This window comes from Symphalangus syndactylus, chromosome 10 (genome assembly GCF_028878055.3).
Source record: "Symphalangus syndactylus isolate Jambi chromosome 10, NHGRI_mSymSyn1-v2.1_pri, whole genome shotgun sequence".
NCBI classification, from domain to species: domain Eukaryota; kingdom Metazoa; phylum Chordata; class Mammalia; order Primates; family Hylobatidae; genus Symphalangus; species Symphalangus syndactylus.
Window position 1 is genome coordinate 63,429,303 of NC_072432.2, and position 72,089 is coordinate 63,501,391.

General features: G+C 37.3%; 1 protein-coding gene across 1 annotated transcript; it reads left to right on the forward strand.

The window, feature by feature from the left end:
* The first annotated feature begins 18,558 nt into the window (after positions 1–18,558).
* On the forward strand, positions 18,559–46,643 carry BTC (betacellulin). Its single transcript, XM_063611014.1, has 8 exons — positions 18,559–18,605; positions 20,851–20,930; positions 21,020–21,070; positions 21,287–21,385; positions 36,183–36,300; positions 41,521–41,667; positions 43,244–43,353; positions 44,723–46,643. The coding sequence occupies exons 1-7, from the start codon at positions 18,559–18,561 to the stop codon at positions 43,350–43,352; spliced, it is 651 nt and encodes a 216-aa protein (XP_063467084.1). The 3' UTR covers position 43,353; positions 44,723–46,643.
* Positions 46,644–72,089: the final 25,446 nt, after the last annotated feature.

The window sequence follows — 72,089 nt, forward strand, 5'->3', positions numbered from 1 at the left end:
GCCTTAATTAAAAATAAATAAAACTGTCATTTTAGAAGAATGGATGATGATGCAATGTCAAAAGCTGTTTCTCTATATAAGAAAAATACATTAATTTAGGAAAGTTTTCTTAGGACAAAATAATTTTTTCAGACGCTTAAGAACAGATAGCCATGCATAAATATTTTTATTCTATAATGGTTGCCTTGTAACATTGAGAAAGTTGCTTAAACTCCTTTTGTGTAATTCTCTCACTTATAGAATGTTAATAGAGGTAACTATCATTTAGAGACACAGAATTATTTTGAGAATAAAATGAGAAAATGCAGGAAAAGATTTTAGAACAATAATTGGCAGGTAATATTCAATGTATTATTACTGTCTTAACTTTGTGAATATTCAGATAACTTTTCAATTATTTCATAGCTATTTGTCTAAAAAGAACTAGAATCAGTGTTTATTAAGCCAATTGGAGTGTTAGAGTTTGTACTTTGATCAAAGGAAACTGCCATAATAGTCACCACTATTATGGAGGCAAGCAAAGGAAAATAGGGCAGGAATTTGCCCACCATGGCCATGCTTTCAAAAGTGCTTTGAATTGTTTCCTTAGAATGTAAGCTCCATGATGGCAGGGATTGTTTACAGTTATAGCTCAGTTCCTATGTATAGTAGGTGCTCAATAAATACTTGTTGAATGAATGAATGTCAGTGGGGATAGTCCAGGAAGTCCTTCTAGGTCAGTAGCTTCTCAGAGTGTATCACAAAGACCTTGATTGTGAACTTTTCTGTTTCCTCACGTACACACTCACATCCACTCCCTCTCTCCCAACACCCACTTTCCTAGCTTTGATAATCAAAATGTAAGAATCTCTTTCTCCCAGAACTCAGTATCCTATCTTTAATGTCTTCAGATTTGCTAACGATGACTTACTTTTGATACACAGCTCCTTGCTGAGATGGCAGCTGACTCTGGTTTTGCCAAATGGGGAGACCTGCTATGAGTTTTGTTCATGAAAGTTGGTTACTGACTATCGCAATTAGCAAAACATTAACATATCCAAATGCATAACTCTTTTGCTCATGGCACAGAACTTGGCAGGTTGATGAAAAGTACTATCATTATTTCTGAACATGTGATAGTGAGGAAGACAGACCTAAAAATTTTTACTATTTTAAATTTTACTATTTTAAAGTATGTCTAATTCTGTTTACAGTGTGTTAAACATTATTAAAACTGTATTAAGCATTAATGGGAAAAGTCTAAGTGTAGGCTATTGTCTTTCTAGAAAGACTTACATAGGATAGAAATGTTCATTCCAAATGAAACATTGTATGATAGTTCAATCCTTAAGGAAGTTTAAATTACATAGTACAGATTAAATATGATCTCAGAAAAGGAGAATTTATTATGGGCTTGAGTGATTAGGGGAAAATTCACTAATAGTGACAATTCTTCCTTGGTAGTGGTGAAGGAAAAAATGGGAGAAGAATTAAAAGGTGGACAAATTAATAGTTATCATTTTTTTGTGTGTAGCAGTTAAGTAGACCCAAATATCTCAAATGAAAAGTTAATTTTTTGCAGTTTTAAAGGAAATATTGTCTGGATAAGAACATGATTTCCAGAATGAGGGTATTCATCAGAATCCTGAATTCTTTTTTTTTTAATTATACTTTAAGTTTTAGGGTACACGTGCACAACGTGCATGTTAGTTACATATGTATACACGTGCCATATTGGTGTGCTGCACCCATTAACTAGTCATTTAACATTAGGTATATCTCCTAATGCTATCCCTCCCCCCTTCCCCCACCCCACAACAGGCCCCGGTGTGTGATGTTCCCCTACCTGTGTCCATGTGTTCTCATTGTTCAATTCCCACCTATGAGTGAGAACATGTGGTGTTTGGTTTTTTGTCCTTGCGATAGTTTGCTGAGAATGATGGTTTCCAGCTTCATCCATGTCCCTACAAAGGACATGAACTCATCATTTTTTATGGCTGCATAGTATTCCATGGTGTATATGTGCCACATTTTCTTAATCCAGTCTATCATTGTTGGACATTTGGGTTGGTTCCAAGTCTTTGCTATTGTGAATAGTGCCGCAATAAACATACGTGTGCATGTGTCTTTATAGCAGCATGTTTTATAATCCTTTGGGTATATACCCAGTAATGGGATGGCTGGGTCAAATGGTATTTCCAGTTCTAGATCCCTGAGGAATCGCCACACTGACTTACACAATGGTTGAACTAGTTTACGGTCTCACCAACAGTGTATAAAGTGTTCCTACTTCTCCACATCCTCTCCGGCACCTGTTGTTTCCTGACTTTTTAATGATCACCATTCTAACTGGTGTGAGATGGTATCTCATTGTGGTTTTGATTTGCATTTCTCTGATGGCCAGTGATGATGAGCATATTTTCATGTGTCTGTTGGCTGCATAAATGTCTTCTTTTGAGAAGTGTCTGTTCATATCCTTTGCCCACTTTTTGATGGGGTTGTTTGTTTTTTTCTTGTAAATTTGTTTGAGTTCATTGTAGATTCTAGATATTAGCCCTTTGTCAGATGAGTAGATTGCAAAAATTTTCTCCCATTCTGTAGGTTGCCTGTTCACTCCAATGGTAGTTTCTTTTGCTGTGCAGAAGCTTTTTAGTTTAATTAGATCCCATTTGTCAATTTTGGCTTTTGTTGCCATTGCTTTTGGTGTTTTAGACATGAAGTCCTTGTCCATGCCTATGTCCTGAATGGTATTGCCTAGGTTATCTTCAAGGGTTTTTATGGTTCTAGGTCTAACATGTAAGTCTTTAATCCATCTTGAGTTAATTTTTGTATAAGGTCTAAGGAAGGGATCCAGTTTCAGCTTTCTACGTGTGACTAGCCAGTTTTCCCAGCACCATTTATTAAATAAGGAATCCTTTCCCCATTTTTTGTTTTTGTCAGGTTTGTCAAAGATCAGATGGTTGTAGATATGTGGCATTATTTCTGAGGGCTCTGTTCTGTTCCATTGGTCTATATCTCCGTTTTGGTACCAGTACCATGCTGTTTTGGTTACTGTGGCCTTGTAATATAGTTTGAAGTCAGGTAGCATGATGCCCCAAGCTTTTTTCTTTTGGCTTAGGATTGACTTGGCAATGCGGGCTGTTTTTTGGTTCCATATGAACTTTAAAGCAGTTTTTTCCAATTCTGTGAAGAAAGTCATTGGTAGCTTGATGGGGATAGCATTGAATCTATAAATTACCTTGGGCAGTATGGCCTTTTTCACGATATTGATTCTTCCTACCTATGAGCATGGAAGCTTCTTCCATTTGTTTGTATCATCTTTTATTTCATTGAGCAGTGGTTTGTAGTTCTCCTTGAAGGGGTCCTTCACATCCCTTGTAAGTTGGAGAATCCTGAATTCTTGATACATTTCTATCTCTGCAGGATATCCTAGGAATTGGAGGCAGGGGATTTTGTAATTTAGACAAATCGATGCTTTTTATTACAAGATAGACTTAAAATATTACGTGGTCTCCTATCTGGGGAATTTGTTAAAATACTCTGGAAATATCTAGACTTCCTTTTACCTTATTCCCTACAGCTTGGGGACAAGCTGGCCCCACCTTTTGTGTAATGTCCAGATGAGTGGTTTGCTGGTTTGCTTCCTGTTTCTTTTTCTCTTTTCCCTAATCATGTATTGCTGGGCTTTCTTTTTTTTTTTCTTTTTTTTTTTTTGAGACGGAGTCTCGCTCTGTCGCCCAGGCTGGAGTGCAGTGGTGCGATCTAGGCTCACTGCAAGCTCCGCCTCCCGGGTTCACGCCATTCTCCTGCCTCAGCCTCTCCGAGTAGCTGGGACTACAGGCACCCGCCACCACGCCCGGCTAATTTTTTTGTATTTTTAGTAGAGACGGGGTTTCACCGTGGTCTCGATCTCCTGACCTCGTGATCCACCCGCCTCGGCCTCCCAAAGTGCTGGGATTAGGTTGGAGATGGCTCGTAATCAGGAGGTCCTCCAGGTCCATCTTAGAGTAGCAACAGCACCTGGGAAAAAAAAGACTTTACAGATGTGGGAACTAACACTGTGAAAGATTAAATAGCTTCTCTAAAATGTAGTATATGCCTAGAACTCATATTCTGATCTTTATGACTCCATGTGTGCTTTCAACCCTACCCTGTCCTGCTTTTATGCTTATTGATCTTAGGCTGTGCCAGACCCCAGCTGGTACTGGATCTGCAAAGAATCATACATAAGTTGGTCAAGAATGCTCACAAGTCAAATATAAGAAGAAAGCAATTGGATTAAAATTCATATGTTTTATATTGCTCAAGATGGCTAGCCTTTCCAGACATATTTATATCTTAAAAAAGAAATCTTAGTGTTTCAACTGTATATCTAATTGTTATAATTTAAAGAAACAATGAAAGACCTTTTTAGATGGTTGGAGGGAGATGCAATATTTAATCTTAATTCACGTCAATTAAACAAGGTCAAATAACCATGAAACACTTTCATTTATTCTCTACATTTTCTTTCCTGAGGATATGTAGTATGTTACTTACCTGACTCATAGACTAGAGGTATTAATTACAAAATGGGGATGAGAAGTTTAACAGTATTCATATTCAGCCTCCTTGTTTTAAAGTGATGAGCTAGTTGCATAACAGGATGAATTACTAATATAACATTTTCCTCTTTGCAAGATTGTGGATTTATTCACTTGTTTAACATTATTTAGTTTTGAAGAGTTGCATAAGGATTGCCTGACTCATAGTAGGACCTCAAAACGTATTAATTAAATGAGTGAATGAATGTAAGTGGCTACTGGGGGGAAGATGCCCAGCCAGCAAAATGACAACAGGTTAAGTAAAAAAAAAATTTGTATTTCTTGTTGGCAAAACACTGAGCCCAGATTCAGAGATGTGGTAGAAGGACAGGTTTCTCCATCCCTTGTTATATGGGACTTGCTGATAGCAGTGCTAGAGATTCTTTCACAAAAGGCTTTTCTTTTTCCTGTAGCATTTCTTGTATTTCTCATGTTTCATATTGAGGATTCAGACTGCTACATGTTTGGTTCAGGGCAGATTTTACTGGTTGAAATGTAAACTTTTAAAATAAGTGTCTAAGTTGGGGAGGGAAGGACAATGGACTCAGGGCACTCTCCAGTGGTTTATTTAAAAACACCCTTGAATTCTGTGAGATGTCAGATGATTTTCTCTCTTGTGTGATTATAATTGTTTTTAACAGAAATGGTTTTCATTAATGGCGAGTAATCAAATTGTTGTATTCATGGGTTTATGTTTAGTATTAAAAAGAAAAACAAACTTTTGGTGGCTCCTATAGAAATGGAGATAGCTTTGCTTTGGAGGCTGACTGCAGCCTGAGTTGTTAGTGTTGAGAATCCCTAACTTATTTAGTATTATATATAAAGATTTCATAACAATCAATTGTCTGAAATTTTTAGTGGTTAAATTTAAGCACATTACACACGGATCTTTGTTCTCTGCTCTTTGGAGTGAGCTGCATGGTCCAAGCCATCCTAGAATAGGTGAGAACCATTTCCCTCTGTCTTCTAGTGCAGAAAGCCTGTAGCACCACCAGGAAATTGTCATCAGAGCTGAATTAAGCACTTTCAGGACACTTACACTTGACTTGTTCATGATCACCTTCCTACTGAAATGCCACCCGAGTTTCTGACACTCGACTGGTCTCATCTCTTAGGGTGACAGACACAAGATGTTAGTACGTATTCAGGTATCTCCTTGACCTTGTCTATGGAATATCAACATAGTTACTTACATTTTGGGGAAGCTTTATAATTGTAAAAGCATTTTACTACCCATTATCTCGTTTGATCTTCACAATAAAAATAATAGCAGAACGGTTGTGTAATATGTGCCAGGCACTGTTCTAAGAGCATAATATTTCATTTCATCCACATAACATTCGTCTAACACAGGAGCTAGGTTGATATCATTATTATTCCCATTTATAGAGTAGGATATGAAACATAAAGGGATTAAGCAACTTGCCCAAGGTTCTGGCTTTAGGAGAACTATATGTGTGAGGTGATAGTTTTTTCTTAGTCCTGATAAATTTACCACAGTGATATGAGATGATAATATTAGAGGAAGCTGAAAGTGGGTAAAGGGTGTGTGAGAATTCCCTGCACTTTGCAACTTTTCTGTAAATATAAAAAAAAAGACACTGCAGGAAATTCCAATTACTAGTCCATTTGGCTATTCACCTACTTAGAAAATAGGGCTTGACACATCAAAAATCTAGAAAGATCTCAAGGTAACAACCTTACATTACAACTAAAAGAACTAGAAGAACTAGAGAACCAAGAGCAAACAAACCCCAAAGCTAGCAGAAGACAAAAAAAAACCAAGATCAGAGCTGAGCTGAAGGAGATAGAGACATGCAAAACCCTTCAAGAAGTCAATAAATCCAGGAAATGGTGTTTTGAAAAAATTAATAAAATAGCTAGCTAGACTAATAAAGAAGAAAAGAGAGAAGAATCAAAAAACACAATCAGAAATGATAAGGGGGATATCACCACTGACCCACAGAAATACAAACAAACATCAGAGAATACTATAAACACCTCTATTAACATAAACTAGAAAATGTAAGATAAATGGATAAATTCCTGGACACATACACCTTCCCAAGAGTAACTCAGGAAGAAACTAAATCCCTGAACAGACCAATAATGAGTTCTGAAATTGACGCAGTAATAGCCTACCAACCAAAAAAAAAGCCCAGGACCTGACAGATTTATGGCTGAATTCTACCAGAGGAGCAAAGAAGGCTTGGTAACATTTCAACTGAAACTATTCCAGAAAATTAAAAAGGAGGGATTACTTCCTAACTCATTCTATGAGGCCAGCATCATCCTGATACCAAAACCTGGCAGAGATACAAAAACCAAAAAATAAAAATTCAGGCCAATATCCTTGATGAACATTGACGCAAAAATCAGCAAAATACTGGCAAACCAAATCCAGCAGCATATCGAAAAGCTTATCCACCATGACCAAATTGGCTTCATCTCTGGGATGCAAGGTTGGTTCAACATATGCAAATCAATAAATGCGATTCATCATATAAACAGAACTAAAGACAAAAACCACATGATTATCTCAATAGATGCAGAAAAGGCCTTTGATAAAATTCAACATCCCTTCGTGTTAAAAACTCTCAATAAACTAGGTATTGAAAGAACATATGTCAAAACAGTAAGAGCCATATATGACAAACCCACAGCCAGTGTCATACTGAATGGGCAAAAGCTGCAAGCATTCCCCTCAGAAAGCAGCACAAGACAAGGATGCCATCTCTCACCACTCCTGCTCAACACAGTATTGAATGTTCTGGCCAGGAAAGAGAAAGAAATAAAGAGTATGCAAGTAGGAAGAGAGGAAGTTGAATTATCTTTGTTTGCAGATGACAGGATCCTATATGTAGAAAATCCCATTGTCTCTGGCCAGGATAGAGAAAGAAATAAAGAGTATGCAAGTAGATAGAGAAAAAGTTGAATTATCTTTGTTTGCAGATGACAGGATCCTATATGTAGAAAACCCCATCGTCTCAGCCCCAAAGCTTATTATGCTGATAAGCAACTTCAGCAGGCTCAGGTTACAAAATCAATGTGCAAAAATCATTAGCATTCTCTCTCTCTCTTTTTTTTTTCTGAGAGGGAATCTCTCCCTGTCAACCAGCCTGGAGTGCAGTGGCACTATCTCAGCTCACTGCAACCTCTGCCTCCGAGGTTCCAGCAATTCTCCTGCCTCAGCCTCCAGAGTAGCTGGGATTATAGGTGCCCACCACCATACCCAGCTAATTTTTGTATTTTAGTAGAGACAGGGTTTCATCATGTTGGTCAGGCTGGTCTCAAACTCCTGACCTCAAATGATCCATCTGCCTTGGCCTCCCAAAGTGCAGGGATTACAGGAGTGAGCCACCACACCCGCCTAATCCATAGCATTCTTATACACCAACAACAGTCAAGCCAGGAGCCAAATCAGGAATGAACTCCCATTTGTAATTGCTACAAAAAGAGTAAAATACCTAGAAATATAGCTAACATGGGAAGTGTAGGACCTCTTCAGGGCAAACTACAAACCACTGCTCAAAGAAATCAGAGAGGACACAAACAAATGGGAAAACATTCCATTCTCATGGACAGGAAGAATCAATATCATGACAATGGTCATGCTGCCCAGCATAATTTATAGATTCAATGCTATTCCCATTAAACTACCATTGACATTCTTCACAGAATTAGAAAAAACTATTTTAAAATTCATATGGTACCAAAAAAAAAAAAAAGAGCTGAATAGCCCCAAGACATTCCTAAACAAAAAGTACAAGGCTGGAGGCATCATTCTACCCAACTTCAAACTATACTGCAAGGCTACAGTAATCAAAACAGTATGGTACTGGCACAAGAACAGACATATAGACCAATAGAAGAGAATAGGGAGCTCAGAGATAAGACTGCACAGATACAACCATCTGATCCTCAACAAACCTGACAAAAACAAGCAATGGGGAAAGGATTCCTTATTTAATACATGGTGCTTAAGCAAATTTACAAGAAGAAAACAAACAACCCCATTAAAAGATAGGCAAAGGACATGAACAGGCACTTCTCAAAAGACATACACGTGGCCAAGAAACACATGAAAAAGAGCTCAACATCACTGATCATTAGAGAAATGAGAATCAAAACCACAATGAGATACCATTTTCACACCAGTTAGATTGGCTATTATTAAGAAGTCAAAAAACTACAGATGCTGGTGGAGTTGTAGAGAAAAGGGAATGCTTTTACACTGTTGGTGGGGGTGTAAACTAGTTTAACCATTGTGGAAGACAGTGTGGCTATCCCTCAAAGACCTAGAGGCAGAATTATGATTTAACCCAGTAATCCCATTACTGGGTATATACCCAAAGGAATATAAATTATTCTACTATAAAGATACATGCATGCAAATGTTCTGTGCATCAGTATTCACAATAGCAAAGATATGGAATCAGCCTAAATGCCCATCGATGATAGACTGGATAAATAAAATGTGGTACCTATACACCATGGAATACTATGCAGCCATAAAAAGAAATGAGATCATGTCCTTTGCATGGACATGAAAAAGTTGGAAGCCATTATCTTCAGCAAACTAATGCAGGAAAAGAAAACCAAACACCATCGTTCTCACTTATAAGCGGGAGCTGAATGATGTGAACACATGGACACATAGTGGGTAACAACACACACTGGGGCCTGTTGGGGGATAGGGAAGAATAGCTAATGGACATTGAGCTTAATACATAGGTGATGGGATGATGTGTATAGCAAACCACTATGGTACATGTTTACCTATGTAACAAACCTGCATATCCTGCACATGTACCCCTGAATTTAAAATGAAAAGCAAAAAAAGAAAATAGGGCTGGAAATATACCTGAATCATTTCACTGATTATAATTTCAGGGTCTAGCATAGTGCCTGGCATGCAATAAGTCCTCAGTAAATGTTTGATCAAATATTGATTCCATGGATGTTTCGTGAGACTATGTGACATTACAAAAAAGAAAATGACTTTGACTTTTTTGGTCATGTCTATGACTGAGACAAAGTCATAGAGATGGAAAGCAGAATGGGGGCTTGGAGGAGGGGCAAGTAGGGAGTTATTGTTTAATGGGTATAGAGTTTTAGTTTTGCAAGATGAAAGGAATTCTGGAGATGCATGGTGGTGATGGTTGCACAATGTGGATGTATTTAATGCTACCTTAAAAAAGATTAGGATAATAAATTTTTTGTTATATGTATTTTACCATGACAAAAAAAGTGAAAAAAAAAGACAGAGGTAGATTATTTACGGCACACATATTTATGGTGTGGGAGTCAGAAAAAGAGCCGGCAAAGTTGAGTAAAAAGGAAAGAATAAGTCAGGAAGCCAACAATGGGGGTGGATTTTAGATGGAAGATTTGGAAAAGTCAACCATTGACTGTCAATTTGGAAAAGTCAACATCTAATGTAGATGTGAAGGAGGATGAGGCTAAAGAAGAGGCCACGCTTGAGTGAGCTATGAGGAAATTATTGGTGCTCTTGAAAGACAAGGGACAAGAGATTGTTGGTAACTGAAGCCACACACACACACACATGTGACTGAGAGAATAGAAATTGGGGTTATGGATGGAAAAGAGACAATACTTGGCTTATGAGGGTCAACTTCAAATATGTGAAAAGTCATTTTAGCCAAGGTTTCCCCTGTGTAGTTCAGAGAACACAGCTTATATTAGTGAACTAAAATTCCAGGAAGGCAGCACTTACTTTCATTTGGAAGAATTTTTTTCCCAAATGGAGCTTTGAAAAAAGTGGAGCCAGCTGCCTTGGGATGTGGTGAGCTTCCCCTGCCTGTACACACATGTGGTCTGGATGGTACATAAATGGAGTTGTGTAAAGGTGATTCTTAAGGTGGGTAGGGAGTGGGCTATGACCATCAAGTTTTCTTATGTTCTTATGAGTACAGGATGATATTACTGCACTTTGGCAATGTTTTTGAGGTTGAAAGATAGAATTTCAAAACAAGAAACTCTCAGTAGACTTCCCTGGGAAGGACAGAAGACGCAGGCCACTTGGAACCTGGGAAACCAATAATGAAGAATTTTTAAAAAGACAATTGAGTTTTTCCCCCAAAACTGAATTCAGTAACTGTGTTCTCTTATGGTCCTCATCTTGGAATATAGCACCAATCCTATGCCCCAGGCTTAGTTTTTGCGTTAAAGACATTGCATATTTCATATTTTACCATCTATTAAAATAAGGATGACAGACTGATATCTTACTATGAAGGGGAAAAATAAAACACAACTACAATAGGTAAATGACATTGACAAAAATTTCAAATATTGTTACATTGGGAGATATTTATTTGTAACATTGCCATCCTGTGATAGAAGACTTCTGTGAGGAAAATCCCTGCTCATTTTTAGGTAAATGACAATCATCATGTAATGGAGGGTCAGAAGAGTGATTGAAAGTGTGGTTGAGATGTGAGATGAGACTACACACAAAATAATAAACTTCACTTCCATTTGCCTTTGCAGAAACAGGACAAAGAATACACACCTCATTCTTAGTGATTTCCACACAACAGTTGTCTTCACTATTAAATACTTAGTGAGTGGTTTTCTATACTAGTCAGATTCTTAATTGGGAATCTGTCTTTCAGGATGTGGTGGGCAGGCATTGAGAAGCTTCAACTCGCAATATGTGTTGTGACTATTTCTTAGTGAGTCTTCTTTTCATAGGCCACACAATGAAATCAATTGAATTATTTCATAGTCACACCAAACACATCAAGAAGGCCATTGTTTCTTAATACTTTTTTGTATAATTCGTCACTCCAGCTGAACAGCTTTACTCATTCTCTCCCAAAGACACCAAGCTCATTTCTGTGTCATTTCCTTTGGTCCTCAGTTTCTAAGTTCTTCTGTGAAACTTTTTGATTTCTCCAGCCTTAACACATTGCCACTTTTTGGAATTCCAATATAATTTATATTCTAAATACCTGATACCTAAAATATTCTGCCTAATCTTGCTTTCTTTATATTCCTAGTCTCTGCAAATGGTTTTATTGATAAAGATGATAACAAATTCGATGCTAAGTTGGGTTGGCTTACTCTAACTCATTTAAAGGATTTAAGTTCTGGGGCTTTTTCAGGTTGGATGAGCATCTACTCTGAAATCTTATGTTCTTTTCTTTACCATTATTAAAGTTTGATGACTGTTTCCTCATGGGTCAGAGACCATGTTATCACTAGATCCAGAAACCAATGCCACAGTTTCACCTCACTTTGCACTTGGATAATCCTCCTTGAAAACAAATTGTCCTTTTTCCTTGGTTCCTTCACCTCCTCTCTTTGAACTACTATGGAAATTCAGTGAGCCCAAAACTTTTCATTCAAATTGTCACAATGTCTGACTGCCTGGTTTGGCCTTATTATAAAGGAATGGGAATCAAAAAGTCAAGTTTTGACAACTGATGATTTCTGAGAAACTAGCTTCAGGTTATTTTGGAGATTAAATTTAGTCATTCAATCAATTTGTCACAGATTTAATAATGGTAATAGTAAAAAACGGTTGATTTACTGGCAAAGGCATTGTCATGTTGACAGTTTTCAGATACCTAAATTAGTTTGTATATGACAGGTTGTTAAATTACTTTCCCTTCTGGGCTTTAAAAATATAAGATTGTGAAGTACTTTTATGAGTTAAAAATCGTATTATCAATCACTTTTGGCCTTTCCCAAACACCAAGATATTATTTCTACCATTCAGAATAGAGTTTTACATTGGAGGAAGAAGGAGTTCATATTTTATTTTTCTGAATTTGAATGAACATACACTATTTGTAAAGACCCTCTTCTTTTTTTCTTTGCTCCTGTCTCTGCTTCCCATACTAGCCCTGAAAACCCAGAAGCCTGTGTTCCAGTTTTAGAGAATAGGCAGTTCTCCAGATGATGTGATTTAAGAAAACTTGGAAAATCCCTCTTTGTCCTGGAAAATTGTTCCCCAGGAGATGTCCTGATGCCCAAATTGCTCACTGTGTTGGGACACAAATACTGTGCACCTCCTAAGAGTCTTTCAGCCACCTTCACTGCCTCTTGGTCAGCTCCTCCCCATGCCAGGTTGCTCCACTTTGAGACTTGGATAAAACACCATGTCCCAGGGCATGAGTTCTGGCCTCTCAGTCACCAAGGGGTCAGAACTGAGGGAGTTAATACTCAGTGGGGTGAATTTTGTCCAGTGGGAAATTGGTGATGAAAGTGATTGGGTCTGATACATTCTTCCTCCTTTCATTTTTTTTTTTCCAGTGGACTGCTTCAAGATATGAGTCTTTTCTTGAACCATTCATGTGGCCTACATACTAGTGAACATGCTGTCTGAGCAAATTTCTGTGTTTCTCAGCATCTCACTTTGGAACTACACACTGCATGATAGGTGCACACATTTTATTGTTTTGTCCCTTTCTTTGCTTCATTTCCTTTCTTCCTTATTCTCACTACCCCAAGCTTGTAACTCTCAAATAAAGTGGTAATCCCTTAGTCTGTACATTAGGTTCTGCTTTCTAGGAAACCCAGGTTGAGGCACTCTAGATTTTAGAGTGTTTCTTTTGAGTTAAATAATTTATCTCCTTGAAGGTCTGCTTTGAAAGCAAATATATTTAGAAAGTAAAATCTGTTCAAGAATTACGTTCTTCTTGGGGCCATGTTAAAGCAGAATGAGGACAATGGTTTAAAGGAGGGCAAAAGCAAGAAGAAGAAAAGATAGAAAAGGAATTAACAAAAAAGGAGAAGAACACTGTCACATTTCACCCATTTCACAGTTTTCATCTCAGCTAACCACAAACCCAGTGTTAAACATTATTTTCACTCCCTATTTTTTTTTCAAACTCCACGTTAGATAGAGTCTCTTTTTGGACTTGGAAATTACTCTGTATATAGTATGCATATTTAAGATTCTGTTTTCTTCCTGACAGTGAAGATGTAATAAGAAAGTTCCCCAAATGCTTATTGCTTTTACTCCTAGTGTTGATTTAAACTTAAAAGCTTTAACTTTATTTTTTAAAAATTAGAGATATGATTTATAATTCACTTGATTTTTAGTTATTACTGTCTATGATCTGACTTTATCAGCTACATTTGTATTATTGAATCATTTAGCCAACCAACTGAACCAGTAATCCCAACTGACATAAATGGTATACTGAGTCACTGGCAGAACTCTACTGAAAATACAAAGGACTATGCATGTAGAAGATGCCATATTTCTATTAATTAGCTGAGGCATATTAACTTCAAATTTCTTTCAAAAATTAGAAAGAAGGAACATGCAGAGGCCAAAATATAGTTTTGTCTCATTAAGTACATACAAAAAAGCATACTGTAGAAGGTATGCATATATATGTGTATTCATCTTTCGTAGTTTATGTCAGAAACATATTTTATACACAGTGAAATCATACCATAAATGTAGAAATTTGTCAGTATCCACTTATGAGGCTGAGAATCTAGTTTTTTACCAGGGTAGTTTAAATTTTTGTTCTTTTACTTCTGGTCACTTACAGCTACTATTTTTTGAGTGCTTACCCTATGCAAGGCATTACCTAAGTTAAAAACTCGTAATTTCTACCCTCCACCTTCTTTTCAGCACACAGATATATTTTTACCATGGGTATGTAAGTTAGGTATTATGAGCCTCAGTTTACAGAAGAGGACCCTGAAGCGCAGTGGTTGAGAAACTCAATCTTAATTATAAATCTCGTGCTTAAAATGTAGATCTATGATTCAAAAACAGCTCCATTTGACCCTAGTGCTGCCTTTTCTCCATTACTCTGCACTGCTGCTCTTTAATATAAATAAAATTATAGAGATATGACTATGAAATATTCTTCTAATTTCTGCTTATGCTCATAGGTTGATAAATTCTTCTTTGACTTAAAGCTGGATTTTCTAATGAGACATGGAATGTGATTCTGATCTTCAATGATATGATATGGCAAGGAATCACTGGATTTAGTATACATAAGTAGAAGTTTGGAGTGTATCTAGGAAGATGTCCTAAATCATCAGAATATAAATGAATGGACATTTTGTGATATTATATTTATTTTTAAAATGCAAAATGCACTTGGCTCTAAAAATGGAAAATTCAGCTCAGAGATGAGGCAAATACAAGGTACATGACTGTTTAAGTTGGTCATATATGATCTTTTTAAATAGTTGACCCAGCTGGTGTACTACTTACCTCAGCATTAGCAGTGACTTTGAGACGGCATGTCATGCTCCTTGTCAGGCTGCCTCTTTTTGAATGCTCGTATTGTTTACACTGACTTCATTCCCCATGCTGACTGATGGGGATAATACTTTTAATACATTCTATAATATTTAACTTGAGAATCTCAAAATGCATAAAAGCAAATACAGCCTTGATTCACTGAAGTAGAATTGGATTTCTTTTCATTTTGTCTTTAATTTTATGAGTGGAGTTGATATTTTAAAACTATCCCCAGCAATAGGGACTAATTTCTAGTCACTTAGCAAATGCAGTTAACATTATTTTATTTTGTTTTTATTGCTTTAATGCACCTGAGAAATTCTTAAGGTCATGCAAAGCAGGGAGGTATGGACAATAGGTTGAATGAAAGGATCAGACAACAAAAAGATGGTGAAATATTTGAATGATAGGTGAAATCTGACCCGAAAAACATTTAAAAGGAAAAAGGGTAAAAACCATTTTCTTAAGGTAAAAAAAAAAAAAAATGCAACAAAACGGAACTAGAGCAATGAAAAAAAGAAACTATAAATACATTGCTTTCCAGCAGTATAAAAAATAGAGGAGCTTCATTTTATGGCAAGGAGAATAAAACCCCATTATTAATGTGATAGGCAAAAAGGGCTGATATGCTATGGGGAGCTCCCAGTGTAGGGCCTGAAAGCCCCACTTTATTCTGTCTTTGCCAGACCATATGGGATGGCACTTTATTATGACTTTGCTTTTAGAACAGGATGACAAGGCTTATGAGGGGTCTTGATGATACCATAAAATGTGATTGAAGGAACCGGGATGTTTAGCCTAAAGAAGTGAAATTCTTTCAGGAAGACTTGATAGCTGGCTTCAAATATATGAGAATCTGTCAAGGAAAAGAGAGCTTAGGCTTATTTTAGGTGATTCCAAGGAGCAGACTAAAATAACAGGAAGGCAAAAACCAGCTCAATATAAAGAAGCATTTATGGAGCTTTAGAAGTAGGTGGTTAATTTTTTTGAATGAATGAATGATCATGATTGAAAGAATTGATGAATGATCTCCTTGAAATGGCATATTTTGGAAGAGTTTGAAATTTCTGTACTGAAATTTTAAATACGGGTTTGATGAACTTTCCCAGGGGATGATTACTGGGAGCTGAGAGTTAGTTGGTGGGAAATTTTAATACTTTTCGTTTTTACTACTTCTAAATTTTAACATAACCTGTGATCTTTTTGAGTGGAAATCTTACTGTGTTTTCTACAGCTGAGTATCATATTTTCCTTCATCTTCTTTAAAATACAATTCATGCTTTCCCTGATAAAGATGATTATTTTAATAATGTACGTTCCTTTATACATTATTTCACTGGATTTTCAGAATTCTGCCCTTAATCAGCCTTTTCTTTTCACACTGCCTTTTTTTGAGAAGTCTATTCTCATGGAATTAAATTCCAGTTTATTTTCCATGATTCCCCAAAATAGAACCTGTAGCTTGGCTTTGCTGCAAAGTTCTGGATCTATACCTCATCTACTGTCTTCTAGATGAGCCACAGTCATCTCAAACTCAGTGACCCAAACCGAATTCCTCTCTATGCTCAACCTGTTTCCCTTCTGTATACCTTGTATCTTTGTGATTGGTACCACAATCCAGACAGTTATCCAAGTGGCAAACTCTGGGGTCATCCCAGATTCCTTTTTTTCACTTCTAGTCACCAAGTCTTTCATATTTGATTTGTGGCTATCCCTCATAGGCCTTTCTTTTTTCTGCATACCCGGTGCTACCATCTTGGTTTAGGTGTGTCTGAATCACCCATGCTGATACTAAAGTAGCCTTTTCAAAATGGAAAAAAAAAAAGATGATTATGTTGCTTCTCACTTAAAACTTTTTGGTGGTCTCAACTTAGCTGCATAACAGAATCCCAACTAATCAACATTTAGACCTTTTGTTGCCTACTTGCTTGCCAGCCTCCTCTTCCATCACAATCCCCACCCACCCTCCAAACAAACAGGCAAAGTTGTGCTGTTTCATGCCATGTCTTTTAACAAGTTATTACTTGTACTTATTACAAGTTGTTCCTCTTTTTTTTTTTTTTTAAGAATGTCCTGGTTAACTACGACTTTATCCTTTTCTTAAAAATCAGTTATATTTTTAATAAAGTGATAAAAAACCAGATAGTACTTAAAGGTTTATAACAGTAAATAGCAGATCTTTGCACCACACTTTCCTGCCTCTCTACCAATCACTTTTGACTCTTTTTGATGTTTCTTCTGGTATTCAGATGTTTACTGCAATAATTTCCTTATAATGCTACTTCTTGACTTGTCAGGCTTAGACTTTATCTGCTGACCTTATCTTCTCTCATAATTCCAGGACCAGTACTCAAAACATTCAAGAACTGGCACAGCACACACTGATTAGTCACGAACAGTTATCCCATATGGTGTATGTGGGCTAATTACTGGCCCTCAGTTTATGAACATATTTTGTTAAATTATCAATATTGATATTATTATAACCATATAAATATTATCCACTGCTGAAACAATTAACACATTATGATTGTTATCTTGCTTACACATTTTTTGTTTTTTGTAAAAGTTATTAACTGATGCTTTTAAAAATCGTTTATTCCTCATTAAGAACTCATGGCAAATCTCAATTTCTCCATGAAGTCTTTGCCACTAGGCAGAGTTGATGCTCTATCCTATTGCTTCTGCATTATCATTGTTGTTGTACATACTATACTGCACCTTAAAGATCTGTGTGTCAGGCCGGGCTTGGTGGCTCATGCCTGTAATCCTAGCACTTTGGGAGGCTGAGATGAGTGTATCACTTGAGGTCAGGAGTTCAAGACCAGCCTGGTCAACACAGTGAAACTCCATCTCTACTAAAAATACAAAAATTAGCCAAGCATGGTGGCAGGCACCTATAATCTCAGCTACTTGGGTGGCTGAGGCATGAGAATCACTTGAACCCGGGAGGCGGAGGCGGCAATGAGCTGAGATTGTGCCACGGCCCTCCAGCCTGGGCAAAAGATTGAGACTGTCTCAAAAAAAAAAAAAAAAAAGTTTGTGTCTATCTTACCAGAATGTGATCTCCTTGAGGTTAATGATAATACCTGTGTCTGTTATCTTAGAGCCTTTAGTGTCTTGAGTCTTGCACCAGTGTCAAATACATTGTGCTTAATTAATATTCATTGAATTATGAATGAACAGGAGTGTCCTTTCTCTTTATAGCAGCCTTTATTGTTTAGTAGATAGTTTTGTGAGCATTTATCTGATTTCTGAGTCTCTTTTTACAGATCACAAACTCAAATACCTGTTAGGCCCTGAGTAGTTAAAATAAATAAGTGCAGGAAGCCTCATGGGTTCCGGGGCACTTAAAGGGGTCACCTGCTTCTTAGTTGCAGCCAGTTGTTGCTAGGAAAGCATTTCAGATCTGTCTTGCCAGACCTTCCACTGTTTCAATGGAAGAAGAAAATTCAGGTTTATATGAACTGCTTTGATTCAATTATTAAAAACTGTGAAAGCCAGGCAAATGCTTCTTCAGGCTCGCTTTGGTTCACACCCACCAACCTGTGACCTGTAGTTTGCTGGGGTGGGCAGGAAGAGAAGCAGCGATGTTGTGCTTGGTTTGAGAGCTGGCTTGGCTGAGGATACCTCCTCCCCAGTGCTCTGCCTCCACTTGTGAGGACAGTAACCTCCTTTTGCCAACTGACACCAGCATGTGAAACAAGGCTTAGCAGGAGGAGCCTGGGCCATAGCCCCCAGCCTGTGGGGATGTTTGAAGGCCTCAGCAGGGTTTCAAAGGAATTAGAACTCCCTCTGTGAGTGGAATTGGAGAATAATGGGTTAAATTATAAGTGATAGTGAGAAGGCGTGCAACTGGACTGCAAATTGTACAGCATGTGCCAAGCCATGTGCTCTTTTTAAAAATAAACTTAAGTTTTACAATAACCTCGAGAAGGAGATACTACCATCCTCAGGTTGCAGATGCAGAATCTCTATGAGATTTGGAGATTTTTTCTTTTTTAGTTCCCACCATTAGAGGAGATTAAGGCCTCCTATTACTGCCCATGAAGAAAGCCCATGGATGGGATTTTAGAAATGAATTAAACATATTTTATTATTTTCCACTAGAAATTGCTCCTGGGATTTTTGAATATAAAGAGTTTTTTTCTTGTTCGTTTATAGATTGATTCATTCAGTCTTTTAACATTTGTTGAATATTCACTGAATTCTGTATTAGGCACCAGGATTACAAAGATGAGTAATATAAAATTCCTGTGTTTCAGAAGACCTAAATGATTGTTTGTTTCTATTTGTTCTAAGTGTGAAGGAAAGGGCAGGTGCTGGCAGTAAACGTGTAAATAATCTAGAAATTTGGTAGCCAAATTGCAATTTACAAAAGAAATATATGAGTCACTCCCGTTTTCTTGTTGCAACAGATAAAATGTGCTTTTAGAAAGATTAGAAAGTACAAATAAGGAAAATTCAGAAAAATATTGCCTTAAGGAAATTGTGAACAACTCTCTATTTACTTATTCACCTTTTGGCTATATGGATAGGTTTTTACACTTATCACACTTACGCTCACATACACAAACAGATGAGTATATACTCCCACAAACAGATCACGCTATATTATTATTCTGTGGTCTGCTTTATTTAGGAACACAAAATGTCCTATTCATGTTTGAAAATCATCTTTTAATGGCTGAATAGTATTTTATTGCATGAATTCATTCAATGTACTTAATTAATCCTCTATTGTCAGTTATTTAGATAATCTACTTTTTTTAACTCATGCCATTTTGCAGCTAAATCTCTTTATTTATCCTGAATTATTTCCTTAGGAAAAACCATTAGCCATGTAATTACTGAATTTAAGACTTATACATTGTGTGTGTATTTGCTTTTATGTTTTGTATAGTGCTAAATTGTTCTCAAGAAAAGCAGTACTAATTTACCCATCACCAGTGGATTTGAGTTTCCATTTCTCTTCACTGTTACCCATGCTAGGTACATTTCTTTCTTTAAAAACATGTTCCAATTAGATAGGTAAAAAAGAGTCTCCTTTCAAAAGACACTTTTGAAAACTCTTGACCTTTGAACTTGCTAGCCACTGTTGCTTTCTGGTGCAGTAGTAGCACTTTGTGTTATGGTTAATTGGCTCCACAGCTTGGGGGCAACTTGAGGATCTAGAGATCTAGCACATCCTGTTCACCTGTGTGTTCCTGTATGTCCATGAATGTTTGTTGAACCAAATTGAATTGGAGAACCTCCATAAGTTTAGAAATCATTTCAATACAACTGGTGGACAGGCTATTTTATTCTTGTCAGTTGCATAACAATAAGTGATTTTTATTGCACATTGATTACATACCAGCACCGTGTTAAGTGCTTTTCATACTTATCTGGCAAAAACAGCTCTTAAACTCAAGACCAGCTAATTCCTAAGTCATCTTTCTCTTCCTTGACTTTCCTCCCTCCTCTCTTCTTTCTTTTTCTATTCTTTCCTCCTATTATTATGGACATGTTTAAACATATACGAACTAGAGAGGACAACGTAATGAACCTTGATATACCCACCATCAGCTTCAGCAATTATCAATATGTGGGCAACCTTATTTCATCCATGCCTTTTTGTCACTTCTTCGTATCCTCCTTCTCATGTTGGATTATTTTAAAGCAAACCTCAGATACATCAATTTTATCCATAATTACACACATACACACACACACACACACACAATATAGACCCTGTTTTGTAACCTAAACCACAATATCATTATCATACCTTAAAATATCTATAACAATTTTTTAATATTATCTAGTGTCCAGTCAGTGTCAAATCTCCCTGATTATCTCAGAAGTGACCTTTTCTGGTTGGTTTGTTTGAATCAGTATCTACACAAGGACTGCACATCTTATTCTGAACCATTCTAACCACAGCATGGCATTCTTCTCTCCCACGTAAAACATGTGGCCTGTCCTTCTCAGAAACAGAGATTCTTAGCTGGAGGAGACTAAAATTTTTAAAGAATTCCCATGGATCAAATATCTCCCCAGAAATAAGTACATTCAGTTGTCAACACCTGAGAAACGCTGGCTCTGTGTGGAATGGAGAAGGCACTTTGCTTGCTGTGGAGGTTCACCATTCACTCTCCCTGGAAATTCATCAGTAGATTCACTCAGGGACTGGGAATTCAGCTGCTCTTACTTCTGCTTTTGTTATAAGGCTCTTTCACAAGCTATGGCCAAGTTTCCTCCTTAAGATCCATAGTTAGATGTAAGTGATGGTGGCTTGAAAATTCATTCTTTAGCAATGAGCTGAAAATGTGCAGCATGCTGGCCTCTGTATCCCTTCCTGGGAGAGAATGACTTGGAAATGGAAACCATAGGCTTGTTATTTTCATAAATGGGTGAAATGGGTGATGACTTTGATAGACTGTTTCACAACAAGCAAATTTTCATGTTTGGTTTTGGTTCTGTTTTGAATTTGAAGGTCTAGTGATCCTCCACTGTGTGGTGGCAGATGGGAATTCCACCAGAAGTCCTGAAACTAATGGCCTCCTCTGTGGAGACCCTGAGGAAAACTGTGCAGGTAAAGTTTAACAAGTTTTATATTCAAATCTGACTTTTAATTTTCTGATACTAATAGTACTCATAATACTAGGTAATTATTTGAGCACATATTAAGGTACCAGGCACTGTGCTAAGTGCTTTATATACAGTGATTCATCACTACTCACAAGAGCCCTCTGAGCTAGATAATATTTTTTATTTTATTTCAAGGAAAAACCTACAAAGATTAAGTAACTTGCCAAAGGTCATACAGCTGGAAAACAGCAAATCTGGAATTCAAATGCAGGTCTTTCTGATTCTAGAGCCTCCAGTCAGCCACTGTATTTTGGGTCACAGATGCATGCTCCAGACTTATGTGATCATCAAGCATGTGGTATCTTGGACTGGATTCATGAAAAGCTGACATATTCTACCCAAAGTTAAATTCTTTTTTTCTTTTCTATTTCATAGTTAAAAGAAGGGAAGAAGGCAAGGATTTTACATATTTTACCTTGGAGATGCTTGAATTAGTGTTCTCAAACTTATCAGTCTAAGGCAGGATTTGGCCTTAGTAAAGGGTTTTAGTAAAGGCCTTAGTAAGAGCTTTAGGCTTTGTGGGTCATGATATCTTTGTCACAACTACTCAACACTGCCACTGTACTGTGAAAGCAGTCATAGACACTATGCAGATGAATAGGCTTGGCACTGTTTCAATAAAACTTTAGTTAGAGAAACAGGCCATGGGCCAGATCTGATCCTTGGACTACAGTTTGCTGACCCCTGGTCTAAGGTTATGTTTGTTCTGTATAGATTGTATGTTCTGGTCTTCTACAGGGGTTATTTCTGACTTAAAAAAAAAAAAGAAAACAAAACATAGACCAATTAAAAAAGTGGGGTGCAGTAGAGGAGAGCCTCCTGTATTCCCTGGAAACTTCTATGAACTGGGAGTATGATGACTTGGTGCAAACTGCTCCTTTCCTACCACCCGTGGGAAGTTGTAACAGAGCCAGGAATACACTGAGCAAGTCTTCCTGATGTGAGTCATCAGTTCCAGCCCAATTTTCCCCTTTCATCCCTCACAGTAGTGGGTGGTCAGAGGGTGCTCATTGGCTGTAGAATCTAATGGTGTCTTAGGTCATGTTTGGGTCTTGTCATCCATGTAGGCAGAAGAACAAGGCCAACTTTATGTGTTCATGTGTTTTTCTTCAGTCTGGTTTCAAATGTCTTCAATGATGGCATTTTTTCACATTTCCCTTGGGAAATTATTCCATAATTTGATGACAGACAATGTTCAAAAATCTTCCTCATCATCATCCTAAACGTGTTTTCTAATTTTATTTTTATTGTAGTAAGAACATTTAACATGAAATCTACCCTTTTAACAAATTTTAAAGTGGACAGTACGATATTGTTAACTATAGATTAGCAGATCTCTTCAAATTTATTAATCTTGCACTAACTGAAACTTTGTACACATTGAATAGCAACTCCCCAAGCCTCCAGGAACCACCAACTACTATCTGCTTCTATAAATTTGGCTATTTTAGATGCCTCATATAAGTAGAGGCATTCATATTACATTTGTCTTTCTGTGACTGTCTTATTTCACTTAGCAAAATTTCTTTCAGGTTCATCCATGTTGTCACAATGGCAGTATTTTTCTCTTTTGTAAGGCTGAATAATATTCTATGTGTGTACCGTACTTTCTTTATCCATTAATCTGTCAGTAGACCCTTGGGTTGCTTCCACCTTTTGACTTTTATGAAATAATGCTACAGTAAACATGGGAATACAAGTATCTCATTGAGATCTTGATTTTTATTAGGTTATTTCTTTTCTTGTTATTGAATTGTGAGAGTTCTTTATGTATTTTGGATACGTGTAATCAATATGTTTTGTATAGTGCTAAATTTCTTCGAGAAAAGCAGTACTAATTTACCCATCACAGTGAATTTGGGTTTCCATTTCTCTTCACTATTATAACTTCTAACCTTATCTCTGCGCAGCCCGAACTCTGCTGTTTCTTTTGCTGTGAAGAAGCTTTCTCATTTGACATAGTCCCACTTGTTTATTTTGCTTTTGTCACCTGTGCTTTTGGTATCACATCTAAGAAATCATTGCCAAGAACAATGTCAAAAAGTGTATGTTTTCTTGCAGTAATTTTACTGTTTCAGGTCTTAAATATAAGTCTTCAGTCCATTTTGAGTTGATTTTTGTATAACAAGCAGGTCCAATTTCATTCTTTTGCATGTGGATATCCAGTTTTCAAACATCATTTATTTAAGAGATTACCCTTTCCTCATTGCATATTGTTAGTACCTTTGCTGAAGATCGGTTGTTCATATATTCATGGGTTTATTGCTCGACTGTCTATTCTGTTCTCTTGGTCTTTATACCAGTACCATGCTGTTTTAATTACTGTAGCTTTGTAATATGATTTAAAACCAGGAAGAACGATACCTCCAACTTTGTTCTTACTTAAGATTGTTTTGGCTATCCAGGGGCCTTTGTAGTTTCCTTTGAATTTTAAATTTGTTTTTCCATTTCTGTAAAAAAAAAGTCACTGGAATTTTGATAGTCAATCTATAGATCACTTTGGGTAGTATAGACATTTAACAATATTAAATCTTTTAGTCCACAAAATGGATGTCTTTTTATACATTTTTGTCTTCTTTAATTTCTTTAATTAATATTTTATAGTTTTCAGTGTGTAAGTCTTTTATTTCTTTAGTTAAGTTTATTCCTAAGTGTTTTATTCTTTTTTTTTACTTTGCTTTTTTAATAGTTCGTGATTAGTGTACACAAATACAACTGGTTTTTCATGTTTATTTTCTATCCTACAACTTTTCTGAATTTGTGAATTAGATCTTACAGTTTGTGTGTGTGTGTGTGTGTGTGTGTGTGTGTGTAGTCTTCAGAATTTTTTATGCATAGGATCATGTCATCTTCAAACAGAGATAAAATTATTTCTTTTTTTCCAATTTAGATTCCTTTTATTTTATTTTTTCCTAATTGCTCTGGTTAGAACTTCCTGCACTATGTTGAATAGAAGCGGTTAGACTGGGCATTCTTGTCTTGCTCTTGATTTTAGAGGAAAAGCTTTCTAATTTTTTACCATTAAGTACTATGTTAGTTAAGGGCTTTACATATAAGACCTATTATTTTGGGGTAATTTCCTTCTATTACTAGTTTGTTAAAAGTTATTATGAAAGCGTGTTGGATTTTGTCAAAATGAATTATGAATGAGTTTATATTAATTAAGGACATTGCCCTGTCGTTTTCTTTTCTTATAATGTCTTTGTTTAACTTTGGTATCAGGGCAATGCTGGCTTTGTAAAACGAGTTTGGAAGTGTTTTGTCCTCTTCAATTTTTTGAAAGAGTTTAAGAAGGATTGGAATTACGTATTTAAATGTTTAATAGAATTCACTAGTGGAGGCATCTGGGCCTGGGCCTTTATTTGTGGAGGTTTTAGATTATGACCAATTTCCTTATCAGTCATAGGTCTGTTCATATTTTCTGTTTCTTTATGATTCAATCACGATTGGTTGTTTGTTTCTAGGAATTTATCTGTTACTTCTTCGTTATTCAATTTTCATGGTAGTCTAATATAATCCTTTTTATTTCTGTGACATCAGTTTTAAAAGTAAAAAAAATAGAAAAAGCTTATAGAATAGATACAAAGAAAACATTTTTGTAGAATTGTACAGTGTGTTTGTGTTTTCAGCTGCTATTACAAGTCAAAGGAAAAATTAGTTAAAAAGTTTATACAATAAAAATGTTACAGTAAGTTAAAGTTAATTAGTTATTGAAGAAAGAATATTTTTTATAATACAAATGTATTGTAGCCTAAGAGTACAACATTTATAAAGTCTACAGTGGTTTATGATAATGTCCTAAGTCATCATGTTCACTCACCACTCACTCACTGACTTACCTAGAGCAGCTTCTAGTCTTGCAAGCTCCTTTCATAGTAAGTGCCTTATACAGATATACTATTTGCAAACTTTTATGTCATATTTTTACTGTACTTTTTCTATGTTTAGATACAAAAAATACTCACTATTATGTTATGATTGCCTACAGTACTCAGTACAGTAATATGCTGTATAGGTTTGTAGCCTCAGAGCAATAAGCTATACCATATAACTAAGGTGTGTATAGGCTACACCATCTAGGTTTGTGTAGGTACACTCTATGATGTTTGCTCAATGAAAAAACTGCCTAATAATGCATTTCTTCAAACATATCCCTGTCATTAAGTGATGGGTGACTATATATCATCCTAGTCCTTTCTGGCCTACAAGGTTTCTGCTGAGAAATCCACTGAGTGTGATGGAGGTTTCTTTGTGCATGAAAAGTAATTTTCATCTTGCTCCTCTCAAAATTGTCTGTTTATCTTGAACTTTTGACAATTTGATTGTAAGGTGTCTTGGTGTAGATTTCTTTAGGTTTATGTTTTTGAAATTTGTTGGTCTTCTGAATATGTGTGTACATTTCTTTCCTTAGATTTGGTAAGTTTGGGGCATTATTTCTTTGAATAAGCTTTCTGCCCCTTTCTATTTTCCCTCTTGGATTACTATCAGATGTATATTGGTCTGCCTGTATTATTGTGTTTCATAAGTCCTTTAAGCTTTTTCACTTGTTAAAATTCTTTTTATTCTTTTTGCTCCTATGATTGTATAATTTCCAATTACCTGTCTTTAAGTTTGCTGATCCTGTCTTTTGCTTGACATAGTCTGCTGTTGAAGCCATCTGTTGAATTTTCCAGCTTAGTTACTGAATTATCCAGCTTGAAAATTTATATTTGATTTAAAAAAATATTTTCCATTTCTTTGTTGAAAATTTCACTTTGTTCATGTATTGTTCTCCTGTCTTCACTGAGCATCTTTATGATAGTTATTTTAAATTCTCTGTCAAATAAATTATACTTCTTCATTTCATTAGTTTTTTTTATTCTTTCTTTAGAATATATTCACCTGTTCCTTCATTTTTCTTAACTTGCTGTGTTGGTGCCTGTGCATTAGAGAAAACAGCTACCTCTCCTGTCTTCATAGACTGGCCTTATGAAGGAAGAGACTCATTAATCAGTCTAGTTGAAGATTTGGGGGCCCTTCAAGCCTTTGTGCTAGTCCAACTCTCTTTGTTCTGAGATCTGGGAACTTTTCTTCTGATCATATGGTGCCGTGTTAGGGGTAGGGATAATGATGAGAGACTGTCTCAGGTTTTTTTTACCTTCTTCAATGTGGCCGCTTTTGCATTTGCTTAGAGGAGAGGAGCTTCTCAACTATTTTCTGAATTTCTTACAGGAGAATTTATGTTTTGTAATGTTGACTCAGTGTGTTTGTGGAGGGTAGGATAGTTGAAGGCTTTCTATTCTGTCATCTTGATGTTATTACTCCTCTGTTTTCTTTTCTTTAAAACAGTTTTTATTTCAATAGTTTTGGGGGAATGCCCATCAATGATAGACTGGATAAAGAAAATGTGGCACATATACACCATGGAATACTATGCAGCCATAAAAAAGAATGAGTTCATGTCCTTTGCAGGGACATGGATGAAGCTGGAAGCCATTATTCTCAGAAAACTAACACAGTAACAGAAAACCAAACACCACATATTCTCACTCATAAGTGGGAAAAGAACAATAAGAACACCTGGACACAGAGAGGGGAACATCACACACCAGGGCCTGTTGAGGGGCGGGTGGCAAGAAGAGGCAGAGCGTTAGGACAAATACCTAATGCATGGGGGGCTTAAACCTAGATGACTGGTTGATAGATCCAAGAAACTACCATGGCACGTGTATACCTGTGTAACAAACCTGCACATTCTGCACGTGTATCCCAGAACTTAAAGTAAAATTTAAAAAATAGTTTTGGGGGTACAGGTGGTTTTGGTTGCATGGATAAGTTCTTCAGTGGTGATTTCTAAGATTTTAGTTCACCCATCACCCAAGCAGTGTACACTATACCCACTATGCAGTCTTTTATCCCTCACCCCATCCCCACCCTTCCCCTCTCAGTCCCCAAAATTTATTATAGCTTTCTTGTGCCTTTGCATCTGATATTGTTTCACTATGTCCCCACCCAAATCTCACATTGAATTGTAATCATCCGGTGTCAAAGGCAGCAGGGCCAGTGGAAATGATTGATTCATAGGGGCGATTTCCCCCATACTGTTCTCATAGTAGTGAATAAGTCTCACGAGTCCTGATGTTTTTATAAATGGGAGTTCCCCTGCACAAGCTCTCTTGCCTGCTGCCATATAAGACATGACTTTGCTCCTTAGTCACTGTCTGCCATGATTGTGAGGCCTCCCCAGCCATGTGGAACTGCGAGTCAATTAAACTTCCTTCCTTTATGAGTTACCCAGTGTTGGGTATGTCTTTATTAGCAGCATGAGAACAGACTAATACAGCATCTTCATAGCTTATCTCCCACTTATAAGTGAGAACATACACTATTTGGTTTCCCATTCCTGCATTACTTCTCTTAAAATAATGGCCTCTAGCTCCATCAGAGTTGCTACAAAATACATTATTTTGTTTCTTTTTATGGCTAAGTAGTACTTCATGGTGTATATAAACCACATTTTCTTTATGCATTCATTAGTTGATGGGTGCTGTTTTCTAATTTTTTATGTATTACAAATAGATGTGGTTTTTTATGTCTCTCTAATACCCTTTAACAAAAAGAGGGGTCTAAGGAAATCCTTGAACAGAATAATCCCCAGTCTCTCACTCTAAGCCATTTTGTTGTCTTAGGCAGTTTTTTGCTTCCAGCACCAAAATTTTCATTTTCGAAGTCTATGCCCATCAGTGCAGATCTTCCCATCACACGTCTTCCATAGTAACTCAGTGACAAGTTGCAGCCTGCCCGGTCTTAGCGTGCCACAGGTCTAATCATTCATTGTGTAAAGGCCAGTTTCCCACAGTGTAGAGGCTACAGTATATGATCTTTATTTTTAATTTTTTTAATTCAAATACTCATTTTTGCATTATTTGCATAATTTTTAGCTTTTACATTTATCTCTAAGTTTTCCTCTTAGGATCACTGAGGAAGTAGTTATTTTTGTTCACCCACTCAAATCCATAATTTTCTCTGAATTGGTTGTAATTTCTTTTCTGAGACATGGTCTGGGGACATTCCCAAATAATTAATTTTTGGTGTATTTTCTGCTTTCTTTAAAATTTATTATTATTATTTTTAATTGACACAATAATTATACATATTTATAGGATACAGCGGGCTATTTCGACACATGTATACAATATGCAATGACCAAATCAGGATAATTAGCACGTACCTATCACCTCAAACATTTATCATTTTTATGTGTTGAAAATAGTTAAAATCTTCTCTTTTAGTTATTTCAAAATATGCAGTAAATTATTGTTAATTATAGTTACCCTCCAGTGTTAGAAAACATTAGAACTTTATTCTTCCTATCTAACTATAATTTTGTATCCTTCAACCAATCTCTGGTTATCTCCTCACCGCCTCAGCATCCGTGAAAAGTGAAATTTATTAATCCCTGATTCTTTTTTTCTCACTATTGTTGTATGTTCCCTTTCTCTCCCATTCAGGAGGTTAAGCCTGCATTTATAGATCTTATAAATATTTTAGTAAAATTATCGTAAATTTTGTAAGTTATTTTACAATATTAAATGTAAATGTGTTATTTACAAATAATAAATGTAAAAGTGGAAAACTATGCAAATAAGGCAAAAATGAGTATTTGACTTTAAAAAAATTAAAAATAGAGACCATATACTGTAGTCTCTACATGGGGGAAACTGGCTTTTCCCCATGAGTGATTAGGCCTGTGGCACACTAAGACCATGCAGGACGCAACTGGTCTCTGAGTTACAATAATTGTAAGAAAATATTATTTGTAAATTATTTTAGTAAAGTTATTGGCATAATTAAAATTCAAATACATTAGTGATTTGGTGAAAGATCACTTTGCTTAAATATCACAATAATAATATAATGTCATAAAAATTATTTCGTATTTTTCTCTATAGGATATAGAATTTTTTCTTGCAAATGGGCTTTTTTAAATAGATTTTTAAATACATTTTACTATTTGAGAAATGTTATCTACAGAGGGAGAGAAAACAGACTTCAACATGACTATATGTTGAACAAATATTGAGAAATCAACGAGAAACCAGAAATACAATGCAAAAATGCTTAATTATTTCTTTGGTTTATTCTTCTTCTCCTAGTAGCCTATTAGAAAACAGAAACAAAACAAAAAAATCTCAAGAACGCAATTCCAGAGGTGTTGAAAATCAATTGATTTGATTTTGAAAATTTTAATCAAGGATTGAGCTTCCTGAAATTTTTGTGGCATTGAATATTGTTATTTATGTTACCACTGTCCTTTCACATTATCAGGCTAAAATAATTGCATTGTCTTAAAATATCAGGTAAAATTAATAGGTAGACTATGCTAAATATATTTGAGCTTGGTCTCTCAGAATCTAAGGTAGATGGACCTACTCTTATATGATGGTCACAATAGCATTAATTAACTTATTTAAATCAATTTTCTTCCCCTTTCCACCCTCCTTCTCATTCTCCTTCACTCTTTACTTTTTTGTTTCCTTCCTTCCTTCAGCCCTCCTTTCCTTCCTTTATTTGGTGATTTATTTTATTATACTTTATTCCTTTGGGGTATAGCATCATTATCAACAGCTACGCTTTCAATAAAAAGATAGCATCCGTCATCTATTTATCTCCTACTATGTGCCAAGGACTGTTCTGAGTGTTTTATGTATATAAATTCATTTAATCCTATGGGGTACCTACATTATTCCTTTTTTCAAATGAAGACACTGCAGCACAGAGAGGTAAAGTAATTTGTTCAAGATCACACAGTAAACAAAGTAGCCTGACATGAATTCAGAGACACCATCTCTCTAGAAAGTATGTTGTTAATCACCATGCTAAACTGCTTAGAATCACATGGGAAGATCAAAATGTGGAACATGTGAGAAAAATACTAAAAATAATAAGAAAAACAATAATTTCCTGAAGGCAAAGTGCAAATGAGAACAGTAGGTTCTTGAAAAATAAATAAATTTGGTGCAGGAACAGATCTTCTGTACTGAATGTATCATTTTCTAACTTGGGTGATGCATTCATTCATCTTACTAATATTTATGAGCACCTACTATGCAGCAGGCTGTCGTCCAGGTGTCAAGGATGCAAAAATGAACGGTGGTCTAATATGAAGTCAGAAAGGTAACAGAGAAAGAGAGGTAATGAGTAATGTATAATAGAGCCTTGCCAAGGAGTATAAGGCCTTCAACTTTTTTCTCTGAGTGAGTTTTAATGGCATTACTCTGGTTCGTGTATGCAGACTTTATAGTCAAGTGGGCAAAGGCAGAAGGAAAGAGACTAGTTAAAGGTGTCATCATAGAAGCTATTTCCAGCCTGAGATGCTACTGGGCTCAGACCAGGGTAGTGGAGATTGTAAGTTATTCTGCATATATTTTGAATGCAGCTGATAGGGTTTGTTGATGCATTGGATGTAGCATAAGAGAGAAATAAGTCAAGATAATTCCAAGATTTTTGGCTGAAAGGAGAATGGATATTATTTACTGAGATAAAGAAAGACCAAGTTTGAATGGGAAAATCAAATATTCTATTTTGAAAGTTTTAAGTTGAAATGCCAGTTAGATATCCAAGTGAAGATGTTAGTTGGACAGTTGGGATTGAGGGATGATATCTAGGAGGTAAACTAAATTTAGAAATTGTTATCATAAAGATGTATTTAGGACAGGAGTCTTGATGAGCTTACCCAGGAAGGAGAAGAGATGAAAGAGTATCCAGCCATGCTGTATTTGCAAAATTTTAGAGGTTGAGGGAGGCGAGGAGGAAACTGCAAAGGAGAATGAGCAAAGGATTCATCATGCACACAAGAATTCTATAGCATGCATTCTTGGAAAACAAGGGAAAGATAGGTTTTCTTCCTGTCCCTCCATTTTTATTTGCCTCCAGCCATGAATATTTTTAAACATATGCAAAGATACCCATGCTTCAACATTGATTCTTTTTTTTTTCCTCCAAAGGGATTAAATGAAAAAGGGCAGCTCTGGGTGAAGGCCCATTCCTATAAGCTCAGAAATGGTTGGCAGAGCCCTCCTAGTGAAAAGGCATGTTAATCTGTCCATATCATGCTACTGAACTCCTATATAAGCAAATTCTAGTAGCTCAGAAAAAGTTAACATGTACCTCTGTGCGATGTAACGTCCCCTTTCACTTTTCTGTAGGAAATGTCATTGGATGTAAGACAAATGGGAATCCTCAATTGAAATAAATTTTCAAAGTTTGTATTTCTTCAAGGACACTGTGAATTTACATTCCCCTGACCACAGATAGCTGGCAAGATAAAAAAGAAAATTAACTTTAAATATCTAAAACTTTCTTCTTCACATTTTGGCCTAAGAAATTTGTAAAAGGAGGAAATCCCTATTGGGAAGATGCCTGGAAGCCAAGGAGTAAAATAATAAAGCCCTAGGCTCTACTTCCTACCTGTGTGGGAGGATGAATTGATAGTTGTTTTTCTTCCTCAGTCTCCTTGTTAAGGCCTGTGAGACGTCTGTTTCAAAGTTTAGCCTTTCCCTTTACATTTGTACATAGAGATTTAACTATGCATCTAACTACGGAGCTGGAGATACCATAAGGCTATAACCATTGTAATGGGTGTTACAAAAAAGCACTGTAATAACAGTTGTAGTATTGATTGCCCTTTGAGTTGACTTCAGAATACAGTAGTTGATATTAATGTCATCTACAAAATTATTAAATACACTTGAACGAACACTGTTAGAATAAATAAGCAAAGGTTTTATGAAAGATACACCTAACAGATCTACTCTGAAGAGTTTTAGTCAGAAAGGCATCACAAAGCCTCTTTTGCCTTGAGTACTAGAATCATATAGAGACTAAGGAACTATCCTATGTTTTATCAAAACATCCATCAAATTGAGGAAAATTCCGTATGGAAACTAAGTCATTTAGGTGTCTGCCGTATTCCTCCACTTTGCCCTAGCCCAAGGGAATCTAGTACATCTCATGTAACACCCGTATGACCCAAAGAGGATGACTACTTCTTGTCTAATTGCTGTATGATCTAAGAAAGATGTCCTTGCTTCCAATTCCTTTTGCAAACCCTTAGAGTTAGGTTTTTACATCCACTGACCTGCAGTAACCCTAAAGGGTTCTTATTTAATTGGTGTTTAGCATCTTTGGAATATAGAGTCCTGTGAAGAGATTGGTATATATTACCTGTGGTGCCCATCCGCTTATGAGATTGCGTTACAGCCTGGCTCACTAGTGGATGTACTTTTCCAGTGAAATTCTCTGGGACAGGGGCATGTTTTGTTTTTGTGATTTGAGTTGGAAAAGGGTAATGTGGGAGGAAAAAAGATCAATTGCGTCCCACCACCTCTAGGATCAGAGGGATATTTCTGGTTGCTACATTGCTACATTTTCAAGACTATGTCATTCACTTTACAACACAGAAACACGACACTTAGGACCAATCCCTCCTTTGTCATAGGATTAACTTTTCCTTCTTCTTGATAAGTATCTCTGGAATGGAAGGGTATACTCACCCTCCCGTGCCCTATATTATCAGGTCTCATGATGGGCCGAAAACACTGTGTTCCATAGTTCAATTTTTAGATAACACGAACTTGATGAATACTGGATTATAACGCACTGAAATTTTAGGTGCCGTTCAAAAAAAAGAATGCTGATAAGCTTTCTCATTTTCACAAGGAAGAGACGATCCCATCTGGGTTTGTGTATGTATGTGTGTATATGTGTGTGTGTGTGTGTGTGTGTATTTATGTGCATGTGTGGCAGTATGTGTGATTTATTTTTCTTTCAGGTTTTAAATTTCCATAAAGAAATCACTGGACATTTTCTGCCTGGTGGCATGGAAATGTTTTAAAATCTAAATAATGCTGGGAATATTTAAGAGCATGCTTACTTAGCAAAGGAGAGAGCTCTGTGAGCGATCAAAACAGGACCTGGCAAACATTTCTTTGGCATAGATTTGTGCTGCTTGGATGAACGAAGGCTGATCAAATCACTGCATTCAGCAGCTGCTGGTTAATTTGCTTTTTGGTATCATACTCTGCATGGTGTTTATCAAAAGTCTGGGTGCATTTAAAGGGGCACAGCAACTAGAGAAATAAGTAAAGTTTAGGATACATAGCCAAATGACTTTGATATTTAAAGGCAGGTATGCTTTGCAAATCTGGAAAGGTCTTTCCGGTTCATACAAGATCTGTCATTAAGTCTTCTGCCTCCTGAGTTAATCTCCTTGCCCTCCATCCCCCTCACCTAGACTCACATCGTATGTGTCTGCCCTGGTTTTCTCTTTGCCCCCACTAAGAGTCCAGTCTATACTCTCCTATATAATATGGTGACAAAATGGTCCACAGTTTAAAGCATTTTTATGTATACCATTTAATTTCATCCATAGGAATCATCTTCAGCTCTCTCTTGCTTTGTGTTTCAAGTGTAAACACTTCAGCCTACTGACATCTGAGATTTCTAACTTTCATTTGCAGCCATTCTTTGCTGTTCCCCTTCAGGACACTTCCATTTCAGTGAAATCTGCCTTCCACTGCCTGCATTAGACCTGCATATTCTTGACTCTGTGCCTTTGCTCTTGACATTCTCCGTAGCTCAATTGCTTGTTCTCCTCCTCTAAAATCTACATTTTCCATACATTTCTCTTTGATTAGGTCAGCATTCTTCATACTTATACGAGATTGCTGTTAGAATTGCCAAGATTTTAAGATTCTGGGATTAACTCATTTACTGAGGAGATTACTGTCCCAGGAATTCTGCTATGAACTTCTACATATCCTTTTTATCTGCACCTCTCAACAGCCTTTCAATGTAGATGTTGTCATGTCTATCTTACAGATGAGGAAACAAAGGTTCAGACAGCCTAATTAGCTTGCCCAGACTCATACAGCTAATGAAAGGCAGAGCTGAAAATTAAACACGAATTTTCTTTCTCCGAATCCAGTGTTCTTTCCACTGTTTCCAGTGTACTAAAACTATTATCTGGTTATGATGGTTGTTTTTACTGGTTAATTGCTTATTTTTGTTTTTTATTTATTCTATTCTACCAATTTAAATAGTAAGACAGGGTATCCTTCATTTCTTCGATGTTTTCTAGTGCCTATTATAGTGCTCCGGAAATGGAAACACTCAACAAATGGAAGTTGACATCACTTGATTTGTCAAAATACAGAGGTCTTTGCCTTTGATACATTTTGCAGTTATTTCTGGAGGAAATTTCAGTCCTTCTGATGAGTCTCATTGGTTGACATGTATCAAGCAAATATCTGGCATGTAGTTCAAGCAGTCAGCATAGGTGGTTATCAAGTCACCAATCAAACCAGGTTAGCCAGTTCCTCAGTGAGATTCTGCCATCCCCTGAAACTCTGCACTGTGACCTGGAATCACAGGAATTTGCAGTATTTAGATCATCCTAAGTCCTTTGAAATTCCTCTCTCTGGTGGCCTGGGGCAATTATATGTACCCTTTTCATAATATTAATTAAGATGTTTAGTAGTCATTGCTATTAATAAAATGATTATTCAGTGTCATTGGGATGCCAGGTGCCGTACCAAACCTAGCGTGACACGCCCTTGTGACATGAACACACTATGGTCCTCCTGGCTCCACAGGCATCTGGATCCTGCAAGCTGTTGGTTATACCATGAACATGGAAAGATTGACCCTGGGCTGGAGCTGGCTTGTTAGTTGTTTTCTGTTTTCTGTGGGTGTGGGCATTTGTCCCTTGTAAATTAACAGACGAAACAGCTAGTTAGTATTTCTGTTTTGTTTCTCTTGATTGTTATTTACTGAAATTTTACATGTTGGTGATGGGGAAATGGCTACATACTACTATCCTCAGTTGAAAAATTAGGCAATCAATGAGGGCTTTACCTAAAAGCGTAAGGCAAGGAAGTCAGTTCAGGATTGAAATCCAGAGCATGAAGTTTTCAGTATTTTCCTCCTCCTTCAGAGCAGCAGAACGAATTCATGGGCCAAATGAGAGATACAATTGCCCACGGAGGCAGGTGTGACTTCTGGATGCATCAGGCTGAGAGTCAGTGACAGAAACCTGGTGAGCAACTGGCTCAACAAAATGCCAGAGTGTATGTGGCAGTCAAGAACGTGGACTCAGCGGCAGATTGCCTGGGTTTGAGTCCCAGTTTTTCCTCTTCCTGTCTATGTGATCTTGGAAGGTGACTTAGCCTCCATGTGTCATGCTTTGTGCATCCATAAACTGGAGATTGGAATGGTGCTTACCTCACAAGGCTATTATGAACATCAAATGAATAATATACAAAAAGCAAACAGACCAGCATCTAGCACTCAGGAAATACTATGTAAATGTTTAAGTTAAACAACCAAAACCAAACCCCAAAACCAACCAAAAAAAAACCTCTCTTCTCTAGCATGGCTCTGATAACTTTCATGGAATGAACGCCTTCTCTCTTATTATTCTTGTGTTTTACCCTTTAAACGACACTAAAGTTTCTGAAAGGTAGATTGAAGTCAAATCTTAATTAAAGTAGGAAACATTCTCACCACTATCCCCATTGTCCAATCTCTAGAGCTATTTTGGAATCACAAAAGTCTGACTTTTATTTCAGTGCAGAGAGAAAGAAAAATGAGAGATTCAAATATATTCTACAGAGAAACTGGCAGCAAGATAGGAATATGATTCTATTTACAAGTGAATATTTAAAGAGAGTTGATTTATTGAACTTTTTCTCATTTTCCAGCTACCACCACACAATCAAAGCGGAAAGGCCACTTCTCTAGGTGCCCCAAGCAATACAAGCATTACTGCATCAAAGGGAGATGCCGCTTCGTGGTGGCCGAGCAGACGCCCTCCTGTGTGTAAGTGGAGTGTCCTCAGCCAGCAAGCAAAAGGGTGCAGAATGGTGCCCGCCTGGGTCTTGCCAGGCCTGGAAAGTGTGAGCTAATCATGCCATCTGTCCGAACACAGTTCTGCCTGGTCCTGCCCCCAGCCACTTGTTTAGGGGCCCACTCAGCAACTACTTATGGAGAAACTGACGCACACTTTCCTCCTGAAATATGAGTATGTGAGAGTCCAGCTCCACTTCCGGGCTGGGCAGTGTCCTCTGATTTCTTGCGCAAGCAGAACTGATTCTTTTTGGCTCAAATAATCTCCTGGGTGGTTCAAATGGAAATGAATTATTCTGGCAAGTGTTAGGTGGTTTATAGTTAGTGTAAATACGAGGAAATTCCTGCCAAATTAAGAGCTACTTTTGTAGGTGTCAGTTAAGCGCAAGGAATTAGTCCTATTTATAAATGAGATTAGCGAAGCCTGTTTATTAAAGTGAGGAATTGGGAGAAAAGTTTTCTTTTCAACTCTTTGTATTTGAGCTTAGTTCAGTTTTACTCAGGCATACACAACTTTCTTTTTGCATCTTTTAAATGCGTGTTTTCTTCTAAAAAGATGTCCCACTAACGTGCTTCCTGGGACCTTTCCTTAGAGAAGTGGGAGGTGATTCTTCAAGTGCAATTTTGACTTAAAGTTCATAGAATGTTTATGCTCTTCTGCACAGTTGCCCCAGTATATAAGTTTTCTTTCCATAAGTATCTCAGAAAAATGACTCCAAATCCTAATTTTGTGGAAACTTTAAGGGTCATGAACTTTTTAAAAACTTAAATATATTTAATTTAAAAAAGAAATATACATGGATAATACTTGGAGGCAGATAACAATTGCTAATGTAAGAAAATAAGGAAGTGTGTGTGTGTGTGTGTGTGTGTGTTGAGAGGAATAGATTTAATTCTTTAAAAAAATTCATTTAATTGCTCCCTGGCTTGGAAGCACATATTGAATTTTAAAAATGTTAATGATCTTTAACCCAGTACATTTTCCTATGTCTGCAGATTTATTGTTCTTTGATATTGCTGCCCTCTAAAATGAAAACCACAGTGTGTAACCTACCTGCCTAAGATCAACACATAGATTGTTCCCTTCAATGTAAAGTTTAAACTCATTTTCTCAGCCTTCATAGATCATCTGACCTTGGCTTAATTTTCTAGCTATATCTCACCATATTCCTAAATGCTTTTCTAAAATTCTACATTTCATTTCATGATTTATTATATAAGCTCTTCTCGTAGCCCAGAAAGCTTATTCTTGCTATGGTTTAAGATGCACTGCACTCATCATCTCCTTGTGGACCCCTTCACTGACTTCCTCCTTCTCAGGCATACACTCAGGTCTGAGTTAGATGTCCTTCCCCTGTGATCTAGCTACACCTCTATGAAAGCTCTTATCCACTGGAGACATAACTGGTGGTTTCTTTAAATGTGCCTTCTGTGACTGTGAGCTCCTAGAGGGCAGGGCTCATGGCTTATTCATTTTTGTATTTCAGTGTCAAACACAGTCCTCTGAATTTACTAGGTGCACAAGAAATGACTGATGCATGAACAAATAGTGCCTCTATTACAGTCCATCTAATGCTATACTAAATTTCCAGACCAAGGCCTTAGTCTTAACGGAACATCTTCTCAGTAGAGGAATAGTACACAGTCAATGGGAAGCAGATCATAGCAGACAGGGCATAGATTTTGGAGTCAGATAGACCTAAAGTAAGATTTTGTTTTTGCCAATTGTAAGCAGTGTTAACGATGGGTCAGTTACCTTTTCTGAGCCTCAGTTTTATCACCTACAAGAGGGAGTAATAATACTGTCTGGTCAAGTGGTGAAGATAGCCAAATAATAAATGTGAAAACACCAATTGTGGTACCCAGCAAAGGGCAAGTATTTCATAGTTTTTAAAGTTCCAACTTTTTAAGAACATATTTAAGTATGCCATAAATAAAAAGTTCCCACTTGTAAAGAACATGTTTTTTTTTTTTTTGGAGAGAAGGTCTTGCTATATTGCCCAGGCTAGACTCAAACTCCTATGCTAATGTGCTTCTCCTACCTCATCCTCCCAAGAAGTTATGAGAAGAGTGGTAGATAATCAACCTAGGACTGATGTTGCAGGTGATATAGCACAGATTCAGGCAAAACTCTCTTGCCATCGGTGACAACACTGTCGTGAGAAACCGGAAATATCTCCTCTTCTTGGGATCATGGGAGTTTGTGGGCTCTTGTTTTTACATGAAAAGCCAAAGTGTGTTTCAAATAATGCAAATCTTCTCCTCTCAGTAATCTTCTCAGTATTTCCTTTGAAAAGGGACAGTTTGTTTCCAGATACATAACTTTTATTTATACATGCAGCACAGCACATTTACTATGCAGTTAAGAGCTTGAACTTGGGAGCCAGACTGCCTGTTTGAATCCCCATTCCCTTAACTTCTCTGTGCGTCAGTTTCTTCATCTATAAAATGGGGTTAATGATAGCACATACCTCAAAGGTGGTAATAAGGATCAAGTTAATATTTATAGATCTTTTACAATAGTTTCTGGTGGTTATTTCAGAATAGTGATCCCAACGCCCAATTTTGCATTGCCCTTAAGGATCATGAACATCTTTTAAAATTATTTTTGATTTTAAATAGTATAAGGTGCTTATTAAATAAAAACCCACTTAATCACCATTTAATAAAAAAACTTAGAATCTGCTCTCTTTGCCTCTTCTTCTCCTACATGAGAGATACACTCACTGAAAATAAACATCAGCTGACATGTTGTTGGTTTGCTGAAGAGCAAAATAACGTGAGAACCACTATAACCAGCTATGTTAAGGTTTGACCTTTTAGCATGGATTCATTGGGGTACAACTTACAGGAAGTACTGCTTACTGAGAAATTCAATTAAAGCATTGTTAAGCCACCAATCCCACAGCATATAATTAGAAAAACATTCTAAAAGAGTAGAAAGTAATTGTCATGCATTTTATTGGCAAAGCTATTGTTTAAAAATACCACATTTAGAAAATTTGTTAGAGGAATATTTAAGCTAGGTGGAAAAGATTATATTTGTAAGATTTAATTCCAACCTTATAAAAACTCTGAAAAATCTCCCTCCTATACATGCAATTAAAAGTGATTCCTGGCCGGTCACGGTGGCTTATGCCTATAATCCCAGCATTTTGGGAGGCTGACACGGGCGGATCACGAGGTCAAGAGATTGAGACCATCCTGGCTAACATGGTGAAACCCTGTTTCTACTAAAAATATAAGAATTAGCTGGGCGTGGTGGCGCGCGTGGTTTAGTCCCAGTTACTCCGGAGGCTGAGGCAGGAGAATCGCTTGAACCCGGGAGGCAGAGGTTGCAGTGAACCGAAATCGCGCCACTGCACTCTAGCCTGGCGACAGAGCGAGACACCATCTCAAATGTTAAATGACGAGTTACTGGGTGCAGCACACCAACATGGCACATGTATACATATGTAACTAACCTGCACGTTGTGCACATGTACCCTAAAACTTAAAGTATAATAATAAAAATAAAAATAAGTGGTTCCCCCATCCCTAATTTTAGTCTTATGTGTGACAGATTTTTGATATCTCAAGATATTTCTAAGCTCTCTTCCTGTAATTTTGATCTCAGAATGAAGATACTTAGCTATCTTGCAGGAAGCAATTTTCTTTCATTCATCCTTGGGTCCTTTTATAATAGATGCCTTTAGGTGTCTTTTCTCCTTTGCTTGCATTAAGCCTCACCTTTCAATTGATGGCTGTTACTGAGCTTATTTTTTGTTTATTCGTTTTGAAGCACTATCTCAGCTACAATATTGGCATTAAGGGATCTCTTCACTTGGGAAATACAGGCTTTGTGGGGATTAACTGCCTTGGCTTTTGTCAAGCATAAACTATAGAACAGCCCAACCGTAAATCCTTTCTTAAAGAAAAATGGGGTTGCACAGAAGTTTTCTAAGGAGCAGAATTTAATCTTTTTGACATTTGAATAATTATGTATATGACCAGTATCACTTTGTGTTTTAACTTCATTTGAAGCATTCTCTTAAGGAAAATATTTATTAATATTTTTGATTACTATTTCCCTAATATTAATAAAGGAAAATGTTTATTAATACTAAGGTACTAAGGTTACAACAGATAATTTTGGTTAAAATGTCCTCAAACTTTTTATGTACCTTAATTCTCTGATGCAGTTCAGATAATTCTATGGGGAGTACTCAAATCACTGAGTTGTTAGCTCCTTGGGTGTTACTCAGAGAAGCCCCAGCTTGGTCAAGTGGATGCATAACTGTAATCTCAGATTTAGGACATCTGTTTATGTTAGATGTATCCTAAGGCAGATTAATAGAAAGCTGAGAGAATAAGGGAAATGAAGAGAGACTGTTGATTTCTGGTCATTCCCTTGAAGAAGGCCATGGAAAAAAGGGAGGCCATTTAGAGGAGAATGAAGGGAATGGTGAACAGATCTGCAAATGTGGTTTTAGGAATCAGATAAAGGAGCTAAAGAGGACAAGACCTATGTGTTTGCGGGGATGTAATGAAGGAGGCGGTGAATAGAAGAGTAATAGAAGGGCATGACCTAATCTGTGATGCCCTTAAGCATTAGAACTAGAATCAATGGGTAGAATTTACAGTGGAGGAAAGAGGAAAGAAATTCTGTAGAAATAACATTTATAGAACATTCTCTTTATCTAACGTTTATGGAACATTGGGTTATGAACTTTCACATGCATTAGCACGTTTGATCATATAAAACCATACAATTTTTATATAATTTATAAGAAAGCTTGAGAACATCAAAACTATTTGCGTTATCCTATGATGAAATGGGAAGTCCTGGGGATTTTTGGGTTCCTTGTCATGGAGGTATTTAAGCACTGGGAATGTTGTGGAGGGAATTTTATCCTCCTTTCGTTTTTGAATTCAGAGACTAAAATTTTAAAATACATTTTAGTTAATTGTCATCATCCTTGTGTATTTATATTAGACATATTAATAATGTCTAATGATCAAGTGATGACAGGTATTCAGCAAAGCAAAAAAAATTGAAATTACTGGTCAACAAAGTAGTGCATCTTTTTTAAGAAAAGGAACTGTGTTCTTTAGTAATTTCAAGTAATGAAAACTGTTAATTTCTTCAAAAAAAAGTAGAGATTCTTAAAAGTCTTGCGAATTTTACTTCCTTGCCCTCTTCTTGTTTTATAGCTGTGATGAAGGCTACATTGGAGCAAGGTGTGAGAGAGTTGACTTGTTTTACCTAAGAGGAGACAGAGGACAGATTCTGGTGATTTGTTTGATAGCAGTTATGGTAGTTTTTATTATTTTGGTCATCGGTGTCTGCACGTGCTGTCAGTAAGTATTTTTAAACTTAATTTTAAGTAAATCTGAGAAACAGTATTTGCTCATAGTTTTTCTTCTTTTCTTCCTCCCTACATTCTCTTTTGCTTTTTCTTTGATTCAAATAAACCTACATTTTGAGCTTTGCCATTGTTGATATAGAAATATTCATAATAAAACACATAATACATGATTTTTATCATTTACTGAATAAAATTGTTATAATTTAAAATAAAATTTGTATAAATTTTCTAGTTAAAAAAGACAGTCATTTAGTCTTAAAGCCTATATTTTATGTTCGTTAGTAGGCTACATAAGACTTCTATTTTCTGAAACTATACCATAACACAATAACATTGAAAGATAAAAACAAAACTTTTTTTTTTTGCTTTGCCACATTAGAATAATAAACTTTATGTGTAAACCATATTACTTTGTTTTTCCTTTGACTTTCTATTATATACCAGAACTTTGAAAATCAGGAAACATCCTGCTTTTTCTCTGAGACAGAGTGGCTTTGCACAATTTTTATTTGTATGTATGTATGTATGTATGTATGTATGTATGTATGTATTTATTTATTTATTTATTTTGAGACAGAGTCTCACTCTTTTGCCCAGGCTGGAGGGCAGTGGTGCAAACATAGCTCACTGCAGCCTCAAACTCCTGGGCTTAAGCGATCCTCACACCTCAGCCTCCTGAGTAGCGGGGAATACAAGTGCGTGCCACCAAGCCAGGCTTTTTTTTTTTTTTTTTTGTAGAGACTGGCTCTCATTATGTTGTCCAGGCTGGTCTTGAACTCCTAGCCTCAAATGATCCTCCCGCTTCAGCCTCTTGAGTAGCGGGATTACAGGAGTGAGCCACTGTACCTGGTCCTGGGACAATTCTTAATTAAAGTAGTTTCTTTTTGGAAACTTATTTTTATTATTTTTTTTTTTTTTGCAGAGCAGGACTACCACCGAGTATGCTACCAAAAAAAAAGAAAACTATCTTATTAAAGTGGTATCTTTTTGTCTTGAGAAGCTGCCTAGATTCCTAAACTCTTGCATCTACCCTTCACTGTGGTCCACACATAAAGAGGGTTCTCGTGATTCCTTTCTTTGCAATGTCCTAGGGAAAAAAGCACTACCATAGAGGGAGTTTTTATTTGTTTATTTATTTATTTATTTATTTATTTATTTATTTATTTATTTAGAGGTAGAGTCTTGCTCTGTTGCCCAGGCTGGAGTGCAATGGCGATTTGATCTTGGCTCACTGCAACCTCTGCCTCCTGAGTTCAAGCAATTCTCCTACCTCAGCTTCCTGAGTAGCTGGGATTACAAGCGCCCACTACCACATCCAACTAATTTTTGTAGTTTTAGTAGAGATGGGGTTTCACCATGTACACCAGGCTGGTAACTCCTGACCTCAAGTTGATACACCTACCTCGGCCTCCCAAAGTGCTGGGATTACAGGCATGAGCCACCGTGCCCGGCCTAGAGCCCTAAATTTTTTTTTAAAAAGAAACCTGATCATAGGATCTCTTGATGGATAATTTTGTGTTCACGTGAACTACTAGGCCCATACTAATTTCTAACATGTATTTTCTAAGTCCTCTTCGGAAACATCGTAAAAGAAAGAAGAAAGAAGAAGAAATGGAAACTCTGGGTAAAGATATAACTCCTATCAATGAAGATATTGAAGAGACAAATATTGCTTAATGTAAGTGAGATAAACTTGCTGATAGAAAACTATTCAGGTGACATTTAACTGGTGAGATTGGGCTTACTTGCATCTAGTAAATCATTCATTAGAATTTCATTATATTTAAAAACATCTAAAAATAAATCAATGGTTTTTTTCATAGAATCTGAAGCCAGATAAAATACTTCCTCATATCTTTTTTCTGCATGTTACCACAGAGATAGGCATTCTAATTCTGCATGGTTGTGGGGATATTTATATAATTTTTTCTTTCTCATTTTTGGGCACACGAAAGAGGTATTTTAATATAGACACTTTACATTGAAAGAAAATAACAATAGCAATAATAACTACATATATTGAGCATTTACCACAATGCCAAGCACTGTTATAAGCTCTTTAAATGTTGCAGCAGTAAGGATTGTGCAGGAATCACAAATCTTCTCAGATGATCCGATAGATAGACTTTAATGAAGGAACCATGGATCAAGGTTAAGGAAAGGTACACTGAGGCTTCCTGAGCTTGGGAATGGTTGGGAGCTGTTGCCCTTCCTCTATAGGAAGGGCTGAGGTAAATATTACCTTGGCATTCAGAGGCACATTGGAGGAGGGTCCCCGAGGCAGGAGCTGTGGTTGTGGAGGGAATAGCCACTGTCAAATACAACCAAGGACAGAGGGAGGAAATAGGGGAAGAAGTATTCCAAACTTTCTCTCCTTTTGCCTTCGGATCTTCAGCAGGTGCCTCCTACTAGCTAAACCCACCAGAAACCAGAGGGCAATGGAGCCCTGGTGATGGAATCTGAAGTGGTCAGTCTCCTGGAGACAGAGCAGGGCAGAGAAAGGCTCCAAGAAGGCACATGACGTGTAACTAGCACAACAAAGCAGGATAGTTTTGGTTGTAATAACATAAAATCCAACTCAAACTGGCCTGGCTTAAAATGAAGGCAACGTATTAGCTCACATGAATGGCAGTCCAGAGGTAAGGTGGGCTTCACACTTGTCAAACCAGAGGCCCACACATAAGGAAACAGGTTATTTCTCTCTTTCTGCTCACTGTTCTGAGTTGGCTTTCATCCTTGGTCAGTTCCTCTTAGGTCATAAGAAAGGCCAGTAGTAATTAGGGCTACAAGCTTCTTTGTTTACATCCAGTATGAGAGAGTAGTGTCTTTCCACAGCTCAGTTGTACAAAGAATCTCTTCCAGAAAATCCCAGCAGCTTAATGGGGTTGGTAAATGCTTGATGAGAAATTATATGTGCTCCTAACTTATTACAAAAACAACATTACTGAATTGAAAACAAAATCGCTGGCTCTGGATTTTTTAATTAGTATTATTATTGCATAGTCCATTTCTTTTAAGTGACGTGCTGTTATTTTCTTCATTCTCAGAGGCTATGAAGTTACCTCCAGGTTGGTGGCAAGCTGCAAAGTGCCTTGCTCATTTGAAAATGGACAGAATGTGTCTCAGGAAAACAGCTAGTAGACATGAATTTTAAATAATGTATTTACTTTTTATTTGCAACTTTAGTTTGTGTTGTTTATTTTTTTAATAAGAACGTTAATTATATGTATATTGTCTAGTTATTGGGAAAAACGCAACTGGTTAGGTAGCAACAACAGAAGGGAAATTTCAGTAAACTTTCACTTAAGTATTGTCACCAGGATTACTAGTCAGACAAAAAAGAAAAGTAGAAAGGAGTTTAGGTCTTAGGAATTGAATTAATAATAAAGCTACCATTTATCAAGCATTTACCATGTGCTAATAAGTTTGAAATATATTATTTCATTTAATCCATTCAGCAATCCATGAGATAGCTATTATAATCCTCATTTCCTACATATGGAAACAGGGCCAAAGAAGTCAAGTCAAATAATCTAATCCAGATTTAGAGGGCTGGAGATTGGTAGAGACGGACTAGAAATCAAGATTTATCTAAATCAAAATCTATGCTCTTAACCATCATTTTTGTTAATCTGAATCGGTGCAACCCAACTCAATAATATAACCCAAGGTTTTATACTGAACTGTGTTTTGGTATGATTGTGAGATGTCAAGACCATCTTCCTACAGGCACACAGAATGAGAAATCCTGGCCTATATTGCTGTTACCATCATGCTTTCTATAGAATTGACTTTTATTATGTTTCTTTGCTCCTTTATAAATTCTCAATGATGTGACTACATTTTTACATTATTAAAGCAAATAGATTGGCCCCATAACTAGGGAAATGAATAGAGATGGAAAAGTAAATGCTTGGCATTCCTTAAGCCCTGGGTAAGTGTTTATGCTCAATAAAATATAAATAGTATTACTGAAAGAGGCTGTTTATACGGGAGTAATGGTCAGTGACAGCACTGGAGAGACCAGGTAGGGACTGGTTGTGACCATATCCTCATTTATGTTCTTCTTGATGACAGCATATATGATTGCTCTCAGGTAAATTTTGATGCAGTAAATTCGTGACCATAACATCTATTACTTGGGACCATCTTGCCAAGTACTCCTTTACTCCATGATATATTTAATAAACACTGCTTTAAACCTGGAAAAGTACAATCTACATTTAGTGAATATTTCATAGAATATTTAACATTTTACGTTGATTAGGTGGTTCACTTACAAAAATCGATGGAAGATGTCCCCCAAATTGTGCCTGTCAGCCAAGCAGCTTCTTTTTCAGAATCTTTGCAAATTTTACTTTGCAATGTAGATTCCATAGTGAAGTGGAGAATTCAGACAAATGCTGAAATCACATATTACCTTCTAGCGTCTATGGTGTTTTGAGTGAAGCTGGGGCTGTACTTATATATAATACAGAAATAGCTCCCCTATCAGTAAAAGCTAAGCCAAACAACTGATAATTTTCAAAGTCTATTTTTTCTCCTGATTTAATGGTCATACTTGAAACACAATTATATCCAACTGATCCATGTTGTATATGCCTTATTTTCAAAAGTCTCATTTAAGCTCATTCATGCCCTTTCTCTTATGTAGTCTTCTTTGATACGAAAGGAGCTTGGAATAAATATCCATTAGAGCTTTTAAAAACACAAAACAATGCTTTAATGTTTCTTTTTTCCTGGACTGAGTTTGGCTGACCAACAAAATCTCTCAAGCCATTTTTTTTGATCCTAAAATGTCAATGGTGGCTCTCAAAATTTGGTAGATCTGTTATCAAGAAAGAATTTCAAAGATTTTTATATCTTTTCAAAATGTATTTTATAGTTGCTTTGCATACACTAAATAACTTTGTTTATGTAAACTATCAATATTATCATGTAACAAAATAAATTTATTTTTAAAACAAAGTAAACGTGGTTACTTGGGAATTTTTTATTTTACCATGAATTACTAATGAAAATAAATTTGAACACTGTTGCTTTTGAATACCTTATGCTTTGTAAACCCTATCCATTAATGTACTTGAAAGAATCCATCCTGACCATGTGTTTTCTTTAGGAACTAAAGCATCTGGGAGTGTGTTGGACATCTATGGGACTGTCTTCCCAATACCCTGGCCATATTTTTGAACTCCACCTCCAGCTGCATTTGATTGGTCTGAAGTGGGCACTTAATAAACTTGGGCCAATTAGAGTCACTCCCAGAGAAATTGGAAACTTGAACTGAAGTCAGTCTTCACTGGGTTCTTGGGGTGAAAAAATATGCATTTTGAAGCTATTGGCAGTTCCCTTTTGCTTCATGAGGAACAGAAAAACAAAGGAATGTGGTCAGCATATAGCAAGAGAAGATTTAAGCAAATGCTGAGTGAAAAACAGAGACAAGGCACAAATTTCCCAACAGAACATGAGTCCTGATTACAGGCATTCTCAAAGTTTAGCACCATTCCTGTCTATGGGCACGATGAGACATGTTAGTGTCTTCATAATAAATTCTTCATTTGTCTTAAGCTAGTTCTGTTTGGGTTTCTGTAACCTGGAACCAAGATTCTGACCAACTCAGGTGCATCCTGGGATTGTGGACAATGGTTTCTTAAAGAGGAAACGACATCTTCTGTAAAACAAAATATCAAATTATTATTTTCAAATAGTGTCTTTTATCATATTAAATGAACATTTCTAGCAACAGCATTCTGTTGGCACCACACAGACATTCATGGGAGCATGGAGAGGGAGCAGGGAGTTCAGCAAGCACTGATTGGGCACCACTGTGTTTCAGGTACTGTTCCACCCACTGTGACAAATGCTAAGAAGGAATGACTCTTAGAAGTTTAGAGTTTCTAAGTGGGGGAAACAGCTACTCACTGAACATTTCAATGCAATTTGTTGCTCTGAGAAAAGCTCAGGGTATTAAGGAACAGAGAGGAGTGTCACTTAGCCCTGCTTAGTAAGAATTAGGGCAAGCTCCTGTAGGAAATTACATCTGAACTGATGATTGGCTCTGAGAAATAAAGGCCTCTGTCCCAAATCTTTGGTAAGCTCCAAGATTTATTTTTTATTTTGTTTTTGGAGACAGAGTCTTGCTGTCCTCCACGCTGCAGTGTAGTGACACCATCATAGCCTCAACCTCCCAGGCTCAAGCAATCCTTCCACTCAGCCTCCTGAGAAGCTGGGACCACAGGCATGTACCACCATGCCTGGCTTTTTCTTTTTTCCTTGAGACGGCGTCTTCCTATGTTGCCTGGGCTGGTCTTGAACTCCTGGGCTCATCAAATATTTCTTAAGTCTTTGTCAAATGCTACGAAGTTCCTCTGAAAGCACCAGAAGTGGAGGGACCAGGAGGTGATGCTTCAAGGGAACAAGTGAAGAGAAGGAATCAAGGCTTCATCCCTTGCTCCAGGCTGTCCTGGGCATAGCAGGGTAGAGCATGTGGGCGCGTGAGCTGTGAGAGTAGATGTTTCTGGTCCCAATGATGCTATTTGATTAAGTGATGTCCTGAGGTGGCAGGAAGAGATTTTTATAGTTTCCAACAGTTAAGTTATTTAGGGCTTTCCCATTTTCCCCTTTATTTTAGTGCCCATGGTAAAAGCAAGTCACATTGAGAGTGGTGTAAAATGTTCCAGGTCAAATAACGTTATTTAGATAAGACCCTGTTTGTGCAATATTTTGTAAATGAAGTCCAGAACATATTTCAAAGCCCATGGCTTTAAGACCCAGCTATAGCTTTAATGAAATCTTCATTTGAGTATATTGTGAACGTACTTCGTTATGCCTAAACATATTGGCGCACTGCTTTCGTTAATTAATTCATACAAAAATATTTATTAGATTTCTGCTAAATGCCAAGTACCTTAGGTGCTAGGGGTATACCACTTGCATAAAACAATTTAAAAAACCCTATGACCTCATGAAGCTTATCTTCTAGTGGATTTAATCTTTCATAGCATGGAATTTAAAACAAGACTTATTCAAGAATTTATCTTATACTGAGGACATTGCCTCTAGACTTTAACTTAAACAAGTGTCTTGGAGCATAAAACTCAAGATGAACTCATGGAAGATCTCAGTATATAATAGGTTTGGCAGGTTTCCTTGACTGAATAATTTTCATATTTTAATAATGATCATGTAGAACAAACAAAGTATAACTACGTTTTTGCTGTCAAATATTTATTTTTGCTATGCTTGATTAATATTGGTGCTACATTTGGGCATCTGCTCTTCTTCAAAAGATTTTCTATGCTTCAAAGCATTTTTCTACAAAGGAACCTGTTCCCATATGATCATCTTTGTTAACTGAACGTTAATGCTAGAACATAATGTGCAAATAGTGTAGTCTTGCCTATTTGCTAATGTCATTGGATCCTAGAATGTGTATCTTATAATAATATCTAATTGGAACTTCTATAAGCTCCTCATTCTTCCCCAGGATGTGTCAGCTATTAGTGTTCGAAGTAGTCTGAAATTTTATATGAGGAAACTGTATAAACTATACAACTACAGAAACTATACTTGTGATTATTTTCAAGAGCTGAATGATTGTTTTTGGAAATTTCAAAATGTGGACTTCTATATGTTTAATCAAAAATCATAGTCAGTAATTGTACTCAAATAGAAGTGTTGACAAAACATGTTTTTAAATAACTTTCCTTTTATATTGTATTATTTTTATTCAAGTTTAAATTACAAGAAAAAAATATGCAACAGAGGTACTCAAGGCTTGTTTTCTTTATTTTGTTTCTGATCAATTTATTTAAAAAATGTCAAACAAAATTATTCACAAACATGGAACTCTTTAGTGTTGCTTTCTCTAGCAAGTATAATTATTCTTCCAAGATATATGCAGAATAATAAAATATTCTGAAACTCTGTGATCCAAGCTAAATAATGATTTACAGTATTTTGGGCTTTAGTTAGAAGTGACAGAAAAACTTGTATGTCTGACTTGTTCTCTAATACCATTTTTGAAATACTACAATATGTAAATTAATTAAAATAAACTTGTTGCTAGCACATTCTTTTTTAAAATCCTAAGAACATTTCATTTATCCAATGAACCAGGGCTAGCAATTCTAAAAAATCATTTACACAGTGTTTTTTGTTTGGTTGCCTGGTTTTTGTCTGTTTTACTCTTAAATTAAAGATAGTCTGGTCTCAGGTGTTGTATCACCATCACTCTGCCTCCTAAATTCAACTGAAATTAAACTCAAATTCAAAATATCTGAGCTCTTAGCCAGGCCAGCGCTCCTGATAATCCTGTGACTGCAATAGGGATAGGAGAAATTTGCTACTGAACTATCATAATACAAAGGTTATGAACATAGGATCTTTATTCAGACAGATGTAGGCTTCAATTCTAGGTCTGCCACTTACTGTGAGGCCCTGGGCAAGTTATTTAACCTTACTAATGTTTTTGTCAGCAAAGTCAAAATAAATAATAAATAAGGTGGGTTGAGAGACTTAAATGAGATGAAGTCAGTAAAATGCTCAGCTCAGCACCTGGAATATTTTAAATATTCTCTAGGTATGGGCTCAATTGATGTTAATTGTTATTACTAAGATCAATAATCATAGTAATGGTGATAGTGATGATGATGATAATGATATTCTCTAATTACTTCTGTGGAAAAGAAGAAATTATTTTCTGAAGTTGAGTCACTGCACTGATACATTGAAAAGTTTCTGTATTTTTTAAGAATTCATGATCCCTGTGGAAAAGAATGTCTTTCTGTTCCTATTAGAACAAGTTATGTTTAGGTGAAGAATTCCAGCTCAGTGACTAGTCTTATGAAATTACTTCATTTTTCTCTCTGCATTCTTCCTTTCTCCCTTCCCAACTCCTTCCGTAAAAGCACCCAATGAGAAAAAATAAGGAAGAATCACTCTAAGGCTATTGAAAATAACTGAAAGCCCAATAATTTTCAAAATTATGCTGAGACAGAGATATGATAGATATTTCTGAAGGTGGAGTTACACTCTGTACTACTTGTATTTTCAACATTAAGGGAGATTTTAAAAATAACTTGGGCAGTGACTGGGAATAACCTCTGCTATTTGTTACTCACAATTGGCCTGCACAGTAAGTATTACGATACCGTCTTCTGGATGATAAACCTTATGCTCAGGAAGCGTAAGTACCCTGGCAAGGATCATACTACTTGTAAATCATACTCATCTGCCTCTTAACTTTGGCATCTCCATCTTGAAATGAAAGTACACTGGAATTATCTATCTTCTAGATGGAAAGAAAAAGAAGCCTATTGTTCTGGACCCTGCCAATAGGCTAAATAAATGATTACTGAAACTATGTATTTGGCAGATCTTTAAAACATTTTAAATATTGAAAAACTGTACAAGAACAGAAGAATCTGAGAATTTTGTATCAGTCAGATGATTGTTTTTCTATCTAAAGAATTAAACCTTTCAATCAGATTTAACAGGCTTAGCAAATATGAGAAACGAACATTGAGTACAGCATATAGACTGAGCAGTAGAGTTTGCACCCTTGCCAAGGGATGCTCTTACTGAAGAGTAACACAACTTGATGGGATCAAACTATTTTTCTCAATCAACACATGATAAGAAGTTGACCTCTAGGAAAGTATCTGGATGTTCCTAAAGCTTTTGCAAATAGTAAAGTTTTATACACATAGATGTAATTTTAAAAGTTTTATACAAATAGATGTAATTTTAAAAATATGTTTATTGATAATCAAAATTAACTCCATAGTGCTTGAGTCTCTTGAATTCAATGTCACGTCATTAATTTAGGCCCCACCAGTCTGCAAGTTGTCACCACTAAGGCACTAACTAGGTAGATGTGTACTTTCATGATAATTAAGATGTAGTAATTTCTTTAAACTCATAGGGGAGATTTTGTTGTTATAAACGTTTCCAATACATTGAAAGTTATACTTCAGCAGCAGCGGTCTTTTTAATTTTGGTGTTGTAATAAAATCACGTTACATGACATCTGTAACATGTTTAAAATCAAACTCATTATTTTTGTAAACTACCTTCAGGTTCTAATTTAATTATTTAAATATAACTGAACACTGACAATGGGCACATACACAAAAGTGTTCTAAGTGCAAGGGGAGAGTTAAAGGAGATTAAGAGACAGTGCATTTTTTTTTCAAGTGGGAGAAAGACATATACTTAAATAGCTATAATAAAAGGCCAAATAGTTCATTCATTCATCCAGTGAATATTTAGCATCTATTGTATGCATTGTGCAAAGTGCTAAAGGGAAAAAGATGAACTAGACATAGTTCATGCTGCCAAGAATTTTGTTCTCTGTTAAAGATGAGAGTTTTACATGAGCACATAATACTTTCTAGTATAGATTATAGACTGAAGGGATTAGAGAACACTTCTAAGAAGAGGTGGTATATACCTAGACCTGAAAGAATAAATGAAATGTGATAGGCAAGTATAAGTGATGAGACATTCAAGTTCTGGGTCAGTTCAAGAACATGGGAATTTTCAATTAATTGAGAAGTGGTGAATACTGCTGGTATAAATCAGGTGCCTAAGATAGCCCAAGAAATGTCCTGGTGCAATGTTCATACAGATAATGATGAATGTAACAAGTGCTCATTTTGTTATCCAAATGACTGTCTGCTTCCACATACAGTTAATTCTGCCTGTTGGACAAAATATTCTTTGGGACTTTTATGGACAGAGTGGGTGTGTATCACCAATTTCACAACATATGGAGCATACCATGAATCATAGGCCTTATGTAAATTGATAAGAATACAATTTGTTGTCAACAGTGTCATGCCAAGCCATATTGGAGCCTGAGGCAAAAAGGAAAAAATATGTTCCTCTTAAATATACGCATCAAAATATTCTCCTATATTTTGAACCAACTAGAAAATGTTAGTAAGCATTCTGTAATCAGAAAACATGACTATATACATAGTTAAGTTTAAAATTACATCTATGTGTATACATACATATAAAGCCTTTCATTGTCCACCCTGTTCACATACTTTTGTCAATCCTCATAAACCTTGGTGTCTCACAAGCTTCTGGGGACCTGATAGCCACAGGCCAGGGAACTGCAGGCTGATTGGAAACAGACTGTTCACATTTCATAATAATGCAAGGTTGTAAAACAAATAACCATTGCCTGTCTTTATCTACAAGTTTGATATCTTTTTCACTGTGAATTTTTAAAAAGTAATTTAGATTTTTTAGAAGATATCACATTGCATATTATTTACCTTGATTCCTGAGTTTTTTTAAACCCTTACATTTTGGGCCAGAGCAAGTGGGTACCTCACTCTTCATACTCTGATCCCAGACCTGGTTGTTGACAAAAAGCAGGATGGGAGAATAAAACTAGCAGGCTCTATATGCAGTATTCCATAAACAAACAACAACAAACAAAATATCCGCTAAAATCTAAAAAATTTACATTTCAATGATTCCCACCAATACTCTGGAGATTTCACACAAAGTCCTTTGGATTGAGTTTTAATGTAAACTCTAGTCCTTGCTAGTGATATGAGTTCTAGTAAAGAACATAAACTTGCCCAGCCTCTGTTCCTTAATCTGTAACTTGATATAATATCCTCCCCATGGGTTGGTGGCCAGAGTTTTTATGAGCTTCATGGATGTGTGACCTGGGCAGCCCACAGGCTCTGTCTAGGGATGACACTGTAATTGAAATTCTCAATAATTTTTGAACAAGATTCCTAGCATTTTCATTGGGTACTAGATCCCCCAAATTATGTAGCTGGGCCTGGCCAGGGCAGAGTGCCTGAGATACACACACTATGCACTCAGGAAGCCCTAGTGGGACCAGCTGTATTGTGGTTGATTTGTGGACACATGTTTATGAGTATTTTCCCTGTTCTCAGCACATGAGAACCTGGAGTTTAAAGAAAGCATTGCGTTAGTTATGGTCCTTGCCTTCTGTGCAGGGAAACCAGAATGGAATGGAAGGAGAAAATGGAGACAATGGAGAATACCCTCTCCCTTCCCTGTTTCCTGGGTTCTTTCCTAATCAAAGCTCAAACTCCTTAGGTTCTTCTGCTGTCTCACAAGCTTAGTGGCCTTAGCCATACCTGTGTCAGGATGCCTATGTGTTTTCACAGAAAGAGATGGCTTTGTCTTGGGGTATGCTGGTTTCTTCCCTACCCACTCCCCAGGCAAACATGGAGGCCTTCGACTATACCCCTATTAAGTATCTGATCAAGCACATCTTGCCATTAGAGGGATTTATTCTCTACCATGCCCCCCTGAGAGGCATCCCTCTTATAAAAAGGGTATCCCTTTTATTAGTGAATTTTTAAGTCTATTTTTTGAAAACCAGTACCTTGGCATTATTATGTTAGGTAAGCATTTCTGACTCCCATCCCCCTCCCCTAGAGTTACATTATAAATCACTTTATCTTTAATAAAGGCCACCTTAGGAAAGCAGAAAGTCAAGTCTTAATTGTATTCCACTACAGGTCTTTAGACAAGATCCATCCCAGGAGGAAAGAGGAGATGGATCTTGTCTGTTGGTAAAAAAAATCTATAAAATGGATAAGAAATTAATAGGTGAGAGAGTAGGGTGAAGAATTCCATTTGAAGAAAACAGCCATTACAAACAAGATCACATGGGTTTGTAAATGTATGGCACATTTGTAATATGCTATATGGAATAGTGTTGCCAGATAAAAGAAAGACATCCAGTTAAATTTGAATTTCAGATAAACAAATATTGCAGTGTATGTTCCAAATATTGCTGCTTATCTGGGCATCCTGTATTTTTATTTGCTAAATCTGACAACCCTCACATGGAATAGTGGATTATGGGATGCAAAGGGGCATATGCTTAAAATGGGGCTGTCTGGCACCCGATATGTCATGGCAAGTTTTCTTGCACTTTACTGAATGGCAAAGACAAGGTTTTGAGCAGGCTAGTGACGTGATAGGATGCATGGTTTAGGAAAATAATTCTGCAGGCATTATAAAGGGTAAAATGAAAAGCTGAGAGATGGAAGGCAGGGGAAATGATAGGAACTGGAATTGAGAGGTAGAAATGGAAAGGCTGTAATATGCTCAAGAAGTTTTGGTCAGAGAATCAACATGATTTTGCGATCTGTTGAATTTGGAGATGTGAGGGAGGCCAGACTCCTTGAGAAGACTGTTAGCTCCAAACTGGTGACCAGCAAGTTCTTGGTGTGATTATTTGAGATATGGATTAGAGGAGGAGGAGCCGACTGGGAGTGGGCGTTTGGATGCCATAGTAAAGAAAATGACTTCGGTTAACAAAAAATAGATTTGAGTACACTAGGGACATCTCTGTAGGGACATCCAGCAAGCAGTTGGGAATGTAGCCCTGAAGTTCTTTAAAAAGTCTTGGTAAAGAAAAAAAAATCTTGGTCGGGGAAAGATAAAATAAAGAAATCACAACTTCAAGAAGAATTACCTGAGAATGTTGGAGATGGACTAACCGGACCAGATACTGAGGTCATGAGGAGAAGCTGAGAGGATTTGCAGTGTCTTGATTTGCAGCAGTAATGTGAATGTGAAAATGGTGAGATAAGGGGTAATACCTAGATATACACCAAAAGAAAAAAAACATCAGGACTTGACATAAGGTATGGTTGGAAATAAAGCGGAAAAGAAGGAGACATAGGTGCCTTCGATGCTGTGGGCGACGGAAACTGGGACACAGAAAAGCCGTGCTCATGACAGCAAGAACAAGGTGAGATGGAACCAACTTTACACTGCGCATCCATTGAATTTCAGCTTGCCTATGAAACGTCAAAGTTAAGATATCTTGCTAGTATAAATTATACATTTGGGTTGAAAATATAGACTTTGAAAAGGAGTGTAACCATGTTGAGTAAATGGTATTTTGAAGGTATGAATATAGAATGGGAATCTTAACCATCAGAGGTGCTGTGCGAATGCCTGAAAAAAATGCCAATTTTTGTGTCTGTTTTGATTTAAAAAATGTAACTCACATTCTAAATTGGTTGTGCAGGAAAAGGAAGTTCAATAAATTAATTTAGTCCATTATTAATCAGTTTTTCTCTCCCGAATGCTCATCTGCTAGTAAGGGGAAAATTAAAACAGTTAAATGTCTGATCTGGTTTAAATTTAGCCTATTTGAGAAATATGAAAAGTCTCTTTCAGCAGTTTCCTAACTTGCCGGGAATCCAAAGCATGGGCTCTTCAAGAATCTGCATCTCCTGTTTCTCTCACTACCGTGGTACAGAGGAGATGAGGAAAGGGCCTCACATGGGTCTTCGGGTTGTTATGGCAGGTATCCATAGTTATTCAAGAACATGGTCCCTGGCCCACCTGACTGCTGTGCAGTTCTGTTGGCCTTGAATGCTGAACTCGAGGTACAGGTATGATCCCAGGGAGCAGTGCATCCTGCCCTTGCTGACTTGACTTCTCTCATATCTCACTGGCTCTCAGCTCATCCTCCATCCGGCCTCTGTCTATCACAGCCTCTGTGGTGTTTGCTCACCTTGCCATTTGGCCTTTTGTGGCAGGGCAGGCCACATGGCAGAGTGTTTAGTTATCAACCTAACATCCATACCACATAAGAACTGAGGCATGCAGGGTAACTATGCGTCCTCGTTGGCAATAGCTGACTGTTACGACCAGGGGAGACTGGCACCGGGCTGTACGCTCAGTGAGGCAAAAGAAGAAGATGAAAATGTGGAATTAACTCCCTTCCCTGACTCTTTCCAATACATGCTCATGTGAATTTTTCTGTGAATTGAATGTCTATAGGTTGATCAGAATCTCAAAGTGATCAATTCTCAAAGTCATCAGTGATGCTTTCAAGTGTTAAGGACCTCCATAGACATAGAGGCAGAAAAGTGCAGGTAAAGCCTGGAAGGAAGAAAGGGGATGAAACAGAAGGAAAGGCTGGAGTTGGGAACAGAACAAAAGAAGTTCAATGTAGGGAAAATCAAAGCAAAAAAGGAAGGAAATGAGCAGGACAAGGTGATCTGTGGTAGCACATGACACTGAAAAAAAGTTGGAGGTTTATACCAGTCAGAAGCAATGATCCGTTCTGTAGAAAATATGAAAATATTCAGTTTTCCATCAGTCTACAAATGGTCCCACTTGGAGTAAAGTGTGAAAGAGTCAGCTCTCAATAGTTACCTTAAAGTATGTGAACAAGTACATGCTTACTAGACTGATAAAACTTAGAGAACTCCTCTGGGAGGATTTAAGAGTGATAGCAGCCATAGTGGGATGGAGTGGTGAAAATGATGTAAGATTTGGATATACTAACATGTTTTGTAAATGCTTGGCTGCAAAGCCTCTGTAGGGATAGCTGACCGTCAAGGGAACTGGGTATGTAAGTTTTGGACAACCTTGTTGTTATAGACATCTCTGATGGCCAAACTAGAAACTCTCTGCATAATCATGTCAAATAGTATGACAGATGATGATCCTCATGGGGTGTAGAAAAGAAGAAATTGGGTAGCAAGAATTTGTCAGTGTTTATTCAGCACTGTCTATGTGTCAGGCTTCTGGCCTCTGCAGATGAGATTCTACCTGGGTGACCTGAGTTATTTGCTATACACGTAAATTTACCACATTCTTTTCTGCATTTCCCTCTGCATTGCAGGGCAGAAACCTGGAACCTTATTTTTCAGAATCCTTTTCCTCTTATAGTTCTAGATTACAATCTTCTAATCTGCACAGTATTTGGAAGGTGGAAGAGAAGGTGCCATTCTCCAGCTGCAGTTGTAAGATGATATCTGAACAGATGGCCGCCATATGGTTTGCAGTGGTTTCCAGGTGTGTGCCTGAGAATCACATGTTTCTAGCTGTAGCTTCCTGACCTTTGATTCACTAGCTTTTCCAAAGGCTGCATGAGCCTCTAATGCCCTGCAGTACAACTCTTCTACATGGAGACCTAGAGAGATTCTGTTTCCCTGATGGAATCCAGAGTGAAGCATTGGAGCAGTGTTGACCCTCAAAAATATTGACTTCCTTTTGCTTTAATAATCAATAATTAATAATTATTAATAGTAATCTAATTATTATTATATTGCAGACACACAGATGCCAAGAAAGGGATATGCTAGTATCTTGGTTTGAATTCACCTAAAAGAAGACTTGGAGATGAGTACTTGGAAGAAACTGTTTATTTGGGAACTAGTTCCATGATACACATGATGAAATGAGGCAGAAATGGGGAAAATGAAGTGGAGAAGCCACTGAGGGTGTGTTAGTGAGATAATTACTTCTGTGGACAGCTGAGCTTAATCCCACTTGAGTCTACCTGAGGAACAGTGAGATTGCCCCTAAGAAATATTCCACCAAGGCTGGTGTTAAGATGGAGTATTTATTCACATACACCTGTTCCTCCATGGCTGAGGGTTACCCCTAGGGGTGACATTCAATCCCCTGCACCTGTAGGGTCTCCTGCTCACAGGTAAAGAAATACTCCTCTGTGTTGGAAAAGGCCCTCAGGCAGAGAGGCAGAGAAATGTAAGGTGGGGAAGGGTTTGTGGCACCGACGTCCAGGCCCCTGTTGCACCATCGGCATATAGCTTCCCTACAGGTCAGCCAGCCTCTTCTACTTCTGTGCAGTGGCAGAAGCAGAAGTCAAAGTGCAGAAGGATGAGGGGGTGGAGAGAGGAGTTAGTGCAGACAAAATGCCCTAGGAATGTGAAGGCAAGCACTGAAAATAGCAAGAATTTAGCTAGGAGCCTCAGGGGAGCGTCACACACACTTGTGTTTATTCCCTTCCATCCTCTCTCTCTTTTTCTCTCCCCTCCTCATCTTCTTGATAATAATTTATGTTTCAGATAATGCATACAACACAGTTTTACCTCAGTCACTTTTAAAGACTTTAGCCTAAGAATTCCCATAACATTAAACAAGATTCCTTCTTCTAAATGGCCTCTCTCTGGACTGCTTCTTCCCCCCACCCCCACCAGGCTGAGGGAAAGCAATCACCTGCCTTCAGCAAATACACATAAAACTGCTCAGAAAATACAGGTTGCCTTGGAAATCAAACCAAAAGAGAAGAGAAAGGATGAATATTAAGGATTTGTTAGGCTTTAATGACTTATTTTTCCCACATCTGAATTTTCTTGGCCTTTGAAAAAGTGAACCACAGTCCCCTTTCAGGCATATACCAGGTGAATCCTAAAGTCACTCCTTACCCCAGGTTTCTACACATTTTAATGCTTTTTCACCAGCCCTTCTATCTCTTTTTCGTTCTTCCAGGAGATTGTAACAGAGCCATTGTAAATAACCCCTGGTGGCGCCTGCACTGGCAGGAGTGCTGTGGTGGACAGCACAAGAGTTTGGAGTCAGACAGACCTGGGTCTGACTCAACTCTTCTGTGATATTTTTCCATCAGCATTTGACACTGACAACTTATTACATAGGGGCATCTTTTTTTATTATTTATTTAATTTTTTCTTTTTTTTGAGATAGATTCTTGCTCTGTCACCCAGGATGGAATGCAGTGGCATGCTCTCAGCTCCCTGCAACGTCCGCCTCCTGGGTTCAAGTGATTCTCCTGCCTCAGCCTCCCTAGTAGCTGGGATTACAGGCGCCTGCCACCACACCTGGCTAATTTTCGTAGTTTTAGTGGAGATGGGGTTTCACCATGTTGGCCAGGCTGGTCTCGATCTCTTGACCTTAGGTGATCTGCCTGCCTCGGCCTCCCAAAGTGCTGGGATTACAAGTGTGAGCCACCACATGTGGCCAGGGCATCTTGACTATTTATTTTATAAGTTAAAAAGCTCTCATTTTGCCTTACAAAATGAAGAGGGCTTCAAGGTCCAGGGCATTTTTTTTTTTGTCTTTTCATCTTACTGTTTATATTCAAATCTGAGACTTATTTCTTGTTGTAAGCATGATTTTCTTAGTGCTGTAGTTAAAGTATTGTAACACAAAAAATTCAGTTACGCAAAATACACATACACATAAAACCCCTTTTATTTCCCCATTTATTTCTCCACAGCTCAGGATTATCTCAGAAAATTAGTCTTTACTGATTTGGAAAAGAATAAGGCACATTATTGCCAATGGCAATATTATTATGTCAATTATCCAAAGGTCCTTTCTTGAAGTTCGAAGATGACATTTTTTACCTAGGCTTGGGGAGGCCTCATGGAGCAAGTTTGGAATCAGAAAATGTGTGTTTGAGTTTCAAATCATGCAGTTTGTCAGCTAAGTAAACTTGAGCAGGTACTTACGCTTTTTGAGTCTCAATTTTCTTAAAAGTCATTGAATGATTTCTAAATGCCTAATCGAACTGTTGTGAGCTTTCTTTAGTCCTAATAACAGCTAGCATTCATGGAGCATCTACTATGTGCCAAGAACTGTTTTAATGCTTCCCATAGGAACTCATGCAAGCCTCCCAGCAATCCTATGATAGTTGAAGTAGTTAAGGTTACCCTGATGTTATCTCGAGGAAGCTAAAGGACCTGGGTGAATGCCTTGCCCAGGATCACACAGCTAGTTAAGTGGCAAATGCAGAATTCAAATTCAGGAAGCCCAGCTCCAAATTGTTACCACCAACAGAAAATACTTATTAAGTACTTACCAGGTACTATGTTAAACATTTTATAAAAGAAATCTAATTCATTCCATGGTATAGGTATAATGATTTTTATCCCTATTGTGCAGATAAAGAAATAGGCTCAAAATCTGAGATCAAGGAACTTGTCCAAGGTACTGTATTTCGCAAGTGGAAAATGTTTCTTTTGCTTATCATATCGTTTCTTTTGCTTATAATATCACCCTCTCCTTTGTCTGGCTAAATGCTCATCATTTTTCACATCTCTATTTAAATTTGCTTCTTTTGTTTGTCTTCCCTGATAGTCCTACACTAGGCTAGACCTCCTTTTATATGTAGTTTTAGTAATCTGTATATTCTCTTTGCAGTAGCCACTATAATTTGATTTAGTTTTCTTTATGTCCCTATTTGGTAAATACCTGCCTCTCCCACAAGTATAGAGTTACATGGAGACAGGGACTGCATCTATTTCTGCTTACCAGTTTATCTCTAACACTTATCATGTATTAGGTATGCACCAAATATTTAATAAATTAATGCACTTTAAACTTTCTTAGATTGATGCTGATAAACGTTAGAACATAAATCGGACAAAAGGATTTCCATGCTGTATTTCTGTAAAGAATAGTGATAGGAGTCTTGAGAATAAAAATAGAAATGAGATGAACTCAAGGGAAAGTCAGGACTCTACTATGAAAAAAGATTTGATTTTGGGAAGATGAAGATAAGTGACCCATCATTTTAAGTGGAAAAAAAATCCAAAACCCAGACTTAATTTAAAACTATGTTGGCAGGAACAAGAAGGGTACTGTCCTTCCTACTTAGACTTGAGAGTAGCCGAATGTTTGCCTCCTATTTCAAACCACATTTTTACCACTTCTGGCTTACGTACAATCATATCTTTCAGAGGTAGATAATGTTTTTGTTCTCTTTGAATCAAAGATCATTTTGTAGATGAGGAAATTAAAGCTCCAAAAAATGCAATGATTTACTCAAGGTTACAATTTGATGGTAGAGCCAGACCCATGACCCAGTCTCTTTGTACAAAATCTGGGGAAAAGAGGGGGTTGCGGGGGAGACAGAGAGAGACAGACAGGGAGCGAGAGAAAGCACTCAGTAAACAATTATTAGAGGGTGTGACATTTGAGCTGTTTTGAATGATGGGCAGTGTGGTAGATTGAAATTAAATGGCCACAATCTTTTGCAGTTCCTTCCATCAAGAGACGGAGTCAATTTATCCACCTCTTAAATCTGAGCTTACCTATGTGTTTACTTTGGCCAATGGGACTTGAGCAGTGCTTGCACACTGGGATTTGATACCTCTTGTTGTTGGGACCCCTGAGACCATACATTACAAAGACACCTGGGCTAGTTAACTGAGGGTGAAGAATAATTTGGAACATGACCTGAGCCATCCAAACCACTTTGAGAATTGTGAGCTAAATGAAATGGTTGTTGTTGCATGTCATTATGTTTTGGGATGGTTTGTTATACAGCAATAACTAATTGACACAAGATGTTGTACAGTGGGATGCTTCCGTAACAAAACCTAAAACATGTGACATTGATTTAAGGATTAGGTAGCTGGTAAAGGTTAACAAATTAGAAAGGAAACTGTTAGAAACTGCTGGTAAAATGTCAAAATGAAAAAATGTAAGTGGTGACCTGAAACTGCTACAGCAGGTTGAAACAAAATGGACACCAGTATGATGTGGTAGCAAAACTATTGGCAAAACTGTTACCATAGTAACTTGGAAGATAGAATGTACTTAACTAACTTGTGGATGTGGAGAAGAAAACTTCCAAGCAGAGTATTGAAAGTGTCAATTAGCTTCTTCTAGATGAGTATGATAAGTTATTTTAAGAAAGATAAAAGGTAAAGAAATAAGGCCGGGTGCAGTGGCTCACGCTTGTAATCCCAGCACTTTGGGAGGCCGAGGCGGGCAGATCACGAGGTCAGGAGATCAAGACCACGGTGAAACCCCGTCTCTACTAAAAATACAAAAAAAGAAAAAATTAGCCGGGCGTGGTGGCGGGCGCCTGTAGTCCCAGCTACTCGGAGAGGCTGAGGCAGGAGAATGGCGTGAACCCGAGAGGCGGAGCTTGCAGTGAGCTGAGATTGCGCCACTGCACTCCAGCCTGGGCGACAGAGCGAGACTCCATCTCAAAAAAAAAAAAAAAAAAAGGTAAAGAAATAACAGTTCAGTTTTAGATAGAATTTAGATGAAATACAGGAGTCTTAGAATTTTCTGGATTGGAAAATAGAATTCTCTCATCTTTAGTTTCTGCAACTAGTATAAGATCCTCAAAATGAAATAAGTAATTAATGCAAAATAAAAAGTTCAGTTATACAATCCTTTGTTAAGACTTCTAGAAATTTGTTAAGATTTGTTGAAATTTGTTTAAATTTATAGTGTATAGTTGACCTTTCAGTTTGATAAAAGAGTTTCTAAGACTGTTATAGGCATTCTGTCACAGCAGCCAGGCACACCCTAAATAGAGACAGGTATATCAAAAAAGAATTGTGGAGAGTCATGAAGTGGACTCAACTCAGAATCATCACAATCTCCGTGTTTTTAAAGAGAATTGCAGGTCAAAAGCACTGTAAAATTGGATGAAAATGGACAGGGATGATTCAAACAAATTTTTGCTGGGTTCCCAAATTTTTACAAGTAGAAAAGAAGCAATCTGAGAACACTTCTCAGTTTCAAACATGTGTCATTTCTTGTGGAAAATGAAGGACATCTCGGATGGTGAAAACAAGAGTGTAGGGAGTGGAACCAAGAAACAAAGGACAATGGGGGAGGAAACTCTGGGAGCAGAACTGCATTCTAACCAGGGATCGTTCCTTGTGATTCTGTGTGGAAAATCTGACAGTATATATCCAGCTGGACTTCAGAATTACTACAAAACAGCAACTACTGTATGTCTCTCATTTCTTTTCTTTTCAAATGAGAATCTCTGTGATGATTATTTTGTCCCTATTTCAGCATTGCATGTTAAGAATGTAAAGAGCAGATATCTCTTCTTAAGTTTGAGAGGTCTGTGGGTCAAAAGGAAGTGTCAACATGTGACACGTGAGGACCCTCATCCACATTTGAAGAAGATACAAATCGGAAGATATTAGCTCTTGAGACTGCTGTCATGTTGGATCAGCTTTTGAGGCAGTCATAGATGCTCAGTGTATTTTGCATTGTGAATAATTTAAATAATTTAAACCAGAGAATGGACTGTGGTAAATTAAAACAAAATAGACACAATATTTAGCAGTTTCTCTCACTAAGAAGTAGAATTACTTCTCAACCCCTTAAGTGTGGACTTATCTACATGACTTGCTTTGGCCAGTGGCACACTGGAAAACATGATACGGGAAGAGGTTTGAAAAGTTCTTGTGCATTGGAGTCACTCTTTCTTATTCTGGGACTGCTCCATTTGAAAAGAATGAACTGGCTTCCTGTAAGATGAGATCCAATGTGAAGAAAGTCCCATCAATCTCAGACAACTCAGAGGATCATGAGCTAAATACAATGGTGTTGTTTTAAACCACTAAATTTTGAGGTGCTTTGTTATGCAGCAAAAGCTAACTGATATTGGTTGGATTTGCACAGATATACAGAAGTTGAGAGACTAAGGAGTTCCATTTCTATCTTCCAATAAAATAGCATTAATGGAATAACATTTGTTAAGATAGTGCAAAGAGATCTATGTGCTATAGCAGCTTTTTCCCCCTCCAGTTTATAAACTTAACTAACACACAAACAGCTACACAAGTCCAGAAGGTACAGAGATTTGCATCAGCTATTAATCAAGGCCTTCCAGTTAGGATTGTGTTGTGAGATAATGCATTTGGAAGAAAGCTGAGGCACCAAACCAACTTATAATCACACCTATGAGATAGTCTGGAGACAGAAAGTGTACTAAATGAAACAATAGAAAGAAACTTTATTCATTCATCAACATTTTACTGGGTGCTGTATCTGGGCAAAGAGAAACAATATTTGATTCTACTAGGGTATTGTAATTACAACTTTAAAAATTGCTTTCCAAGGCATTTGCTGTAATCTGAAGCTCTAACTAAAAGGCTGAATAACTAGGAAATAACTCAAGAAAATAGATCTAAGTATTATCTTGGCAGTAATTTCACAGTAAAGTCGGTCTAATAAAAATTTCACATGGATTATGTCTTAATTGACTTTCAACCACTGTGACTCTTCGGAAGATACATGTCAGAGAATAAATGTTACATCTTGCTAATTTTAAACACACTTACAATATAATGTTTAAAATGAAGCAAAGACTTTTATCTGCTTGTTTTGCAAGTTGAAATAGCATTTTTAAGTTGAAATAGCATTACAGTTATTCATAAACTTTCTTTTGTTCCCTCTAATACAGATTTCTTACATTTTTGCTATGTAAAGTGCTTAAAAGACATAAGCAAAAAATAATTAAAGTATTCTTAATTTTTTTGCATTTAGAGTCTGATTCATATAAATCACTTTTTAGAATAAACTTGACTTTCGGAACAGTTTTAGATTTACAGAAAAACTGTGAAAACAGTGTAGAGAATTCTCATATATCCTCACACCTAGCTTCTCCTATTATTTTCTTATGTTAGTATGGTACAAATTGTTATAATTGAAAAACCAATATTGATATGGTATATCATCTAAAGTCCATGCTTTACACAGATTTCCTTAATGTTTCATTAGTGTTCTTTATCTGTTCTAGGTTCCTAACCAGAGTAACATTGCATTTTGTCCTCGTGTCTCCTTAGGCTCCTCTTGGTTTGTTTGTTTTTGATGACTTGAGAAGTTTTGAGGAGTAGAGGTAGGGTATTTTGTAGAGTGACCCTCCATCGGTATAGGTCTGATGTTTTTGTCATGATTGGATTGAGATCACAAGTTACCAGGGAGACCCATAGAGGTAAAGAGCCATTTCATATCAAAGTTACCAACATGACTTGTCATTATTGATGATAACCTTGATCATCTGCCTGTGGTAATATTTGTCAGATTTCTCCATGGTAAAGTTATTCTTATTTTCATCTTTTCCCTATTTTTGGAAGGAAGTTACTGTGTGTATCCCACACATAAGGGGTGGGGAACTATATTTCACCTTCTTGAGGATGAAGTAGCTACATGAATTATTTGAAGTTATTCTCAATGGAATATTTGTCTTTCCTCTGTTTATTTATTTAATAATTTACTTATATCAGTATGGATTCATGAATATTTACTTTACACTTTGGGTTATAAATACTAATTTATTCATTTCACCAAATTGTTCAGCTTTGGCCAGTGAGAGTTCTTTCAGTTGATATCTGTGTCCCTTTGACATTTTAACTTGACACATTCTCTCTCTTGTTTTTTCTTTTCTTTCTCTTTCCATTTCTTTTATTCATTATGATCTGAAAATAAAAAATCATATGTGGTCTCAAATTTTGCTGTTTGAAGATAAAGTAAGTCTCTTTGGAGCCCAGGCAGATGTTCCTATGCATCCAGGGACAGATAAGGAAACTGTTCTCAGTTTTCTCATATCTAAGTTGAGGGGACTGGTTTCAATATAAGTAACAATCCTACCATATTTAAAGGTGCCATGATTATGACTTTTAGTCACTTCCAGGCTGTTGCTGACAAATATCACAAAAATTAGGAATTAATTTATTTTGTTATGGTTTTCTTTCCATTCTAGAACTTTGCCTTGGCTTTCAGAATACTTGTTAGAACTGGAGAAGAGTTTCAGGCCATTCAAATTTCTGTTGTTTTATGATCTACTGAAGGCCATTTCATAAATGAAGTGCTGAGGACAGCAAAGCTGGCCAGTACCTTTAAGCTGTAAAAGAGATGGTATCTCACATCATGGCCATGTACCAGAGAGCTGTGTGTATGCGTATATGTGCATGTACGTGTGTGTGTGTGTGTGTGTGTGTGTGTAAGGAGGGATCTTTAAGTAGAACTTCAGAGCATACATTTATAAAAGATACATATGTATTTATATATTGTAAAGATATAAAATATTTATAATATATTTATAAATTATATATAAATTATATGCATATATATCTAATAAATATAAATGTATAATATATACTTACATATCAAGGATATATAATTTTATATATAAATCAGATCATTTATATATCTATCTGTACACACACACAGACACACACATATCACAGAAGAAGAAAATGTAAAACCAACTGATTGAAGCTCCTCTTTCCAGAATGAGTCATACTACAGCAAGTAAACAGGAATCTTTTGTACCTTTGTGAGGCTGTAACATGATTAAATCACACAGTATCTTGCCTTTCCTTCCCTCTGGCTTGGCTTGGCATCCTCAACTTTTTTCCTTCTCCTGCAATCCAAGGATGTTCCTTTCTTGCTGAGCTGGCAGTTTGGACTTTTGTGATGAAGGGTCTAGAGGACATGGAAGCGAGGGGAAAAAGGAAGAGGTTGGCTAGAGGCAGTCAAGGGGGTTTCCAGGGAGATTGGGTAAGAGAAGCACAGTAGAAAGGACGTGAGAGAAGTGACTGGAGCAAAAAGGGGATGCTAAGAAATATTATCCTGGCTCAGGTACCCCTTTCCCATAATGTGAGAAATCTAATTACTTTGAAACTCCATTTTGCTGTTGGAGTGTGTTTTGAGTGGTGATATGTTTTGGCTCTGTGTTCCCACCCAAATCTCATCTTGTAGCTCTCATAATTCCCACGAGCTGTGGGAGGGGCCTGGTGGGAGATAACTGAATCACGTGGGTGGCGGGGTGGGGGGGTCTTTCCTGTGCTGTTCTCCTGATAGTTAATAAGTCTCACAACATCTGATGGCTTTAAAAACAGGAGTTTGCCTGCACAAGCTCTCTCTTTGGCTGACGCCATCCACATAAGATATGACTTGCTCCTCCTTGCCTTCTGCCACGATTGTGAGTCTTCCCCAACTACGCGGAACTGTGAGTTCTCCAATAAACCTCTTCCCTTTGTAAATTGCCCAGTCTTGGGTTTGCCTTTAACAGCAGCATGAAAATGGATAATACAAATGGCAATGCTGCTTGGTAACCAAACCACATAATTAGTGGCTCTGTAAGTGTCACAAAAGTTTCAGCTCTTTGCAAGGAAAATCAATGGGCTTACTGGAGGAAGTCTCGAGAAGTACTTTGGAATTGAATCTTTTTTCCTTGGAAGTCAGCATTAAGGCATCATTGATACGATGTTACAAAGACTGGAATTGTACTGCAGGGGCGCAGATTGGAAATCCTGTGAGGATAGGTCTTTACCTATTCTGATAGCTGATATGTTGGAGGAGTTACATACATCTTTTTGGAATGAATGAATATTCATTCCAAAATATTGAGTAAATAGGAGAATCTGTGTATTCAGGATCTGTTTTAGGTCACTGATTAATACTTATTGAGGGCAGTTTCTCTAAAGAATGGTTCTCTGGGCCAGTCCTAGGGAAATATATAAGTTTGTTGAGAGAGAGAAGCAGCAAAATATGTGAGAAGTTCAGAGTTGAGAAAAAAAATGAAACTATATGAGAAAATAGGGGTGTTGGTGATAGAGGTGGATTATTTGCCATTCTTATCTATAACGCATGACATTCTTAACTGGACGTAAGAGAAGGAGAAGAAAATGCATGTATTTGGGGTCATCAATCTCATATGTAAAAACAAAATAATACTGTCTTTCCTGCAACGTGAGGACTAGGGGAAATGGTTGTTGATGTAAATAATTTATGGGACCAGGCACCATAAAATGTAAAGATATTTTTTTCTTATAGTTACTATTAACCAGTCTTATTTTTCAATTTGTCTTATACAAACCAACAAAAAGCCACATCTTATTTCTTTCTAAAACAAAAATCTTATGTGAGTTAATGTACATAACAGATAGAAGCTGAAGGGTGTGGAACTCGGGCTGCCCCTAAGCACATGTTCAGAACCCTCCAAATGCCACTGAGTACAGCATGGAAACTGCCCAACTGGCCCATGGCTCTGATTTCCAGTGATGGGAACTGAGGGTCAGAGGCAGTTCATGATTCACTGAGAAACTCAGTTCTCTTCTGGAGCATGTCTCAAGTCAGTGAAATTGGTTTCTGTCTTAGCAGGGTAAAAAACATCGGTACATGATTGTGATTTCTCTGATCTCAAGAAAAATGCTTAGTCGTTTCTTTTTTCTTTTTACTTAGCTTGGCTGTTTCTCTTCTCACCCTGCCCTCCTTCCTTTAGTAATTAGTTTTGGAAAGAAATAACTCACATAGTAAAAACGATCTGGAAACTCAAATTAAAATTTTTTTCTTGCCCACATGGATTTGTGTGATTCATAGTTGCTTTAAACCCGTAGAAATGTGCTTGTACAAATTAATAACAACTTTTCATAAACAGACTTCATTGTTCACTGCTAAACATATTCCAGTCAGGCTTTAATTGAAAGGAAAGGTATGATAGGAATCTATCTCCATGGCAGAAATGCTTTAAAAGTAGTTTATGCTTCTGCAATGATCTGTGACAGCTTTTGAAGATGTTTGGGGGTTTGTGTTTCACATCTACCTAGGGAGATGAGAGGGAAGAAATAGAAAGGACACAAAGCTAAGTATGTGGATTTTGAATGATCAGCTTACATGGCTACAGCTGGGTGAGTCTTTGCTTAATTATATGCAGAGGTGAAACTAATGGTTCTGTGATTATGAAACTGAAACTGGTTAGGAAGGTAAATTACCTCTTTCCGTGTGTAACTTGCCAGCCTTGTGGATTAGTCTCTACCTGAATAGAGGACCACATGTAAGGTCTTGATAAGAATAATAAAGACTTACAGTTATTTAGAATTAATCTTGGGTTAAAACAAAGTTCCTCGGGCCATCTCACAAGTTGAAGGGAGACCAAGAATCAAATTTGTTTTAGTTAAAAAGATGTTGCTGTAGGCCAGGCATGGTGGCTCATGCCTGTAATTCCAGCACATTGGGAGGCTGAGGCAGGTGGATCACTTGAGGTCAGGAGTTTGAGACCAGCCTAGACAATATGGTGACAGAGCAAGACTCTGTCTCAAGACAAAAAAAAAAAAAAAAAAAGATGTTGCTGTATAAATGGTAGGTTTTGTTAGAAAGTGATAGAAAGTGTGTCAGCACTGACTTGCTCAGTTATACCATGATAGAGACCTTAATAAGCCATAGTCTATGGTGCTCTTTGCTGCTCTAGTGACAGAATAAATGGGGGCAGTCAGTATGTCTAAGGAACCAGGCCAGCAAATCTTAGAGCAGGTTTGGGGCTCAGTCAATACAAAGGAGGCTTCTTTGATAGCAAGTAAGCACTGAAGCAAAGTACCTGGGGTCCAAGGTTCCATGTTCGAACATAAATAGAAACTAAATAAATTTAGGGTGTTCCTCTTTATTTCTGTTTTTTTTTTTTTTTTCTGATTTGAGAGGGGATTATTGCTTATTGTTAAAAAATTCAAGATATGCAGAAAAGTATAAGACGGAAAAAATTGTTCAATGCCACAAGCCAGCTGTAATGTCAAATAGATTTTGACATTCTGAGATTTTGACATTCTACTTATGAGATTTTGACATTATACCTGTTTACTTGTTGTACTTGGGATTACCTAAATACATTTCATAACTTGGACAGAGTTCTTGTGAAAATACTAATTAATAGTAAAGCTGGGCCAAAAAAAGTTATTCTCATCAAAAGTACATTTATTTTTTCTCTGGCCATGTGCTTAATCTCCCTATTCTGGTATGTGGGAGGGAGGGCAATGCATCTGTGGTTAAACAATGAAATAGCTGTTACTCTCAATTACTTATGCTGGGAGTTAATTAATCCAACTACAGATGACACTGGGAGTGTTTCCAAGTAATTAAAGAGCATCTCAGGACCACAGACTCAGGAACATGTTAAGACATTTATATTCCTAAGATCTTTTATTATTAAAGGCTTTGCTTTTCACCATATCAGATATATTAAAATATAACCACACTTCCCATATTATGTATAATTTTTGGCTGTTTAATTTATGAAAGAATTTTTATAAAGTTGAGAGTTGTTATGAGTTGATAGTCTTATGGTGTAAAGTTCATTATGTTATTGTTATGACAGCTGAGCTGCAGAGCAGTTGGCATCTGTGTTAGTTTCCTATAGCTGCTGTAACAAACTGGGTGGCTTAATACAATCGAAATTTATTCTTTTGGAATTATGGAGGCCAGAAGTCCAAAATGAATTTTGGCTGGCAAGATGGCTGAATAGGAACAGCTCCAGTCTGCAGCTCCCAGGGACATTAATGCAGAAGGCAGGTGATTTCTGCATTTCCAACTGAGGTACCCGGTTCATCTCATTGGGACTGGTTAGACAGTGGGTGCAGCCCACAGAGGGCGAGCCGAAGCAGGGTGGGTATCGCCTCATGCAAGAAGCGGAAGGGCTTGGGGAACTCCCTCCCCTAGTTAAGGGAAGCCTCGAGGGACTGTGCCATAGTAACAGTGCATTCTGGCTCAGATATTGCGCTTTTCCCATTGTCTTTGCAACCTGCAGACCAGGAGATGCCCTCGGGTGCCTATGCCACCAGGGCCCTGGGTTTCAAGTACAAAACTGGGCAGCCATTTGGGCAGACACCAAGCTAACTTCAGGAAGTTTTTTCATACCACAGTGGCTACTGGAATGCCAGCAAGACAGAACCTTTCACTCCTCTGGAAAGGGGGCCAAAGCCAGGGAGCCAAGTTGTCTAGCTCAGCAGATCCCATCTCATGGAGCTCAGCAAGCTAAGATCCACTGGCTTGAAATTCTCGCTGCTAGCACAGCAGTCTGAAGTCAAACTGAGAAGCTCCAGCTTGGTGGGGGGAGGGGCGTCCACCATTACTGAAGCTTGAGTAGGCATTTTTCCCCTCACAGTGTAAACAAAGCCACTAAGAAGTTCAAACTGGGTGGAGCCCACCACAGTGCCACAAAGCTGCTGTAGCCAGACTGCATCTCTAGACTCCTCCTCTCTGGGCAGGGCATCTCTGAAAGAAAGGCAGCAATCCCAGTCAGGGACTTACAGATAAAACTCCCATTTCCCTGAGACAGAGCACCTGGGGGAAGGGACGGCTGTGGGTGCAGCTTCAGAAGACTTAAACATTTCTGCCTGCCAGTTCTGAAGAGAGGAGTGGATCTCCCCACACAACACTTGAGCTCTGCTAATGGACAGACTGCCTCCTCAAGTGGGTCCCTGATCCCTGTGTCTCCTGACTGGGAAACAGCTCCCAGCAGAGGTCAACAGACATGTCATACGGGATTCCAGAGGAAAGAACAGGCAGCGATCTTTGCTGTTCTGCAGCCTCCACTGGTGATACCCAGGCAAACAGGGTCTGGAGAAAACTCCAGCAGACTCCAGCAGACCTGCAGCAGAGGGGCCTGACTATTAAAAGGAAAACTAACAAACAGAAAGGAATAGCACCAGTGTTAACAAAAAAGATGTCCACACAGAAACCCCATCCAAAGGTCACCAACATCAAAGACTAAAGGTAGATAAATCCATGAAGATGAGGAAAAACCAGCTCAAAAAGGCTGAAAATTCCCAAAGCCAGAATGCGTCTTCTCCTCCAAAGGATCACAACTCCTCGCCAGCAAGGGAACAAAACTGGATGGAGAATGAGTTTGATGAATTGACAGAAGTAGACTTCAGAAGGTGGGTAATAACAAATTCTTCCAAGCTAAAGGAACATGTTCTAACCCAATGCAAGGAAGCTAAGAACGTTGATAAAAGGTTACAGGAACTGCTAACTAGAATAACCAGTTTAGAGAAGAACATAAATGACCTGATGGAGTTAAAAAACACAACACGAGAACTCCGTGAAGCATATACAAATATCAACAGCCAAATCGAT

What these genes read in the sequence shown, in the direction of transcription:
- BTC (XM_063611014.1), top strand. Translation starts at nt 18,559, where the DNA reads ATGTTTGAAGGCCTCAGCAGGGTTTCAAAGGAATTAGAACTCCCTCT. An exon ending in GAGCAGACGCCCTCCTGTGT is followed by an intron (nt 36,301 to 41,520) that starts GTAAGTGGAGTG and finishes CTTGTTTTATAG; the next exon opens with CTGTGATGAAGGCTACATTG. An exon ending in GGTGTCTGCACGTGCTGTCA is followed by an intron (nt 41,668 to 43,243) that starts GTAAGTATTTTT and finishes GTATTTTCTAAG; the next exon opens with TCCTCTTCGGAAACATCGTA.